The sequence below is a fragment of the Prunus mume genome, linkage group LG2 (genome assembly GCF_029339155.1).
Source record: "Prunus mume cultivar Tortuosa linkage group LG2, ASM2933915v1, whole genome shotgun sequence".
In the NCBI taxonomy this organism is placed as follows: Eukaryota; Viridiplantae; Streptophyta; class Magnoliopsida; order Rosales; family Rosaceae; genus Prunus; species Prunus mume.
Genome location: NC_142699.1, coordinates 14,331,895 through 14,390,403, shown reverse-complemented (window position 1 = coordinate 14,390,403; position 58,509 = coordinate 14,331,895). Strand labels below are relative to the sequence as shown.

Here is a 58,509-nt window from a genome sequence, read left to right as displayed (position 1 = left end):
CCGGTTGAACAATCAACTTCAACTAATAGCTGCTTGAGTACATTCAGGCATGGATCTGTCCCGAAGATGCTATTTGATACAGTAACTAAGCAACTCTCACGGCCGATACAATTCTGCTAAACACGTAAAGGGATATTAAAAAATCTGTATTTATCAAAAGTGAAGAAACAGAGTTTTCCTTATATTTCAAAGTTGATATTACAATCCATTTATACATGAGGAATATGAACATAAAACCTATCAGTTACTTCATAACGGAAATGCATGTACAACCTAATAATAACATAACAGCTGCAAACAATTATATGCTGGCATTCAATGGTTTTAAACCACCCGTTACTGGTCATAATGAGGATAGCTGCCTAACATTCCCCCGCAAGTCGTACACCGGAGAGGTGATGAGTTTGGAAACAAGATGTGCAAAACAATCAGCAGGTAACCCCTTTTGTGAAGACATCCGTAAGCTGAAGGTGAGAAGGAACGAACTGAATTTTGTGACTGCCAGAGGCGACCCGTTCACGGACAAAGTGGTAATCAATAGCAATGTGTTTGGTACGAGCATGAAAGACAGGATTAGCGGCTAAGTATGTGGCAGACAGGTTGTCACAATGAAGTAAAACCGGACGGGTAAGCGGACAACGAAGTTCAGTTAAGAGACCTTGAATCCATAGAGTATCTGCACATGCATAGGCAAGAGCTCGATATTCAGCCTCAGCACTGGAATGGGAAACAGAGGCGCTTCTTGGCACTCCAAGAAATAAGGTTAGGTCCCAAGAATACACAATACCCGGTTGTGGACTGCGAGTGTCAGGACATCCAGCCCAATCGGTATCGGAATAGGCGACTAAGAAGGAAAGTCAGAGACCGGCGAACAGGAAGGCCAACTCCAAGGGTGCCTTTGAGATAACGTAATATCCGTTTGACAGCTTCAAAATGAACATCACGGGGTGATCCCATGAATTGAGAGACATGTTGAACAGCATAGGAGATATCTGGACGAGTCATGGTGAGGTACTGTAAGGCTCTAACCATCTGCTGATAAGGTGTAGGATCCCCAAGGAGAGTACCATGGGTTCGAAAAAGGGAACCTTTGGAAGTCATGGGTGTAGAAATAGGTTTGCAGTCCAAGAGATTGCTGCGTTTGAGAAGATCAACTGTGTACTTGTTTTGAGTAAGATGGATGGAAGAAGGGTGATAATGGACCTCTACACTAAGGAAATAATGCAAACGCCCCAAATCTTTTATGTCAAACTCAGTGCCCAATATGCGGAGAAAAACAAGGAGATGAGAAGAATCACTGCCAGTGAGAATGATGTCATCTACATAGAGCAACAAGATCATAACAGAAAATTGATCATGATAAACAAACATAGAGTTGTCAGCCTGACTTTGAGTAAAACCAACACAGAGGAGGAAAGAACTAAAATGCTGAAACCATGCCCGGAGAGCCTGCTTAAGGCCGTAAATGGCCTTATAAAGTTTACACACATGATTGGGCCGGTGAGGATCAGCAAAGCTAGGTGGTTGCCGCATATAGACATCTTCGGATAGAGAGCCATGCAAAAATGCGTTTTTGACATCGAGTTGCCGAAGAGGCCATCCAAAAGAAATAACCAAACAGAGAACAGTGCGTACGGTTGTGGGCTTAACCACAGGACTGAATGTATCAAAATAATCGATACCAGATTGTTGATGGAAGCCTTTGGCAACAAGGCGTGCCTTATATCGTTCAATTGTGCCATCGGAGCGCCGCTTGATTCTGAAGACCTATTTGCAACCAACCGTATTAAGCGAAGGAGATGGTGGGACCAAGGTCCAAGTGCCCTGCTGAAGAAGGGCATGATATTCATCGAGCATGGCCTGTTTCCATTTGGGATGATGACATGCTTGCATGTAACATGTGGGTTCAATTTCTATAGTGACCAAGGCAGAGAAAGCATGAGGAACGGGATACCGAGTAGAAAAATTAGCATGATATTTGGGATTGGGCTTGACAATTCCAGATTTGGATCGAGTGTGAACAAGACTGAGAAGGGCTTGTGATGGTGGAGGAGCGACGACAGGTACAGTAAGAGAAGACGACAAACAAGGTGGTGGAGAAGAGACGGATACAGATGGTGGGAAAGAATATGAAGGCCTGGTTGTGGTGGAGAAGGTGGGTTGGAGAAGGGGAAGAGACGGAACGGCAGTGGGGTAAAGAAGGGAACGCAGTGGTGGGGTTGAAGAGCCAGGGATGATGATGGGGGCGATATGGGTGATTGTAGAGAAAAGACGGGAGCTGGTGGTGGAGAGCTAGGTTCGACGGGAAAAGACGGAGAGGAAGTGGACCCAGAGGTGGGTTAGGCTGATTCTTGGTTATTGATAGCAATAACGGGCTGAGTTGGTGGACTAGGAAGAAAGTTCACGGGGACTACAGCAAGATCAGAGAGCTGAACAGGCTTAGAAACAACAGCATAATAGAGTTGGTCTTCATGAAACATGACATGGTGGGAAACGTAGAGCCGACCTGTAGGAGGATGAAGGCAGCGGTAACCATGATGGCGATCACTGTAGCCAACAAAAACACATTGAAGAGAACGAGGTTGTAATTTGTTAGTTACATAATCTCCAAGGTAAGGGTAACAAATACAGCCAAAAACACGAAGGAACGCGTAATCCGGGGAAATGCCAAATAATAACTTCTAGGAAGAATTCCCTTTAAGGATAGGGGTTAGAAGGCGATTAATCAAAGCAACTGCCGTATAGAAGGCTTCGACCCATAGGTTGTGAGGCATGTGAGCAATGTGTAAGAGAGTGCAACCCATGTCAGCAATATGACGATGTTTGCGCTCTGCTAACCCATTCTGCTGGGGTGTATGAGGACAAGAAAAACAATGCACAATGCCATTAGTAGCACAAAACTGTTTAAATTGCAGGTATTCCTTCCCCCTATCACTTTGAAATTGTTTGATAGACAGAGAGAATTGAGTTTTAACATACATAGCAAAAGTAGAAAAATGGCCAAAAACCTCAGATTTAAGACGCATAAGAAAAATCCAGGAATAACGAGTGTAAGCATCCGTAAACAAGACATAATATCGATATCCAGAAACAGAAACAACAGGAGACATCCACACATCTGAATGGATTAAAGCAAATGGTTCAGTAGAACAATGGTCATAAGATGAAAATGAGAGTTTTATTGATTTAGCTAACGCACAATGACTACAAGGTGAATTTGATAAATGAGAAAGATAACCTAATAAAGAACAAGAAACAAGTGAGCGTAGAACTTTATTGGAGGGATGACCAAGACAACGATGCCACAAGGAGGACGACGTGACAATATAAGAAAAAGCGTGCTTGGAACCAGACAATAGCGTTGGAAAAATAGGATAAAGACCATCTTTACATAGGTCCTGAAAGAGAACATCACCACACCGTAAGTCACGAATTTGGTATCCCCAAGGAAAGAAAGTAATACTAACATTAAAATCACGAGTAAATTGAGCAACAGAGAAAAGATTTTTACGAAGGGAAAGAACACGGAGAACATTAGAGAGATGAAAAACAAAGGTACCAGAAGAAAAAGAAATGTTACCAAAATGAGTGATGGGGAGGTGTCACCGTTACCAACAACAACTTGATCTGAAGAGGCATATAGAGTGCGAGAGTGTAATTGCTGTTCATCATGCGTCATGTGATTGGTGGCACCGGGGTCCAAATACCAGTTCGGGTTTGAAGATGATGCAACGTGCATGCCTGCGAAGGGACGAGGAGAGGGGCACTTGGCTTGAACATGGCTAAATTGATTGCAATTCCAACATTGAATGGACTGGCGAGAGGGAGGAGGACCCAAAAGACCGGGAGAGAATGAGGAAGGATGGGAAGCATGATGGGAAGGCTGGCCCGGGCCAGAGAAATGACGGACAAGAGACGGACAACCAAAGGAACGAGGGGTTGGTCACGAGGGCGCAAGTGGCGGGGGCAATGGTGGGCGCGAGCAGCAACAAAAGCGGCGGGAAGCCACATGAGCTGAGCTGCTAAGGCCTATTGCCCTTCAAAGCAAGAAGGCGAGTTCGAGGTCCGAGAAGGATGGAAGAGGGGAAGTTCAAAACGCCATCACGATCATTTGGTAGTCAAGACCCAAACCACGAAGCACATAAGTAACCAGGTCGGAGTTGGAGACAAGTTCCTGGATCGCAGAGAGTTCATCAGCCAAACTCTTGGCCTGAGCAAGGTATTCAGAGATGGATTTGGAACCTTTGGTAATAAAGAAGAGGCGAAATTTGAGCTGGGCAGAATTGGCAAGGGATTGCTGCGAGAAATTTTGTTGAAGACAATCCCAAATTTCTTTCGAGGTAGAGAACCCAATAACTTGGGAAAGAACACTCTCAGACAACGTAGCACGAAGAATACTAATAAGACTTTGGTCAGTTTGAAACCAAGAGACATAGTCAGGAATGGCCAACGGCAGAGCCGAGGATTCAGACTTATTAGAAGGAGGAAGCGTAAGGGAAGGGCAAGGATGAGAGCCATCAACAAAGCGCCAAAGATTCTGGCCTAATAAGAAGGTTTGACCTGGCTGTGCCAGACAAGATAGTTGGTATCAGATAGTTTGACAGAGACAAGGTGAGAGATATTGGGAATGGAGATAGCGGGAACGTTGCTAGAAGCCATCGAAAAGAGAAGGAAAAAAAAAAGTTAGGCTCTAGATACCATGAAGAAACAGAGTTTTCCTTGTATTTCAAAACTGATATTACAATCCATTTATACATGAGGAATATGAACATAAAACCTATCAGTTACTTCATAACGGAAACGCATATACAACCTAATAATAACATAACAGCTGCAAACAATTATATGCTGGCATTTAATGGTTTTAAACCACTCGTTACTGGTTATAATGAGGATAGCTTCCTAACAAAAAGAATATGCATATGCGAGTTCATTATACAAGTACGAGAGGTGAAAAGATTGTAGTTCACTCCACAATGGCATGAGAGCTGGTTACATGACACGTTCCTTGCTGGAAACTCCCACAAGTTGCAGTAGGTAGGAGTTCCAATACTTGCAAACTTAATGCTTGAGATAGACTGCCCTGGCAAACGAGTGCAAATGAACTGGGCTTGGTGAAGCGCTCGATTCTTCATGGCTGTGTCGATATCAAAAATTTCAGCGTTTGGGTGGTGTACTTGTAAATCAGCACAAACCCACATCGATCTCTTTACAGGGTTATCTTTGATGAATCCCTACTGAGTTCCTCAACCACTACCACCAGATTTTGTGTTGGCTTTAACCAGGATCCAGGAACATGGTACCTTGAAATCCTTACCTTATACCATTTCAACGTCTGTTTGGTTCGGGTAGCTAGTGAGCCTCGGATCCAATCAACTGATGACCCTCCATTTGGAGAGACCAAATCCAATGCTTCTCCTTGAAGGCCAGCCTGTTTGGAAGATTTTCCTATGAGATTAAAACCACAGAAAAAAGGAAGAAGAAAAAAAGAGATGGAGATAATTGTGAGTGACCAAAATGGATTTGAACTTAAAGGTTTTACCATATTCATCAATGGAGAGCATCATAGTCAGGGCCGGTCTTGAGATTTTGAAGGCCTTGTGCGAACCTTAAATTGAGGCCTCACATAAGCTAACACAAACTTATACCATTACGTAATGTCATACAATGAATGTTTTTTTTTTCTTAAAGTGACCAAAGTACCCCTATTCCCAAGGACAAAATTGAAATTTCACAAAAGAATTAAATTGGATTAAATCGATTAAATTGGGTCAGAGATGTTACACCTTTTGAATAATCACCATGATTGTGACGATGAGTCTTTGTCATCATAGATCATATTCAGATATTAAATATTTTTTAACACCTAATTTATTTTGTATCAATATTCCAGGACCATCATTAATTTGATGCAATTATTTTGGTTGACTTAGTTGGATGCATTATTTTTGCGAAAATGAATATATGAGCATAATTACTGACTAATTCCTTGTGATAAGAATTTTTATTATTTTCAGTTTGTGGTTGTGAAAGTAGATGAGATATTGAATGTTGGTGTTGACATCGAACAAGCCTTTAACACAAGAAAGTTTTGAAGTCAAGCCGTGAATAGAAGTTGAATATCTGAGCATAATTACTAACTAATTCCTTGTGATCGGGTATTTATTATTTCAGTTTGTGGTTGTGAAAGTAAATGGAATATTGAATGTTGGTGTTGACATCGGACAAGCCTTTAACACAAGCAAGTTTTGAAGTCAAGCCCTGAATAGAAGTTGAGGCCCCACAAACCAAGACAACTAGAAACGTCTTTATGTCAACAATTTGCTTACTCTGTATATATATAACATTTGTTATACATATGGAGTGCTGCTATTTCCACCCACATGTTCTATTTTCTCATCCACTATGTCAATTTGAAAAAATAAAATCCTACTTTTCCATCCACCATTATTCTTAAAATACCCTTTAATTATTAATTCAACCAAACACCATCAACTCCAAGTTAAAAACATAAAAATTTTAACCCCAAAAAAAAAAAAAATTCTTCATCTTCTTCATGTGTTTTCAACATCACGACCTTACCCTACCATATTAATGTTCTCATCAACCCCTTAGCAGTACTGGTGGCTTCACGACCGCGACACCACCACCACAACAACACACGACCAACAAGACTAAAATGGATTTTAATTGAAGTGATGTTATATGGAATAAGGACCCGCATGTGGGTTAATCAGACTAAAAAATCTTTAAAATAGAATAAAATTAAAGGACAATTTGGCCTCTATTATCAACACCCACCAATCCAGCCACAATATTAAAGGTGGAGTTGAGAATTTGATTTGATTTTTTTTTAAAACTTTTCAAAGGATTGGGATGGGTAGATCAGTGCTTGCTGAATTTGTTGAGGTCAGGAAGATGGAAAGAATATGGAGAGTTAAAAGAAAAAATTTATTTTATTTTTAAAATTTATTTTTAAGGTTTTAGAAGTCGTTTTACAAAGGGATAGCAGCACTCTACATATATTATACACCTAAAAAAAAATTGGGGCTCCTAAAAAATCAGGGGCCCGATGCGGTGGCACCACTTGCACACCCTCAGGGCCACCCTTGATCATAGTCATAACTGTGGTTGTAAACTTGTAATGAATGGGCCTCCAGCATTTCGTCCAAAGTTGGCTCCTCCATGACATTGATACTGCCATAAACCATAAACACTGAAACTCAAAATTATGTCTCAGTGCCATAATTGGAGCTCACACAGCAAAAATTAAATAACAAGCTTTTGTCGTACAATTTCTATTTCTCCTGAGTGTCCTTTTCTTAGTATGAAATTCCAGTTTAGCAATTTCTGTATTAGTTTTAGGCTTTTTTGTACTACGTCGTTTTGTACATATGTAAGCCGTCCACTTATAATGACAACCTGGCCGTCAACTTTTTGAACAATGCCCTCCCTTACTTTAACGTGGCGAGATATTACTGGCTGGATCTTAGCATGATAGAGCAAAACCACTGCAGCGAATCAATCCTTCCCTCTATCCGTTGCAATTTGGGTTCCACTCTCCATGGACACAACCGTGCAATCTTCAATCTTTGCTTCACCTCACCCTCCAGGCCAGGCCATGAACTGAAAAGAGCACCCCATTAAAAAAAAAAACAGAAAATCTCTTAGAAGTTTCAACTTTCAACAATGGAGAATTTCACAATCCCATGCAAATCAAGCCCTCCCACACCTGTTCTACCCTCCAAACTTGGCAACCCATCTGAATTCTCACTAAGACACGCCAAACCCATAATCTCTTTCTCCAGGAAAACTCTCCCAAAATTCACAGACACTCGTTTAAACTATCTCTGCAAGAATGGCCAGTTCAGCGAGGCCATCACGGTTCTTGACTCTATTGCCCAAAAAGGGTCTAAGGTACCACCCACTACTTATATGGATTTACTTCAATCTTGTATTGACACCAATTCCATTCAGCTGGGTCGGAAGCTCCATGAGCATATTGATTTAGTTGAGGAAATAAACCCATTTGTTGAGACTAAGTTGGTGAGCATGTATGCCAAATGTGGGTTTTTGGATGATGCTCGTAAGGTGTTTCACGCAATGCGTGAGAGAAATTTGTACACTTGGTCAGCCATGATTGGTGCGTGTCTTAGAGACCAAAGGTGGAAATAGGTTGTGGAGCTTTTTTTCTCGATGATGAAAGATGGAGTTTTGCCGGATTACTTTTTGTTCCTAAGATATTGCAGGCTTGTGGGAATTGTTCCAATATCGAGGCCACGAAATTGATACATTCCATTGCGGTTCGGTGTAATTTGACTAGTTGTATTCATGTGAACAATTCAATATCAGCCGTGTACGCAAAGTGTGGAAATTTGGAGTGGGCAAGGAGGTTTTTTTGACAACATGGATGAGAGGGATGGGGTGAGTTGGAATGCAATTATATCTGGTTATTGCCAAAAGGGTGAGCGTGAAGAAGCTCGTAGACTGTTTGATGCGATGAGCAAAGAAGGGATTGAACCGGGTTTGGTAACGTGGAATACGTTAATTGCTAGTCATAACCAGTTACGGCATTGCGATGTTGCGATGGAACTGATGAGGAGGATGGAGAGCTGTGGGATAACTCCTGATGTATATACTTGGACTTCTATGATTTCTGGGTTTGCTCAAAACAACAGGAAAACACCAGTCACTGGATTTTTTTAAGAAGATGCTTTTGGCAGGGGTACAACCAAACGGGATTACAATTACTAGTGCAATCTCAGCATGCACATCTTTAAAATCACTGAACCAAGGGTTGGAAATCTATTCTCTTGCTATAAAGATGGGTTTCATTGATGACGTACTGGTTGGAAATTCACTCATTGATATGTTTTCAAAGTGTGGGGAAGTGGAAGCTGCTCGGAAGGTCTTCAGTATGATCCCAGAGAAAGATGTCTACAATTGGAACTCAATGATAGGAGGATATTGCCAAGCCAAGTATTGTGGTAAGGCGTATGAACTGTTCACGAAGATGCAGGAATCAGATGTACATCCCAATGCCGTGACCTGGAATGTGATGATCACAGGATACATGCAGAATGGAGATGCTGATCAAGCAATGGACCTCTTCCAAAGGATGGAAAAAGATGGGAAAATTAAACGAAATATGGCATCATGGAACTCTCTTGTCTCTGGCTACCTGCAACTTGGGGAAAAAAACAAGGCATTTGGTGTGTTCAAGCAGATGCAGGCCTACTGTGTTAATCCCAATTTAGTTACTATATTGAGTGTCCTACCTTCTTGTGCGAATTTAGTTGCCATGAAAAAGGTGAAAGAGATTCATGGTAGTGTATTGCGTAAAAATTTGGAGTCTGAAATCCCTGTTGCAAATTCCCTGATCGACACTTATGCCTAATCAGGAAACATAGCATATTCAAGAATCATATTTGATACAATGTCGTCCAAAGATAACATCACCTGGAACTCAGCAATTTCTGGTTATGTCTTACATGGTCGTTCAGATGTTGCACTCGATCTTTTTGATCAGATGAAGAAGTCGGGGTTTAAACCAAATAGAGGTACCTTTGTTCTGGAGTCCTCAAATCCCACTTTTCATCGCTACTCTTGTTATTATTATTATTATTATTTCACCTTTCTTTTTCTTTTAAGGTGATTTTAAAATATGGGCCTGTGTTTTTTTTTTTGGTCAAACATGGTCCTGTGTTTACGACAGTTGAAGAATATGAAACAGAGAATTGGGCTTCAGTTCCTTTTTTATGTTGGGCCCGAATCGGAATGGCCTTTCTCTTAAATTCTAAAAGGCCCAATTCAAGATTCCTTTCTGTTTACAAATTCTGAACAAATTCCTTTTAAAAAAACCTATGACGAATGAACAATGATGGGAAATGTAACACTACGGATGTCGAACTGATCATGATTTATGCCATGCAGAAAGATATATATTCGAAAAGAGTAATGCTATTTAGACACACACATTGACCACCTTAATGACCATTATGTAGCGGTGATGTGTCGCTATGTCAATTAATGAATGTTGTCATGAGGCCACTCACTAGGAATGCTAGGGTTTTTTAATTGACATGGCGACATTCATTAATTAACATGACATAACACATCAGTTGCCACATAAGGTGGTCAGTTAAGGTTGTCAATGTTGTGTGTCTAAATAGCATTACTCATTCGAAAATTCCGAATAAAGGAGTTACTGCGTAATCTTCTGTCTCCCAATTTGAATATGATGGAGAAAGGGACCTCATTTTGGGCTGAGAGGCATGGTGGAAATGGAGGCTGGAAAACAGATACGGTTACTTCATTACCAAGTTACCATTACTTTATTAATCCCATAGAGTACATGACATGATTAATTAAAGCTAGCTAATCACATAATCTTTAGCAAATTTTTTGTCTACCTCTTACTACTGCAGGTGAAGCTTGCTTATCCGGAAGAATTTTTAACTTCAATTGAGGGACATTATGGTAAGATTAGTGAAAGGGGACCGGTCTCAATTCGATCACTTAAATTCAAGAGCAACAAAAAAACTTATGGACCATTGGGTATTGAACAAGGAACCTATTTTTCGCTCCCAGCGGCAAGAGCTGGGAGTAGTAAGATTGTTGGGTTCTTTGGCAAGTCTGGTTGGTTTCTTGATAATAGGAGCTTACCTAAAGCCTATTCAGAATTATCAAAACCAACCCTCAAAAACTACGCCTCAAACACAGTCTTATATGATTGGTGGTACTGATCAGAACCTTGCCGGCTACTCAGTCCTCCAAAACTGTGATGTGGTTTTTGCTATAAGACCCAAGGATGACTACACTGCTAACCCAGCTGCAGTACCAGTGCCCAACAACAAGCTCTCATATCATACGCAATTCCCTTCTTTTTTTTTTCTTTTTCTTTTTTTGTTGTTGTTGTTGTTGTGTGGAAATATGCAATTCCAATAGTTTTTGATAAATGATTTTTCATTATCTCAACATTTAGAAATAAAATCCAGTTCTGCTTTTGATTTTATTTTTCAGGTATAAGGAATATACTTTCATTTCTTAGGAGGTAGATATATTATGATTTATGAGAGACCACCACCACCAATTGGCTAAGGCGATGTCCTTTCTCTTTCAAGCTAACCCAGCACATTGTTGACGAGTCCTTACTTAATTAGAATTTTAGTTACTTACTTATTTATTTAGTCCTGTTTTATCTTTTTCTTCCACTAAACAAGCCCACATGAACTAGGACACATGCATTAATTTCCCTACTTGGTAGTGTGAACAGTTAGACCTGGTATATTATACAAAGGATTTTTATCACAAAGTCTTGTGTTTTTACTTTAATTTATTTTTATATTACTCCATTTACTTCAGTTTACAATGTAAATAAGGAAGTACTCCCAATTTGGATTCAATTAAAAATACTAGAAAATCAAATTCCCAACAAATCAAATATGAAAATCCAGTTTTAGTATAAGATACAATTTATAACAATATTGATACCTCAATAAGTCAATGTATACTTTATACTTAAATCTCATAAGTCAAGCCATTCTCTCTAATCAGATTTAGGGCAAGTTTGGCATTGTTGTGTTGTAAAAATAATCACTGTCAGATTTGCTGTGAGATAAATCAGTTGTGAAAGAAAGCAGTTTGGAGTTTGGTAAACTTTTTATTAGAAGTGCGGTTGGTAAAAAATAAAAAAGACAGGATTATTTTTGGAATTTTGAAAGTTTCATTAAACCCAGCGCATTTTCAGAACTGATTCTCGCATAATCAAAAAATGAAAGCATCTCATAACCTAATTTCCCTAATTGCTTTCTCTCACAACAATTATTCAAAATAAGTGACTTTATTATCTTTTACCAAACATGTTGAGCTTTCAAAAATTTCAAAAAAATCACTTATAGCCCCAAATAAGTAAATAATAATTGTCTCAACAATAGTTGGCACTCCTTAATAATCAACAATAATTACCAACTCCAAAGAGTTCAACTCAATCCTGCAACTTCCCTTTCTTTTCAGGGCTCGACAAAGAATCATCTCCCATTTCCACAAAATCTAGTTTTTTTTTGTTTGTTAATAAGTGAAACTTGATTGAAAGACAAAGATAAAACAATCACCAACAAGAACAAACGCATCAAGCAAACCACAAGACGTCTCTATGTAAACACCACCTCTCAATCAGAGTCTCTTTTCATTCGTCTCTATGTAAACACCACCTCTCACTATCAGAGTCTCTTTTCATTCGTCTCTATGTAAACACCCCCTCTCACTGTCAAAGTCTCTTTTCATTCATTATCATAACCAGAGGGAATCGTCTCTATGAAAAATCCAATATTCAATGTTACAACTACTTGGAATTAGTTTTATATATATAATCGAAGGAGTAGAATAAGTTATTGGGTAGAAAGAAGATATTGAAAAGCAAAAAATGTGTTGACGCTAAAAAATGGTTCGTTACTTTTGAGGCCAACTTAGTGATGAGGTATGATGGATGATAGGTGAATGTGAGGACCTTCACTAAGTGTGTGAGGATTTGAGCAAGCAATAAACATACAAAAGACAAGATATACGCGGTTCACCCTTAATGAATAGCTACGTCCACTTATAAGTATATTATCATTATTGTAATATTGTGTATTTACATTCGTACATGGAGTTGGACCCAAATTTAAATGTAAGAAAAGGGAAGATCATGACTAAAGATCAAGCCCAGCCCAAGGATCATTTTCTAAGGGATGAGTAGTCTCCTTTTATAAGGGAGGGGGAGCCTTCACTTCTTGTAATATTCCAATGTGGGACTCTTTGCTTTACCTAAAGTTGCTTCTAGTTGCTTGGTCAAATATGATATAAACAAAATGAAAAGAAAAAAATAGGAATAAAAAAACAGAAGAGAGGCTGCAGAAGATTGGACAAAATCAATTCACGTTCCACCGATATGTGGGCATGCGTCACGTTACATAATTGAATGCCTTGGCCACCTGGCAATGGCATTTCCGCAATCAACATTAAAAACCTGACCTCTTGGTTAAGGTCGACTGTGGGCCGTATGTATATGCTGCGGCTGAGCCTATTACATTCGTCGCCAAAAAAACAAAAACAAAAAACAACAACAACAAAAACAACTTGTAATAACCTAGCTTGCTTGAGAATATCACAATCCTTTGAGAGAGAGAAAGCAAAGAAAAGATGGCTGAAGAAAATCAAGTCATCAACCGCCACACTATTGAGGCATGGGAAGAGCAGCTCCATAAGGGAAACGAGAACAATAAACTGATATTTCAATTTTCAAATCTCCAATCACACTTTTATATCTTTTTGCACTCTTTTTTCTTCGCTTACACAACATTTAATTTTAGTCTCTATAAGTTTAAGTGCATTTTCATCAATTCACTATAACTAAAAATAATGATATATATATATATAGGGAAAAAAAAGAAAGAAAGTTAACCTTACTCTAGTGTCTTGCCCATCAAGAAACACTTCAGCAAATAGGATTGCATTAGGATAGGTTATTTTAATTCATATAGGACTACGAACCCTCAAAGCTCTAGTAGTCTAATCAAATTGCACTTAGACTACAGCTGCAGATATGTTTGAGCAGTACTTCTTGATCAATACAAACTCTCTGACTCCTCATATGATTAGAAGACCTCATTTCGTAGCTAAGACAAGATTGTCTTACAATATGCCCTTTGTATTTTGTGATTAGCTTCAATGGAGAATTTTTTATTTTCTTGTTCACCGTATTGAAATTGTTTGTGCCTAGAAATTTAGGGGGGGTGTATTTAATTGAGATTTTAATGGATTGTTTTGAAGTTAAAAAATCTAGTGGTATCCAATTAGGATTTTTAAGTCATCAATAAAAATCTGGTGGTATTCAATTAAGATTTTTAAATAATCTATTCAAGTCTTGTGGTATTCAATTAGAACTTTTAAAAAATAAGAAAAAGTACAGTGGTATTAAAAAACTTACTGATTTTGAGGTATTTTGTTAAATGGTGTATTGTATGAGACTTTTGAATGAGTGATATAAATATCAAACCTCATAAAAAATCCCACCCTCCTATGCTTGATTCTCACGTTTTTTGTTTTTGGGGAAGATGAACAAATGAAGATAAACAAGGTACTCATGTCTTTACAAGGGCTTGGTTTAACCAGACTCGATCCTTCTGTATTAGTGGATAGACTTAGATAGCTATCTTTGTTTTCTTTGATTTTTCTAGTCTATCTTGTTTTCTTTTTCTCCTAGCTGTTTGGTTGCAGGAGGTGTTTCCCACCTTTCTTTTGGCTTCATGTCTATACTGTTTGTTTGCTTTCATCTTATGGATAATCTCTTTGCCCAATAAAAAAATAGACTCATATGGCTTACGATATCTAAACAATAATTTCATATATGTTGCTTTCAATAGTTGTTCTTATGTAATATGCTTGCATATTTCTCAATAGATTTTCAGCTCGTTTATTTCCTTTGATTTATTTGTCTTTCTTTAGTCAATTTGTGGAATCAATTTGAGTGACAAGTGTTCTGTACTAGTATCATGTCATAGCTAGACCATTTTGAGTTGTTTTCAGTTGTCCAGTTTCTTTCAATTACCTTGTTTGTTGAAATATTTATAAATTCAATTAATTCAGGATTTTTCCTTGTTGTAGCTTGTTCCTATGTCAATTCTCTGCTCTAGACCAAGTTCTCTATCCAAAACTTAATAGCTTTATGGTTTTAGTTTAACGACAATTATGTTTGAATTTTGGGACCACTATGGTTTTAGCTCTAGAACAGGATGATTTGAAGAAAGCCATACATGATAGATAATAATGATAACTTGAGCTAAGATTGGTGTTACTTCAACTTTCTGCTTCTTTAAAGGCTTGGCATCCTTTAACTAATGGATGAAAGATGGCTAACCCAAATCCAATCCACACTTCGTTGAAATCTACTTTGGAGAATACAAGAAAGTCCTACATATGAATTAAAATCATAAGTAAAATATTGTAATTACAAATCATGCTGAAATATATTACATTAAAATCATGTAATTACAATATATTAAAATCTCAATTGAATACACCCATGTTAGTTCCAAAGTTTGAAATCAAGAGCAAGAAGTGGGTGTATTCCAGCGCTTACATTTCAAATAGAATTAATTTTGTCTGACTCTAGATAGGGGTTTTGTAATTTGCAAATGGCTTAAAAACCTAGGTGTACGGTTGTGTCCTCCATCTCTTTAATATTTTGGTTGTGGAATTGGTTTTATACTTTGATTAACTAATGCATTAATTTGATGTCTTTAATTTAATAGCTGGTGGTGGTGGATTTCACGGCTTGGTCTTATAGACCCTGCCAGTTGATCGCCCCATTCTTGGCGGAGTTGGCTAAGAAAAACCCAAAAGTAACGTTCCTAAAGGTGGACGTGGATGAACTGAAGACTGTTTCTGAAAAGTGGGGCGTGGATGCAGTGCCTACCTTCCTCTTCCTCAAGGAAGGCAAGGTAGTGGACAAGGTTGTGGGTGCCAAGAAAGACGAGTTACGGACCAAAGTAGAGAAGCATGCGGCTGCTGCCTCCCGCATTGATGATACCAGCAGCACCGGTGCTACTGCTATTGCTACTGCTACTGCTACTGCTACTAGTACTGCTACTCCTACTGCTACTCCAACTGATACTCCTACTGCTACTGCCTAACTTCTATCATTCTCTGTGGAGGAGACTATGAAACTCCTTTCTGTTTCACTAGTTTTTTATAACTTTTATGGGTTTCTTTTAAGACATCTGAATGCTTTATGTATATGGCGACTAGTTCCCATATGATGCCTCATGCCAATTATCTATGAATGTTTTTTTATTTATTACAATGCCATATTTATTTGGGATGGAAAGTTCAAGAGCCAATTGGAACAATAAGATGAGTCTTCGCTCCTTGCCAACCAATTTCCTTAAATGCCTCCTACCCGTTCTTTGTAAATCGGGATCGATTATCCTGCTAATGAAACTACATGGGTATTGATGAAAGGAACACAACCTCTTTTCCTGGAGGCCAATGGCTATGGCTTTTGATATAAAGTGAATTCTGCTTGTACCTTTCTAGCTTCAAGGTTACCAATATGGTTTTGAGAACGGTGGTGATCAACTATCTCAAGTCAAGAGATTGTAAATTGGGCAAATATTAAACCAATTAATCTTGGGTCTTCGATTAAATTCCAATTTGTCAAAATTACTTTGGGTAATTGGTTTATTTTTACCCCACCTGCTTTGAACTGTGTTTTCAAAGGCATGCGTAGGCGCGCATCGAAGCGCATGTTGGAGCGCACGTCGGAGTGAGGCGATAGCAAATCACCTCAGGGTTCCCTTGTTTATTTATTTGCACACTTAGCGTGCGCGTCAACGGTGAGGCATACACAGGCTCTATAAAGCGACGCTTTAAGGCTCATCGAGGCACATATGCGATGTCGTCGTTTCATAGAGTCCTATTATTTTTTAACGCCTGTTTTGATATTATCTATGCTCTAGCTTTTAACGCAGCCCCTGCCCGTCTTTAAAAAGAAACGATGTGTTTAATTAGCAGCTTTATTTGCTCCATAAAAAATAAATTAACCTTATTATTTTAAATATATTTAGCATGATGTCCTAGGTCCTAACTTAGCCCTAATGTATTTTTTCTTCTTGTAACTCTTAGCACTCAATTGAATTTTTCGTACCTTTGTTGGAGGTCTAGTTGGGCTTTTATAGCGCTTCGAGTCCTTGGGTTTAGCCCCACTTCCCTAGCTTTGCGCATCTCATCCTCCATTTCGTGGTCATGGGGTTTAGATGACCGGGTTGTGTCTCCCTCGCTCCGCACTTCTCTAGTGGGAGGGAAGTTCGATCACCCCACGTCTTTTAATCATAGCATATGGGTTAAGCCATGACACGTGAGATTTGGTCCCCACAGACTCTAATTCTGATAGATAGAGATTAGCCAATTCAATGTAGAATCTTCATCTGTAAGTATGCATTCTTCGAATTCATCTTAATTATTTGCTTCATATAGCTCTACATGTTGTGCCTCCTTTTACAACGTCTTCATCTTGTCAGATTGGGTTGATTGGTTGTCAAGGTCAGTCATGAGATTTTTAGAGCCCTGTGCGAAACTTAAACTGGAGCCCTCAATCTAATATGGAAATATTTATAAAATAATTTGCCATAAAATAATTTTTTTATTAATAACTAAAATTCGTCATCTATTAGCATGCAATAGCAATCATAAATAACATTCATAAAAGTTTTAATGTTTCAATTTGAGAAAATGGAAGAGGAAGAAGACATGAATTTTTTTGTTTCGTTTCGAGCAAGTGAAAACATACACTCCAATTTTTTTGTTTGATTGGAGAAAGTTTGAATATATTACTTTGAATACAACTATTGAAATGTAAAAAAATGAGTAGAAATGTAAAAATACAACTATTGAATGACCCAATTTGGACTCGAATCCAACTTGCCTACTAAAATCAAGGGAATGAATTCCAACTCAACCAAATACACACTTGTGTTACATTCATGCACGCTCAGGTATATATATATATATATATATAATACCTATAATATTAATATACGTAATATACACGTAAAAAAATTTCGAGACCTTGTGCAGTGGCACCACTTGCACACTTTCGGAGCCGCCCCTGCTGTAATTCGGGTTGAACAAACAGCTTCAACTGATAGCCGCTTGAGTACATTCGGGCATGGATATGTCCCGAGATGCTATTCGATACAATAACTAAGCAACTCTCACGGCCAATACAATTCTGCTAAACACGTAAAGGGATATTAATAAATCAGTATTTATCAAAAGAATATGCATCTGCGAGTTCACTATACAAGTACGAGAGGTGAAAAGATTGTAGTTCACTCCACAATGGCATGAGAGTTGGTTGCATGACACGTTTCTTGCTGGGAACTCCCACAAGTTGCAGTAGGTAGGAGTTCCAATACTTGCAAACTTAATGCTTGAGATAGACTGCCCTGGCAAACACTGCAGATGAACCTGGGCCTGATGAAGCGTTTTCGATTCTTCATGGCTGTGTCGATATCAAAATTTTCAGCGTTTGGGTGGTGTACTTGTAAATCAGCACAAACCCCTGTCACTGATCTCTTCACCAGGGTTATCTTTGATGGATCCCCACCGAGTTCCTCAACCACTATCACCAGATTTTGTGTTGGCTTTAACCAGGACCCAGGAGCATGGTACCTTGAAATCCTTACCTTATGCCATTTCAACGTCTGTTTGGTTCGAGTAGCTAGTGAGCCTCGGAACCAATCAACTGATGACCCTCCTTTTGGAGAGACCAAATCCATTGCTTCTCCTTTAAGGCCAACCTGTTTGGAAGATTTTCCTATGAGATTAAAACCACAGAAAAAAGGAAGAAGAAAAAAAGAGATGGAGATAATTGTGAGTGGCCAAAATGGATTTGAACTTAAAGGTTTTACCATATTCATCAATGGGAGCATCATAGTCATAACTGTGGTTGTAAACTTGTAATGAATGGGCCTCCAGCATTTCGTCCAAAGTTGGTTCATGATACTGCCATAAACCATAAACACTGAAACTCAAAATTATGTCTCAGTGCCATCATTGGAGCTCACACAGCAAAAATTAAATAACAAGCTTTTGTCGTAGAATTTCTATTTCTCCTGAGTGTCCTTTTCTTAGTACGAAATTCCAGTTTAGCAATTTCTGTATTAGTTTTAGGCTTTTTTGTACTACGTCGTTTTGTACATATGTAAGCCGTCCACTTGTAATGACAACCTGGCCGTCAACTTTTTGACCAATGCCCTCCCTTGCTTCAACGTGGCGAGATATTACTGGCTGGATCTTGGCATGATAGAGCAAAACCAGTGCAGCGAATCAATCCTTCCGTCTATCCGTTGCAATTTGGGTTCCACTCTCCATGGACACAACCGTGCAATCTTCAATCTTTGCTTCACCTCACTCTCCAGGCCAGGCCACGAACTGAGAAGAGCACCCCAACAAGTCAAAATATGAAAATTCAGTTTTAATCTAAGATACAATCTATACCAATATTGATACCTCAATAAGTCAATGTATACTTTATACTAAAATCTCATAAGTTAAGCCATTCTCTCTTCTCAAATTATGAGTTCTTAGAAGTCTCCTTATTTTATGAGCTAGATAAGGAGCATGATTGGATGTGTGGTTACAGTGCCTAAGAGTATCTATAATAGGCTCCATAAACCATTTCCTTAGACAAATTTTAGGGAGGATTTGAAAAAATACAACTCCAACTATACTCCTTATCCACCTTAAAAAATATGGAGATCTCTAGGAGCTCCTAAATCTGAAGAGAGAGAAAGAACTCTTAGTAGCACTTTATAATTTAATGATGCTTTATTTTATGAGTATTTTAAACTTTTAATTAAGGCTAACTATTTTTTTTAAAATATTTTTTTTATAGAGACGGACCAATTAAAAAATAGTTATATCATTGATGAATCCTTAAACTAGATTGTATATGATTGGAGTTAAAATTTTATAAAGAGCTTCTTAAAATAGGTTTTGTATATTTGTAATTAAATTTTAACTAAAAAATAGAGAGCATAATTATAGATGCTCTAAATAATGTCCTCCACTTGAATTGAGATAGCAACACGAAAGTCTTGTCCAAGGAGAAGGACCAATACCAACCAACTTAATTGTAATAGTAACAATTTAATGCCGACACTCATCAGCTCAACATCCAATTTGTACTGTATACGTAGACCTATAGATCAACATGGTATGATATGCACGTGTCGGATACAGATAGTAGGACCCCCTTTATTAATTCATAATTAATGAGTTCATATCATACGCAATTTCAAAATTTTTTTTTTGGGTCGAAATATGCAATTCCAATATTCTTTGATCAATTATTTTTCATTATCTCAACATTTAGAAATAAAATCCAGTTCTGCTTTTGATTTTATTTTTCAGGTATAAGGAACATACTTTCATTTCTTAGGATGTAGAAAATTTCTTATGATTTAATGTAATTTTTTTTCATAAACCAACAACTTCATCCAGATTACTAGCTAGTGGTTTGGGGTATAGTAGTGTGGATTATCAAGCAAGCGCGTGTACTTTTTTTATTATAATTTTTTTCCCCTTTGTCTTCTTTGGGCATATTTGCAATTTTCTATCAAAGCACAACTATCATGACCAATTAACATCTACGTGAAAAACGTCCTTTAGTGACGGCTAAAAAGTGTTTAGAAACATAATATTTGACGACTAAAAAACCGTCAAGAGTACCATTGTCAGGAAGGGATATCTGATTTATTGAACTTTTTTTAACCGTCAAGTAATCTTTCTGCTTGATGCCTTTTAACCATCAAGTAACACTTCATTGATAGCTCTAAGTGTCAATATTGTATTTATTTGACATATAATGAATGTCAATTAAAAATTACATAACTTGTAAGAACCGTCACATGGAAGATTACATGACGGCTAAAATGCATCTTGTAATTTGTTGTTCTTTCACATATCCAGGAAATTCACTACTAGGACATGAATCAAAATTATGACCAAAACCATTATAATTTGAACAAACCTCAACCCGTTTGGGAGTGACGTTCTTGGACATCATAGGATCCATCTTCTTGTTGAGGGCGGCAATTTTCCTTGCCATGTCATCATTATGGCTCAATTTCATAGACGTCTCTCACCTTGCTCCTAATATCTCTCTGCTGCGAATTTAATCTCAACCCTAATTCTAGTGACCAAAAATGTAATTACTGCTAAAAAATTGCCCCACTCTCTCTTTCTCTACCTCTCTGCCTCTCTCTCTCCGGCGTTTTCCCTCATCTTAACCACATATCTCATCCCCGGTGCCCCCAAATCTGCCTCCACCCCATATCCATCTTCATTTATAATAATATGTTGAATGTTTGAAAGTTGACATATTTAAATTTTATCTAAAGACGTGAAAGATGACACATCACATTGAAAATAAATAAATTATCTCAACAATAGTTGACACTCCTTAATAATCAACAATAATTACCAACTCCGAAGAGTTCAACTCAATCCTGCAACTTCCCTTTCTTTTCAGGGCTCCACAAAGAATCATATTCCATTTCCACAAAATCTAGTTTTGTTTGTTTGCTAGTAAGTGAAACTTGATTGAAAGACAAAGATAAAACAATCACCAACAAGAACTAACGCATCAAGCAAACCACAAGACCGGGTAAGAATAACCAGAGGGAATCAACCAAGTCTCTCGGTAAAAAGAGGAAGAAAAATCCAATCTCACAACCAGAGGGAATCGTCTCTATGTAAACACCACCTCTCACTGTCAGTCTCTTTTCATTCATTATCATAACCAGAGGGAATCGTCTCTATGAAAAATCCAATATTCAATGTTACAACTACTTGGAATTAGTTTAATATAAGGGCAACTCCATCCATTTGCCCTTTATCATGGCAATGGAGTGCTAGGACAGCCACTATTCACGTAAATAGTGGTTGCCCTTGCAAAAAGTCATTTCGTTTCCATCCGTTGCCATGGCAAAGGACAATTACTATTCTTTTTTTTTTTTTTTCACAAATTTTTTTACTTCAATAATTAATTTGGATAATATTTTCGGGTTCCTATGTGTCAAGACTATTCATAATCGGATTAAAATTTCCGTATAAGATTTTCCCTGCTTCAAATTTCGGATGAATTTTAAATTCAAATTTCAGATAAATTTTTGGGTTCAAATTTCGGATGAATTTCAAATTTTAGATAAGATTTTCATCCTATCAAATCAAGCCACGTAACATCTCTATCTGACCAAAATTTTCTATAAAACCAGAGGTTCAACTCATACCTCTCACACCACATCTTTCTATATTTTCATTTCTCAGAGTTTAAAATTCATACTCCATTCTCAATGGAAGATATAAGAAGATGGGTAGAGAAGCAAGAACGAGAAGCAAATGAGAAAAGCAGTAGACGAGCTGAAAGACAAATTTCAATATTTTGGTTGTGCTTTGGTTGTGGTTTTATTTTATTTTTTATTATATTTTTGTTGTGGTTTTTTCTTTTTTTGTTGTTGTTTTGGAAAAATGAAGGTCCAGACATCTGTCGAATCATCTGCCGTAATGCTACTGTCACTGCTACTCCTGCATGTCTGAATCTTCTGTAATAATGCTACGGCCACTGCTTCTCCTGCTTCCAGACATCTGTCGAATCATCTGTCATAATGCTACTGCACTGCCACTCCTGCTGCTACTGCTACTGCTACTGCATAACTTCTATCATTCTCTGTGGAGGAGACTACGAAACTCCTTTCTGTTTCACTAGTTGTTTATAACTTTTATGGTTTTCTTTTAAGACATCTGAATGCTATATGTATATAGCTACTAGTTCCCATATGATGCCTCATGCCAATTATCTATGAATGTTTTATATATATATATATATATATATAATTACAATGCCATATTTATTTGGGATGGAAAGTTCAAGAGCCAATTGGAACAATAAGATGAGTCTTTGCTCCTTGCCAACCAATTTCACTAAATGCCTCCTGCCCGTTCTTTGTAAATCGGGATCGATTATCCTGCTAATGAAACTACATGGGTATTGATGAAAGGAACACAACCTGTTTTCCTGGAGGCCAATGGCTATGGCTTTTGATATAAAGTGAATTCTGCTTTTACCTTTCTAGCTTCAAGGTTACCAATATGGTTTTGAGAACGGTGGTGATCAACTATCTCAAGTCAAGAGATTGTAAATTGGGCAAATATTAAACCAATTAATCTTGGGTCTTCGATTAAATTCCAATTTGTCAAAATTACTTTGGGTAATTGGTTTATTTTTACCCCACCTGCTTTGAACTGTGTTTTCAAAGGCATGCGTAGGCGCGCATCGAAGCGCATGTTGGAGCGCACGTCGGAGCGAGGCAATAGCAAATCACCTCAGGGTTCCCTTGTTTATTTATTTGCACACTTAGCGTGCGCGTTGACGGTGAGGCATAAGAAGGCTCTATAAAGCGATGCTTTAAGGCTCAGCGAGGCACATCTGCTCGAGGAAGAAGAAGACGACATGAGGAAAGAGGCGATATGCGATGTCGTCGTTTCATAGAGTCCTATTATTTTTTAACGCTTGTTTTGATATTATCTATACTTTAGCTTTTAACACAGCCCCTGCCCGTCTTTAAAAAGAAACGATGCGTTTAATTAGCAGTTTTATTTGCTCCATAAAAAATAAATTAACCTTATTATTTTAAATATATATAGCATGATGTCCTAAATCCTAACTTAGCACTAATGTATTTTTTCTTCTTGTAACTCTTAGTGCTTAGTTGAATTTGTTGTACCTTTGTTGGAGGTCTAGTTGGGCTTTTATAGTGCTTTGAGTCCTTGGGTTTAGCCCCACTTTCCTAGTTTTGCGCATCCCATCCTCTACTTCATGGTCATGAGGTTCAAATGACCGGGTTGTGTCTCCCTCGCTTCGCACTTTCTAGTGCCATCGGGAGAGAAGTTTGATCACCCAACGTCTTTTAATCATAGTATATGGGTTAAGCTATGACACTTGAGATTTGGTCCCCACAGACTCTAATTCTGATAGATAGAGATTAGCCAATTCAATGTAGAATCTTCATCTATAAGTATGCCTTCTTTGAATTCATCTTGAGTACATTCGGGCATGGATCTGTCCCGAAGATGCTATTCGATACAGTAACTAAGCAACTCTCACGGCCAATACAATTCTGCTAAACACGTAAAGGGATATTAATAAATCTATATATATCAAAAGAATATGCATCTGCGAGTTCACTATACAAGTACGAGAGGTGAAAAGATTGTAGTTCACTCCACAATGGCATGAGGGCTGGTCGAATGACATGTTCCTTGCTGGAAACTCCCACAAGTTGCAGTAGGTAGGATTTCCAATACTTGCAAACTTAATGCTTGAGGTAGACTGCCCTGGCAAACACTGCAGATGAACCTGGGCTTGGTGAAGCGTTTTCGATTCTTCATGGATGTGTCGATATCAAAATTTTCAGCGTTTGGGTGGTGTACTTGTAAATCAGCACAAACCCGTCACTGATCTCTTCACCAGGGTTATCTTTGATGGATCCCCACCGAGTTCCTCAACCACTACCACCAGATTTTGTGTTGGCTTTAACCAGGATCCAGAAACATGGTACCTTGAAATCCTTAGCTTATACCATTTCAACGTCTGTTTGGTTCGGGTAGCTAGTGAGCCTCGGATCCAATCAACTGATGACCCTCCTTTTGGAGAGACCAAATCCATTGCTTCTCCTTTAAGACCAACCTGTTTGGAAGATTTTCCTATGAGATTAAAACCACAGAAAAAAGGAAGAAGAAAATAAGAGATGGAGGTAATTGTCAGTGGCCAAAATGGATTTGAACTTAAAGGTTTTACCATATTCATCAATGGGAGCATCATAGTCATAACTGTGGTTGTAAACTTGTAATGAATGGGCCTCCAGCATTTCGTCCAAAGTTGGCTCCTCCATGACATTGATACTGCCATAAACCATAAACACTGAAACTCAAAATTAGAGCTGGCACAATTAGGCGATATATACATTGCCATAATTGGAGCTCACATATGAAATTCCAGTTTAGCAATTTCCGTATTAGTTTTAGGCTTTTTTGTACACTACTACGTCGCTTTATACATATGTAAGCCGTCCACTTGTAATGACAACCTGGCCGTCAACTTTTTGACCAATGCCCTCCCATGCTTCAACGTGACGAGATATTACTGGCTGGATCTTAGCATGATAGAGCAAACCACTGCGGCTAATCAGTCCTTCCCTCTATCCGTTGCAATTTGGGTTCCACTCTCTATGGACGCAACCGTGCAATCTTCAATCTTTGCTTCACCTCACCCTCCAGGCCAGGCCATGAACTGAAAAGAGCACCCCATTAAAAAAAGAAAAACAGAAAATCTCTTAAAAGTTTCAACTTTCAACAATGGAGAATTTCACAATCCCATGCAAATCAAGCCCTCTCACACCTATTCTACCCTCCAAACTTGGCAACCCATCTGAATTCTCACTAAGAGCATCTCCACCCACAAGGGCTAAGTCTAAGGCAAGGGAAAGCAAGGGCTGCCACTATTCACGTGAATAGTGTCAGCCTTTGCATTTGTGGTTTCACCAATGAGGGCAAAGTCTAGGGCAAGTCTAAGGCAATTACTATTCATTGTACTTTATTTCCTATTTTTTTATACTTTAAACCATTAATTTTGATAATCTTTTGTAATTAAATTTTCGAATAAGATTTTCACCTTATAAAATTGTGCCAAGTGTCCCATGTCAGATACGATTTTCACATATTAAAAAAAAAATTATAATCTCAGATTTCAGATAAAATTTTCACCCTCTAAAATTGTGCAACGTGTCCAATGTTAGATAAGATTTTCAGATATTTTTAAAAAATTATAATATCATATTTCAGATAAGATTTTCACCCTTTAAAATTGTGTCACGTGTCCCATGTCAGATAAGATTTTCAGATATTTTTAAAAATTTATAATCTCAGATTTCAGATAAGATTTTCATCCTCTAAAATTGTGCCACATGCCATCTCTATCTTCTAAATCCTTCTATAAAACTACACCATCAACTCATACCTCTCACACCATCTCTTATCTATTCCTTCATTTCTCAGATTTTACAAAACACATTCTACTCTTAATGTCAAACTTGTCGAGGGTGTTGGAGAAGCAACAGAAACAAAGGGAAGAAATCCGGCGTAGACATTGATGCAGGAGCATCCCAAGCCAAACTAGGGAAGCCCAAGAGATCAGTTAAACCTCCTAATTACCTTAAAGATTATATCCCAAAATAAATTAAGAGACCTTTCCTACTGTTGATTGACTTCCTTTTATGTTTTCCTTCTGTTTTGGGTTTCCTTATTGTACTAGAATTATAATTCCTTATATTCCTAGGATTTAGTTGTTATTTAAACCTTTCTCTTGTAGACCATTTGGTCAGATTGGATTAGTGAATTTATTCAGAAAACGCAGCTAAGTTTAGCCGCAAATTGTAGTGCTCGTTCTATATTTCTAGTGTTGGTGTAGTTTCGTTGGAGGTTCGTGTTTGAGATACCATCTCCCCATCAATTTGGTATCAACGCTTTGGTTCTTGTAGGTGGAGAGAAGCCTTCATGGCTCATCATAGGCGTGGTCGGGGTGGTGTCCGAATGGAGGGTCGTAACTCTACAGACGACATGGATGAAATTAAAAGAATGATTCAACAACTCCTCGCATCGAGACTCAAAGCCATGGTGGTGAGAGTTCCGACGGGGAGGGAGACGAAAATCCCTTTTACAACAACATGCCGATGGAAGGTGTGCAAAGGGGACGGGATCATTATGGTCGAAATTTCGACATGAAAGTAGACTTACCTGAGTTCGAGGGAAAGATGCAACCTGATGACTTTGTTGATTGGCTCAATACTGTTGAGCGTATATTTGACTACAAAGAGGTGCCGGACGAGAAGAAAGTTAAGATCGTAACCATTAAATTGAAGAGGAATGCCTCTGCATGGTGGGAGCAGCTAAAGACTCGGCGTGATCGTACCGGAAAATCCAAAATTAAAAGTCTGGGAGAAAATGAAGAAAAAGCTAAGGAGAAAATTTTTGCCGAAAACTACCTTCAAGCAAACTTCCTGAAACTTCATAATGTGCGACAGGGAAATCAGACTATTGAGGAATATACTGAAGAATTCGATCTCTTAACCATGAGGTGTGGACTCGTCGAAGAAGAAGAACACACAGTTGCACGTTATCTTGGAGGGATGCGTAGAGAACTTCATGATGTGGTGGTCTTACAGCAATACTGGAGTTATGATGATGTCTTCAAGTTACCCAACAGATGAAGACACGGTCACGGCGTGTTGGAATAGAGGGTTCTGAGCACAAAAATTCTTGGATGACTAAAGGCTCATCAAATTCTGAGCCAGGGAAGCATGAAGCACCTAAGACCAATGCACCAGAGAAGTTTACTGCCAGCAAACCAAAAGGGATCAAGTGTTTCAAATGTTCTGGCATAGGACATATTGCTTCTGAATGTCCTAACCGAAAAATTGTAAGTTTGGTTGAGGAATTGGGCGAATCTAGCGGTTTTTCAAAAGAGATGCTGCCTATATTTGATAATTATGGGGACAATGAAGAAGAAGGGATCACATGGAGTGACCATGGAGAGTCCTTGGTGATTCGAAGGATAATGAATGTTGCCAAGGTGGAGGAGACCTCAGATTGGCTTCGGAATAATATATTCCATACCAAGTGTACCTCTCATGGAAAGGTATGTAGTGTTATTATTGATAGTGGTAGTTGTGAAAACATTGTTTCACAGAAGATGGTTGATAAATTGAATTTGAAGACTGAAAAGAAGCCACCTCGTACAAGCTGTCTTGGGTCTAAAAAGGGAATGAAGTCTTGGTGAATCAACGCTGCCTAGTGACATTCTCCATTGGGCAAAAGTATCAGGATTCTCAATGGTGTGATGTAATTCCAATGGATGCGTGCCACATACTATTGGGGAGACCTTGGTAATTTGATCGCCAGGCTACACATGACGGATACAAAAATACATATACCTTCATCAAAGATGGTACGAAGGTTATTTTAGGCCCCTCCCAATCCGAATTTAATGTCAAATCCACGAAAATTGGTGCTGGAAGCTTTCTAACCAAAGGAGAATTCCTAAAAGAAGCGGAGGAGAGTGGCGATATGTACATGTTGATGGTGAAAGAGTCAAATCCAGATGTTCTTAATTTTCCTAAAGAATTAACACCTCTCTTGCAGGAATTCAATGATGTTATTCCTGAAGAATTACCCGCGGGGCTACCTCCTATGCGAGATATCCAGCATTGCATAGATTTGATTCCAGGTTCAACTCTCCCAAATAAAGCTCATTATCGGATGAGCCCATTAGAGTATAAGGAGCTAAATAGGCAAGTGACATAATTGTTGAAGAAATGGGTTATCCGAGAGAGCATGAGCCCGTGTGCAGTACCTGCATTGCTTGCACCCAAAAAAGATGGGACTTGGCGTATGTACGTCGACATCGGGCAATAAATAAGATCACCGTGAAGTACAGATTTCCAATTCCTCGTCTCGATGATATGTTGGATCACTTGTCGGGAGCAAAAATATTTTCGAAAATAGACTTAAGGAGTGGATACCACCAAATACGAATGAGGCCCGGTGACGAATGGAAGACATCCTTTAAAACTCGGGATGGCTTATTTGAATGGTTGGTGATGCCATTCGGATTGACAAATGCTCCCAGCACATTTATGAGACTCATGAACTAGGTATTTCGTCCTTTTATTGGAAAGTTTGTAGTTGTTTACTTTGACGATATTCTGGTTTATAGTCATAATGTTGTTCAACACATGGAGCACTTGAGACAAATCTTTGAAGTTTTACCGGAGCAGCAACTCTTTGCCAATTTGAAGAAGTGTGAATTTTTGATAGATAGCTTAATTTTTCTCGGGTATGTGATATCATCAGAAGGTATTACAATGGATACAAAAAAAATTGAAGCAATACAAGAGTGGCCTATACCACAATCTGTCCATGAGGTGCGAAGTTTCCATGGCCTAGCTTCATTCTACCGAAGATTTATCAGAAATTTCAACTTCATTATGGCGCCCTTGACTGATTGTATGAAGCATAATATTTTCAAATGGACTGAAACTGCAGAGAAGAGCTTTCAAGCCATAAAGAAAGCTATGACTGAAGCACCATTATTAATTCTACCAGATTACCAAAAGGTTTTTGAGGTAGATTGTGATGCATCCAAAGTTGGGATTGGAGCTGTTCTTAGCCAGGAGGGGAGACCAGTTGCCTTCTTTAGTGAAAAACTCAATGACACTAGACAACGCTACTCTACTTATGATATTGAGTTTTATGCCATTATGCAATCTCTTAGACAATGGAGGCAATATCTGATTTACAAGGAATTTATCCTTTACTCTGATCATGAAGCATTGAGATTTATCAATGGGCAACACAAACTGAATCGGAGACATGCCAGATGGGTGGAAGAATTGCAGGAGTATAATTTTGTGATTAAACACAAGGCTGGAATCCACAATAAAGTAGCAGATGCTTTAAGTCGCAAGGTGGCCTTATTATCTGTCATGCAAATTAGAGTGGAGGGCTTTGAGCAATTGCAGGAGTTATATAAAGGAGACAAAGAATTTGGTGAAATCTGGTCCAAATGTGTGCAAAATAATTCAGTACAAGATTACCATATTCAATATGGATATTTATTCAAGGGGAGCAAATTATGCATTCCTGATTGTTCTTTACGGTTATGGATAATTGAGGAGCAACATGGGGGAGGCCTTGGAGGACACTTTGGGCGAGACAAAACAATTGATCTTGTTGAGAACAAATTTCATTGGCCCAAGTTGCGAAGAGATGTGGAGAGATACGTACAAAGATGTAGGACTTGCCACGTGGCCAAGAGTCGTAGTCAGAACACGGGGCTTTATACTCCTTTGCCAGAGCCACGGGCACCATGGGAAGACATTAGCATGGATTTCGTTGTTGGCCTTCCGAAGACAAAACAAGGATTTGATTCAGTCATGGTAGTTGTTGATCGCTTTTCGAAGATGGCCCATTTCGTTCCTTGTAAAACAACCATGGATGCTAGCAATATTGCCCATATTTATTTTCAGGAGATTGTCAAATTGCATGGGATTCCCACTACAATTACATCAGATAGAGACACCAAGTTTGTGGGACATTTTTGGAGGACTTTGTGGTGTAAGATGGGGACCCGGCTCCAATTTAGCAGTGCACATTATCCCCAAACGGATGGTCAGACAGAGGTTGTCAATAGGACCCTTGGTAACTTATTGAGGTCTTTGGTTAGTAGCAATAAAATGGGCTGGAGTGATGTTCTACCGCAGGCAGAATTTGCATATAACCAGTCAAAAAATAGAACCATTGGAATGAGCCCATTTGAAGCTGTCTATGGTCGCAACCCTTCTAGTCCAATTGACTTAATTCCTTTGCCAGTAGAGAATCGTTTTAGTGGGGATGCCAATGACATGGTTGATCATGTCAAGAAGGTCCATGAACGTGTTAGCCTTCGACTTAAAGAGAGCAACACCAAGTATAAAGAAAGTGCTGATAAACATAGGCGTTACAAGGAGTTCCAAGAAGGGGATTTAGTGTGGATCAACTTAAGAAAGGAGAGATTCCCTCGTGGAAAATATGGTAAATTGCATGATAGAGGTAGTGGACCATACAAAATATTGAAAAGGGCTGGTCAAAATGCTTATGTGCTTGAGTTGCCGAATGACATTGGTGTCTCGCCTGCATTCAACGTCGCTGACTTACAAGCTTACTATGGTGAGAATGAAACTCCAGATTTTGACTCGAGGTCGAGTCCTTTCCAACCCGAGGAGTCTGATGCAGGAGCATCCCAAGCCAAACTAGGGAAGCCCAAGAGATCAGTTAAACCTCCTAATTACCTTAAAGATTATATCCCAAAATAAATTAAGAGACCTTTCCTACTGCTGATTAACTTCCTTTTATGTTTTCCTTCTGTTTTGGGTTTCCTTATTGTACTAGAATTATAATTCCTTATATTCCTAGGATTTAGTTGTTATTTAAACCTTTCTCTTGTAGACCATTTGGTCAGATTGGATTAGTGAATTTATTCAGAAAACGCAGCTAAGTTTAGCCGCAAATTGTGAGTGCTCGTTCTATATTTCTAGTGTTGGTGTAGTTTCGTTGGAGGTTCGTGTTTGAGATACCATCTCCCCATCAGACGTGCTCAAGAAGATCGGGACGCCGATGAAGAAGAGGAACAAATGCTTGCAGCAGCGGTGTGTATGATGGATCAATCAAGGCAACACCGTCGTCGTCGTGCCCCGAATGTGGACAGACGTAGAGAGTCTCGGGGTAAGAATCTTATGGAGGATTATTTTATCCCAAATTCGTTATATCCTGCTTCTAAGTTTCGAGAGAGATATAGAATGCAGCCACATTTGTTCCAAAAAATTATGCATGATATTTGTAATTACGACACATACTTCATTCAAAAGTATGATGTTGTTGGAGCTTTGGGTCTTATCCCAGAGCAAAACTTACACCGCTTTGCGGATGCTTGCTTATGGGGCATCTGCAGAGCAGGTGGATGAGATTGTAAGGATGGGAAAATCTACTATCCTAGAGTGCTTGGTGAGATTCTGTGATGCAGTGGAAAATTTGTACACGATGGAGTACCTTCGCAAACCCACGCCAAGGGACCTGCAATGGCTTATACAAAAAGGTGAGGCTCGAGGTTTCCCAGGAATGATTGGAAGCATCGATTGCATGCACTAACAGTGGAAGAATTATCCTACTGCTTGGCAAGGAGAGTACGGGAATCGGAAGGGCCAAAAAAGTATAATTTTGGAGGCCGTAGCTTCATTCAACTGTTGGGTTTGGCATGCCTTCTTCGGGGTTGCCGGATCTCAAAATGACCTCAATGTCCTTGGTCAATCCCCGGTGTTCGATGAGGTATTGCGAGGTCATTCCCCCTGTGTCACGTACCAAATCAACAATTCTGTTTACTTTGGTGCGTTCTACCTTGCCGACGGAATTTATCCTAGGTGGACGACATTCGTGAAAACAATTCCGAATCCCCAATCCGAGAAGGAAAGAAGCTTTGCTTCCTTTCAAGAAGGTTACAGGAAAGACGTGGAGAGGTGTTTCGGTATCTTGCAAGCTCGTTGGGCAATTATTAGGGTGCTGCTCGGATAATAGATGAGGAGGTGTGCTGAGTATTATGATGACTTGCATCATCCTCCACAACATGATTGTGGAGGATGAGTATGACTATGATGCTTTAGAGGTGTTTGAACCCGATCCAAGGAACACAGCGTTGACAAGAATATATGAAAGGCCGATTGGACCAAATGGACTACCAATGGAGCCCGAACCGTTACTTCGGGATGGTCAATTCAACAACCCCATGATTGATCGGTATCAAAAATGCAATCTTCATATGTTCACGAGTTACGTCAAGGTGACTTGGTCGAGCACTTGTGGAAGATGAAAGGCAATCGCAATGGATGAAGTAAAGATTAGTGCTTTGTTTGGAATTATGCTTTGTTTTTAATTATGCTTTATTTTGTGTCTGGTGTTTTTTGGAATGATGCTTTTTATTATTATTATGCTTTTATGTATGGTTTGTTTTGTGTGTTGTTTGCAATAAATTAAGGTTTGTTTTTAATTAATATTTGTTTTGATGCTCAAATGTTTTTAATAAATAGTCATTTTATTTATGTTTTTTTTTATTGAATAAAAAGGAAACAATACAACAAATTAAAGGATAATACAACAATACAACATATGGCAAAGGTGTTTCAATACAACCTAATGGTTTTCATCATTTAACCAATCTGTATTGCTAGGTCCGTCGTCATGGAAAAGTTTTCTTCTCATCACATCCCTTCGTCTTAGCTTCCAATAGGCCTTTGTTTCGGGAGACATATGACTCGTATCCATGGCCATTATTTTCATCTCTCTATCATCCATGTCATTTTCTTGTGCCTTTTGTTGTTGAATAACAAATGCTTCCTCTCGTGCCACGTCCATTTCATCTCTTTTCAAGTCTCTCTCCATCCTTAGTAAGGTGTTCTTAGCTATTTGCTCCAATAATTGTACATATTCAGTGGTCGAAGTGCCCCTACTCTTGGCCCTTGCCGCCTTTCTCCCAATAGGTCTCGGGGGACGTGGCACAAATGATGACTTCGTTTCCATTGGGGAGTCCAATGGCGAATTGGTTGATAGCGAATCATGGAGCGGCGTCTCATTCATCACAACCAGCGGACCGGTGAGAATAATTCTGAATCTCGAACAATCCTTCACAACTTCCCAATATTGAAAATGCACGAAATTTTTTTTGCCTTGCCCCGTGGCACCGAACCACATTTGTGCTTGTATGATCTATTAAAAATAAATAATTGGAAGTGCAAGAAAAAAAAATATTATGCAAGAAAATATAAACTATTTTGAAATGCAAGAATAAAATTGATTATGCAAGAAAATATAGACAAATTGGAAATGCAAAAAAAAAAAAAAGATTATGCAAGAAAAAGAAATAGAATATGCAATTAAAAAAAAGTTACATTAAATTGATTAAAATGGCAATTATAAATAATTTACCTCATCGGATAGATTTTGACCGCTTCGAATGTTATCCCTTGCTTTTGTCAAAGCATTTCTCCATTTCCCTAACTCCTTATTCAGAAGTTTCCATCTACTAGATAAGGCCATTTCGGTCCGAATGAAACCTGATCTTTGACAAAATTCTCCATGAATTTTGCTCCACATATAATGGAACTTCATCTCATTGCCCGTGATAGGGTCATTACTAACGTTCACCCAAGATTAACACAATACAACATCTTCATGAGTTGACCACGAGCCTCCAACTTCGACAGAAGATGCCATTTGTTTTTTTTATACAAATGGAAAGTAGTAGAAAAATGTGAATGGAGAGTAAACAATATTGGAAGGAGAAGAGTTTGTATGGAGAATTGGTGTGGAAAGTGAAAAATGTGAGTGGAGAGTAAAAAATATTGAAAGGAGAAGAGTTTGTATTGAGAATTGGTGTGGAAAGTGAATAATGTGAGTGGAGAGTAAAAAATATTGGATTGGAGAAGAAATTGTATGAAGATTTGGTGTGTGAAGTAAATAAAATGGTTAGGTATTTATAGGGAAAAAATACAGAATTTTTTGGTATTTTAAAAAAAATTCAGAATTTTTCAAGAATGTTTTTGAATTTTTTTGCAATTTTTTAAGCCAAAAATGCGGACCGTCGGATTTCTGGAAAAATAACGATCGGAGAGTCCCTGTCGCGCCACGTGGCAAATGCTCGTTGGATTCTGTCAGTGTGATGTCATCGCGACGACGTGGAAGTCAAATTTTTACCGCGCGTGTAATTCACGTGCCAACGGTAACAAAAATTTGACTTACCTTGCGCCGACGCCGCGTGACGCCAGAGTGAAGTCACAAAACTCGTTTTGAACCTTGGGCTGAAGTTGCCCTTGGGCCTACCCGGGCTGGTAGGACCCAGCCCTTGCCCGGCCGCTTCTCTGCGCCAAACGCCCTTCGGGCTGCGTGGGGGGGCCTTTTGCCCGGTCTTGTGCAGCGGTGGAGCTGCTCTAAGACACGCCAAACCCATAATCTCTTTCTCTAGGAAAACTCTCCCAAAATTCACAGACACTCGTTTAAACTATCTCTACAAGAATGTCCAGTTCAGCAAGGCCATCACGGTTCTTGACTCTATTGCCCAAAAAGGGTCTAAGGTACCACCCACTACTTGTATGAATTTACTTCAATCTTGTATTGACACCAATTCCATTCAGCTGGGTCGGAAGCTCCATGAGCATATTGATTTAGTTGAGGAAATAAACCCATTTGTTGAGACTAAGTTGGTGAGCATGTATGCCATGTTGACGTGAGTCTCCTAATTAATCAAGGAAATTTACTTTCCTATTTTTTATATAAGTGATAAATCATTGTACAATTAGGAGATATTTTCATAATTCTTTACTATATCTAATTCCTTGTAAAACCCTCATATATAAACTCCTATATATACCTCCTTATTGAGAAGAATAAAGAAAAACCTAATACATTCAAACCATATTCATATTTTAGCATGGTATCAGAGCCAGGTTCTCTTGTGACTTGTGCTTGAGCTCTTCTTGGAATTTAAGTGCTCTCCTCCCCTCCTATTCAAGGGGGGGAGGAGGAGTGAAAATGATATGTTTCTCTTTCTCAAGAAGATGTCGCTTATGTTTCTCTTTCTCAAGAAGATGTCGCTTATGTTTCTCTTTCTCAAGAAGATGTCGCTTATTTCTTTACTCTAACGACCCCTTCTCTTTAAGGGGAGAAGGGGAGTGAAGAGAAGTTGTTTTGTCTCTAAATCCTTATCTTAAATCTAAAGTCCTTAAATCCTCTTATCCAAAACCCTAAATCAAATTCCTCATTTTTTTTTTTTTGTCTCTAAACCCTTATCTCAAATCTAAAGTCCTCATATCCTCTTATCCAAAACCTTAAATCAAATTCCTCATTTTTTTTCCCCAAATCCAAATCCCTCAAATCTAAAGTCCTTAAATCCTCAAATCCAAATCCCTAAACACATACCATCAAATATTATACACATACCTCTTAAATCCAATTCATACATCAAATTTCTCACATCACCTTCCTCACCTTCTCATATCACATCTTACTTCCACTGCGATGTCAAGAACCCATACGATTCTCCATCTTGTTGCAGATTCACAAAGCATGCAGTCAATCCTGCTGACCTAGCTACCCAGACTCCTTCTTCTATCACCACCAACAAAGGTTCTACTCTTCATACGTCCTCCAAGATCAGATATTGCATTTGCTGTGAGTGTGGAAGAGTATTTCATGACTCACTTACCAAGTTGGGCATTCGTGACATATATGCACCAACTTGAGGAAGAGTGTTAACGTGAGTCTCCTAATTAATCAAGCAGATTTACTTCCTTGATTAATTAAGGGATTTACTTTCCTATTTTTTATATAAGTGAGAAATCATTGTACAATTAGGAGATACTTTCATAATTCTTTACTATATCTAATTCCTTGTAAAACCCTCATATGTAAACTCCTATAAATACCTCTTTATGGAGAAGAATAAAGAAAAACCTAATACATTCAAACCATATTCATATTTTAGCATGCCAAATGTGGGTTTTTGGATGATGCTCGTAAGGTGTTTCACGCAATGCGTGAGAGAAATTTGTACACTTGGTCAGCCATGATTGGTGCGCGTCTTAGAGACCAAAGGTGGAAAGAGGTAGCTTTTTTTCTCGATGATGAAAGATGGAGTTTTGCCGGATTACTTTTTGTTCCCTAAGATATTGCAGGCCTGTGAGAATTGTTCCAATATCAAGGCCACGAAATTGATACATTCCATTGCCGTTCGGTGTAATTTGACTAGTTGTATTCATGTGAACAATTCAATATTAGCCGTGTACGCAAAGTGTGGAAATTTGGAGTGGGCAAGGAGGTTTTTTTGACAACATGGATGATAGGGATGGGGTGAGTTGGAATGCAATTATATCTGGTTATTGCCACAAGGGTGAGAGTGAAGAAGCACGTAGACTGTTTGATGCGATGAGCAAAGAAGGGATTGAACCGGGTTTGGTAACGTGGAATATGTTAATTGCTAGTCATAACCAGTTACGGCTATGTTGCGATGGAACTGATGAGGAGGATGGAGAGCTGTGGGATAACTCCTGATGTGTATACTTCGACTTCTATGATTTTGCAATTTTCTATCAAAGCACAACTATTATGACCAATTAACATCTACGAGAAAAACACCCTTTAGTGATGGCTAAAAAGTGTCTGGAAACATAATACTTGATGGCTAAGAAATCGTCAAGAGTACCATTGTCAAGAACGTTCACTTGCGATTTTTTCATTTGATTTGAATGCGCATCAACGTTCACTTGCAATGTTTTGTTTTACACTAGATATGTGCAGATAGTTTTTTATTTTCCGAACGAAATCTTGACGAACATAACAGGAACATTTGGGGCTGCCATGATGATGGGGCCTAATGTGATTAAGTCCCTCACTTTCCACATGACGAAGAAGAAGCACGGGCCATATGGAGAAGAACAAGGAACCCCTTTCACCACCAAGCTTAAGGAAGGCAAGATTGTTGGAATTCACGGGAGGAATGGTCTCTTCTTAGATGCTCTTGGGGTGCATGCCACAGAAGGGAAGGTCAATGTCGAGACTGAGACACAGACACCACCTGTCACAAATACTCCTAATAATTGCACTGCAATCATCCCAAAGGAGCCTGCAGGGGCCATCACAGAGGTAGACAATCCTCACTGGTCTAACACGCTGCTAATGACAAACAGAGGAAAAGCTGAAGAGGTAATTAAGTTTAATCTAATTCCATGCATATATATATTAGTAGATAATACAAAGATTATACATATGCTAATTGGATAGGTAATTCTGTGTTGGTGGCCAGGTTGCTTGTGGGGTTCTGGGATTAGGCAGATTCATTTGACAAGAGCAGCAGAGGGCATTTGCTCAGTGCAGATTGAGTATGATCGAAACGGTCAATTCATTTGGTCCTTTAAGCATGGAGGCAATGGAGGAACTGGCCCACATCGAGTACAAATTAAATGCTTTAATTAACATCTTGATCAAGCGAATTTAATCTCAATTTGTATGTGTCCATCTAACAAATTATTACTTGTTCAATTTGTTTTGCAGATTAAATTGGAGTATCCTCATGAAGTGCTGACTTGTATATCTGGGTATTATGGTTGCATTAGTAAAAACGAGCGACCTCAAATTAGAAAGTCTTTGACATTTTATACCAGCAGTGGCAAGTATGGTCCATTTGGGGAAGAAGTTGGGACATTTTTCACTTCAACTACCACAGAGGGCAAGGTGGTGGGCTTGCATGGCAGGAGCAGCTTGTATTTGGATCCATTGGAGTTCATATGCAACATTGGCTGGGAAGTGGCCAGAAAACCTCCAAGATCTCTCTCTTCAAGAAATTCTGATCAATATGTCTCAGTCTCAGTGCTATAATTGGAGCTCACACAGCAATAAATAAATAACAAGCTTTTGTCGTACAATTTCTATTCCTCCTGAGTGTCCTTTTCCTAATATGAAATTCCAGGATTAGCAATTTCTGTATCTGTATCTGTATCTGTACTAGTTTTATTTTTCATTTTTGTACGCTACAACTTCGTTTTATACATATGTAAGCAGTCCACTTGTAATGACAACCTGGCCGTCAACTTTTTGACCATGCCCTCGATTCACAGAGTGTTTGTGTATAGTAGTTTGTTAAGTAGAGGTAAGTGCTTTTGCCTCAAGGAGGCTTTTAGAAGTATTGTTAAGTAAAGGCAAGTGCTTTTGCCTCGAGGTTTGATTGGATTGGCTCCGGTTTTGACTGTCATTCCAAAATATATTTCAATGCATAATCTTATTGTTCCAATTGGCTCTTGAACGTTCCATCCCAAATAAATATGGCATTGTAATTATTTAAAAAAAAAACATTCATAGATAATTGGCATGAGGCATCATATTCATATGGGAACTAGTAGCCATATACATAAAGCATTCAGATGTCTTAAAAGAAACGCATAAAAGTTATAAACAACTAGTGAAACAGAAAGGAGGTTCATGGTCTCCTCCACAGAGAATGACAGAAGTTAGGCAGTATCTGTAGAAGTAGCAGTAGAAGTAGCAGTAGCAGTACAAGTAGCAGTAGCACTCTCAGAAGAAGTAGCAGTAGCAATAGCAGTAGCACCGCTGGGGCAGGTATCACTGGTGCGGCAGGAATCATCAGTGGGGGAGGCAACAGCGGCATGCTTCCCTACTTTGGTCCGTAACTCGTCTTTCTTGGCACCCACAATCTTGTCCACCACCTTGCCTTCCTTAAGGAAGAGGAAGGTAGGCACTGCATCCACACCCCACTTTTCAGAAACAGTATTCAGTTCATCCACGTACACCTTTAGGAACGTTACTTCTGGGTTCTTCTTAGCCAACTCCGCCAAGATTGGGGCGATCAACTCGCAAGGTCCATAAGACCAAGCCGTGAAATCCACCACCAGCTATTAAATTAAAGACATCAAATTAATGTATTAGTTAATCAAAGTATAAAACCAATTCCACAACCAAAATGTTAAAGGGATGGAGGACACAACCGTACACCTAGGTTTTTAAGCCATTTGCAAATTACAAACCCCTATCTAGAGTCGGACAAAATTATTTCTATTTTGAAATGTAAGCGCTGGAATGCACCCAATTCTTGCTCTTGATTTCAAAATTTGGAACTAAATTTCTAGACACAAACAATTTCAATACGGTGAACAAGAAAATAAAAAATTCCCCATTGAAGCAGATCACAGAATACAAAGGGAATATTGTAAGACAATATCTTGTCTTAGCCACGAAATGAGGTCTTCTAATCACATGAGGAGTCGAGGAGTTTGTATTGATCAAGAAGTACTGCTCAAACATATCTACATCTATTGTCTAAGTGCAATTTGATCAGAATACCATAGCTTTGAGGGTTCGTAGTCTCATATGGATTAAAACAACGTATCCTAATGCAATTCGGTTTGCTTAAGTGTTTCTTGATGGGCAAGACACTTGAGTGAGGTTAACTTTCTTTTTTTTTTTTTTTTTTAAATCATTATTTTTAGTTAGGATTTTTCGCAGCTATGGTCCTCAACTATATCCGTAATTGCATTTGGGTCACTGAACTCAATTATTAGTTGCAGAGGTCACTCAACTATGTGCTTCGTTGCACCAGCAGTCCTTCCCTCAAGTCCGTTAGTTTTTTCCGTTTAAAATGATGACGTGGCAAGATCTATCCAATTATTGATGGGCAAATGTGACTTTTCAGTTTGGATTATTTGTAGCAATGATCCCTCAACTACACTCAGAGTTACATTTTGATCATTTAACTCCAAAAAATAGTTATAGAGGTCACTCAATTAGGTGTTGTGTTGCACCATTAGTCCCTTCCGTTAGAGAGACTTGACAGTAGGGACTAACGGTGCAACAAAACACATAGTTGAGTGACCTCTGCAACTAATAATTGAGTTCAGTGACCCAAATGCAATTACGGGTATAGTTGAGGGACCATAGCTGCGAAAAACCCTTTTAGTTATAGTGAATTGATGGAAATGCCCTTAAACTTACGGAGACTAAAATTGAATTTTTTGTAAGCGAAGAAAAAAGAGTGCAAAAAGATATAGAAGTGTGATTGGAGATTTGAAAATTGAAATACCAGTTTCTTGTTCTCGTTTCCCTTATGGAGCTGCTCTTCCCACGCCTCAGTAGTGTTGCAGTGGATGACTTGATTTTCTTCAGCCATTTTTTCTTTGCTCTCTCTCTCTCTCTCTCTCTCTCTCTCTCTCTCTCTCTCTCAGGATTGTGATATTCTCAAGCAAGCTAGGTTATTACAAGTTGTTTTTGTTTTTGTTTTTGTTTTTGTTTTTGCGACGAATGTAATAAGGCTCAGCCGTGGCTTATATATACAGCCCACAGTCGACCTTAACCAAGAGGTCAGATGTTTAATGTTTATTGCAGAAATGCCATTGCCATTAGGTGGCTGAGGCATTCATATTATGTGACATGACGCATGCCCATATGTTGATGGAACGTTAGATTTTGTCGTTTATTGAGAAAAGTCGAAATGAGCCGAACAAAGGCTCAAAGAGAACATATTTTCCAAATACATAAAAGGATATGATTTCCCCACTCCCTTTTTCTCCACTTACACTTCTTTTTACTTTTTAATACTTTTTAATCAATTTTGTTCCTTCTCTTTCCTATTCTACCCTCACCCTACATTAATTTCTTTTTACTTCACTTTTATATTAGACCTTTTTCTTTATACTTAATTTTTCAACTTGCACTCCATTTTCAGTATAAAAAAAATTCTTAATCGAGTAAGAAATTAAGTTTTTTTTCCCTTTAATACTGAAAATGGAGTGTAAGTTAGAAAATTAATTATAAAGAAAAAGAAACAATTTAAAAGTGAAGTAAAAAAGAAATTAATGTGGGGTAAGGATAGAATAGGAAAGAGAAAGAACAAAATTTATTAAAAAGTATTAAAAAGCAAAATGGAGTGTAAGTGGAGAAAATGAGAGTGGGGAAATCAACTCCCTAGATTAAAGCCCAAAAGAGTATAATAAAATAGAACTTGGTCAAATGTTACGTATCTTCCTTTTGTACAATAAAGGCAATTAAAATTAAAATTTGATCCCTTACTTCTAAAAAAGAAAATTCTCTTTAGTCTTTCACTTTGAATTAAAATTTGATCCCATACATTATTATGCAAATGCAATGGCGAGGATGGGGATTTGTGGGAGACCACCACCCACCAATTGGCTAAGGCGATGTCCTTTCTCTCTCAAGCTAACTAGCACATTATTTGCGAGTCCTTATTTAGTTAGGATTTTGGTTAGTTACTCATTCATCTAGTCCTACTATATTTTTTTCTTCCACTAAACAAGCACACATGAACTAGGGACACATGCATTAATTTCCCTACTTGGTAATGTGAACAGTTAGACCTAGTATATTATACAAAGGCTTTTTTATCACAAATATCTTGTCTTTTTACTTTAAATTAGTTTTATATTACTACATTTACTTAAGTTTACAATGTAAATAAGGAAGTACCCCCCATTTGGATTCAATTGAAAATACTAGAAAATCAAATTCCCAACAAATCAAAATATGAAAATCCAATTTTAGTATATGATACTATTTATACCAATATTGATACCTCAATAAGTCAATGTATACTTTATTCTAAAATCTCATAAGTTAAGTCATTCTCTCTCTTCAGATTTAGGAGCTCCTAAAGGTCTCCCTATTTTAGGAGCTATATAGGGAGCATAGTTGAAGATGTTGTTACAATGCCTAATAAGAGCATCTATAATGGGCTCTCTAAACCACATCCTTAGACAAATTTTAGGGAGAATTTGAAAAAATACTACTTCAACTATGCTCATTATCCACCTCCTAAAATAGAAAGATCTCTAGGAGCTTATAAATATGATGAGAGAGAAAGGACTCCTAATGGTTTCTTATAATTTAATGTTGCTTTATTTTATGAGTATTTTAAACTTTTAATTAAGGCTAACTATTTTTTATATTTTTTTTATAGAGATGGACCAATTAGAAAATAGTTATAGCATTTATGAGTCTTTAAACTAGAGAGTATATTATTGAATTTAAAATTTTATAGAGAGCTCCTAAAATAGATTATATATATTTTTAACTAAATTTTAACTAAAAAATAAAGAGCATAATTGTAAATGCTCTAATGTCCTTCACTTGGGAATTGGGATTGTAACACAAAAGTCTTGTCCAAGGAGAAGGACCAATACCAACCAACTTCATTGAACTAGTAGTAATTCATGATTAATGAGTTAATGAGTTCATATCATACGCAATTCCTTTTTCTTTCTTTTTTTGGGTCGAAATATGCAATTCCAGTAGTCTTTGATCAATGATTTTTCATTATCTCAAAATTTAGAAACAAAATCCGGTTCTGCTTTTGATTTTATTTTTCAGGTATAAGGAATATACTTTCATTCCTTAGGAGGAAGATATATTATGATTTGTGGGAGACCACCACCACCAATTGGCTAAGGCGAAGTCCTTTCTCTCTCAAGCTAACTCAGCACATTATTAACGAGTCCTTACTTAGTTAGGATTTTGGTTACTTACTTATTCATCTAGTCCTATTATATCTTTTTCTTCCACCAAACAAGCCCACGTGAACTGGGGACACATGCATTAATTTCCCTACTTGGTAGTGTAAACAGTTAGACCAGGTACATTATACAAAGGCTTTTAATCACAAATGTCTTGTGTTTTTACTTTACATGGGTGTATTCAATTGAGATTTTAATATATTGTAATTACATGATTTTAATGTAATAGATTTCAGCATGATTTGTAATTACAATATTTTACTTATGATTTTAATTCATATGTAGGACTTTCTTGTATTCTCCAAAGTAGATTTCAACGAAGTGTGGATTGGATTTGGGTTAGCCATCTTTCATCCATTAGTTAAAGGATGCCAAGCCTTTAAAGAAGCAGAAAGTTGAAGTAACACCATTCTTAGCTCAAGTTATCATTATTATCTGTCATGTATGGCTTTCTTCAAATCATCCTGTTCTAGAGCTAAAACCATAGTGGTCCCAAAATTCAAACATAATTGTCGTTAAACTAAAACCATAAAGCTATTAAGTTTTGGATAGAGAACTTGGTCTAGAGCAGAGAATTGACATAGGAACAAGCTACAACAAGGAAAAATCCTGAATTAATTGAATTTATAAATATTTCAACAAACAAGGTAATTGAAAGAAACTGGACAACTGAAAACAACTCAAAATGGTCTAGCTATGACATGATACTAGTACAGAACACTTGTCACTCAAATTGATTCCACAAATTGACTAAAGAAAGACAAATAAATCAAAGGAAATAAACGAGCTGAAAATCTATTGAGAAATATGCAAGCATATTACATAAGAACAACTATTGAAAGCAACATATATGAAATTATTGTTTAGATATCGTAAGCCATATGAGTCTATTTTTTTATTGGGCAAAGAGATTATCCATAAGATGAAAGCAAACAAACAGTATAGACATGAAGCCAAAAGAAAGGTGGGAAACACCTCCTGCAACCAAACAGCTAGGAGAAAAAGAAAACAAGATAGACTAGAAAAATCAAAGAAAACAAAGATAGCTATCTAAGTCTATCCACTAATACAGAAGGATCGAGTCTGGTTAAACCAAGCCCTTGTAAAGACATGAGTACCTTGTTTATCTTCATTTGTTCATCTTCCCCAAAAACAAAAAATGTGAGAATCAAGCATAGGAGAGTGGGATTTTTTATGAGGTTTGATATTTATATCACTCATTCAAAAGTCTCATACAATACACTATTTAACGAAATACCTCAAAATCAGTAAGTTTTTTAATACCACTGTACTTTTTCTTATTTTTTAAAAGTCCTAATTGAATACCACAAGACTTGAATAGATTATTTAAAAATCTTAATTGAATACCACCAGATTTTTATTGATGACTTAAAAATCCTAATTGGATACCACTAGATTTTTTAACTTCAAAACAATCCATTAAAATCTCAATTGAATACACCCCCCTTAATTTATTTTTATATTACTCCATTTACTTACATGGGTGTATTCAATTGAGATTTTAATAGATTTTAATTACATGATTTTAATGTAATAGATTTCACCATGATTTGTAATTACATGATTTTTCTTATGATTTTAATAGATTGTAATTACAATATTTTACTTATGATTTTAATTCATATGTTGGACTTTCTTGTATTCTCCAAAGTAGATTTCACCGAAGTGTGGATTGGATTTGGGTTAGCCATCTTTCATCCATTAGTTAAAGGATGCCAAGCCTTTAAAGAAGCAGAAAGTTGAAGTTATACTGATCTTAGCTCAAGTTATCATTATTATCTATCATGTATGCTTTCTTCAAATCATCCTGTTCTAGAGCTAAAACCATAGTGGTCCCAAAATTCAAACATAACTGTCACTAAACTAAAACCATACAACTATTAAGTTTTGGATAGAGAACTTGGTCTGGAACTGAGAATTGACATAGGAACAAGCTACAATAAGGAAAAATCTTGAATTTATAAATATTACAACAAACAAGGTAATTGAATCAATTCAAATAAGAAACTGGACGGACTGAAAACAACTCAAAATGATCCAGCTATGACATGATACTAGTACAAAACACTTGTCACTCAAATTGATTCCACAAATTGACTAAAGAAAGACAAATAAATCAAAGGAAATAAATGAGCTGAAAATCTATTGAGAAAATTGCACGCATATTGCATAATATGAACAACTATTGAAAGCAACGTATCTGAAATTATTGTTTAGATATCGTAAGCCATATGAGTCTCTTTTTTTTTAATTGGGCAAAGAGATTATCCATAAGATGAAATCAAACAAACAGTGTAGACATGAAGCCAAAAGAAAGGTGGGAAACACCTCCTACAACCAAATAGCCAGGAGAAAAAGAAAACAATATAGACTAGAGAAAGCAAAGAAAACAAAGATAGATATCTGAGTCTATCCACTAATATAGAAGGATCGAGTCTGGTTAGACCAAGCCCTTGTAAAGACATGAGTACCTTGTTCATCTTTATTTGTTCATCTTCCCGAAAACAAAAAAACGTGAGAATCAGGCATAGGAGGGTGGGATTTTTTATGGAGTTTGGTATTTATATCACACATTCAAAAGTCTCATACAATACACCATTTAACGAAATACCTCAAAATCAGTAAGTTTTTTAATACCACCGTACTTTTTCTTATCTTTTAAAAGTCCTAATTGAATACCACAAGACTTGGATAGATTATTTAAAAATCTTAATTGAATACCACCAGATTTTTATTGATTACTTAAAAATCCTAATTGGATACCACTGGACTTTTAACTTCAAAATAATCTATTAAAATCTCAATTGAATACACCCCCTTAAGTTTACAATGTAAATAAGAAAGTACTCCCAATTTGGATTCAATTAAAAATACTAGAAAATCAAATTCCCAACAAATCAAAATATAAAATTTCAGTTTTAGTATAAGATACAATTTATACCAATATTGATACCTCAATAAGTCAATGTATACTTTATACTAAAATTTCATAAGTCAAGCCATTCTCTCTCCTCAGATTTAGGGCCAGTTTGGCATTGTTGTGTTGTAAAAATAATCACTATCAGATTTGCTGTGAGATAAATCAGCTGTAAAAGAAAGCATTTTAGAGTTTGGTAAACTTTTTATTAGAAGTGCGGTTGGTAAAAAAATAAAAAAGACAGGATTATTTTTGGAATTTTGAAAGTTTCATTAAACCCAGCGCATCTTCAGAACTGATTATAGCATAATCAAAAAATGAAAACATCTCATCACCTAATTTCCCTAATTGCTTTCTCTCGCAACAATTATTCAAAATAAGTGATTTTATTATCTTTTACCAAACAGGTTGAGCTTTCAAAAATTTCAAAATAATCACTTATAGCCCCAAATAAGTAAATAATAATTGTCTCAGCAATAGTTGACACTCCTTAATAATCAACAATAATTTCCAACTCCAAAGAGTTCAACTCAATCCTGCAACTTCCCTTTCTTTTCAGGGCTCGACAAAGAATCATTTCCCATTTCCACAAAATCTAGTTTTTTTTGTTTGTTAATAAGTGAAAATTGATTGAAAGACAAAGATAAAAGAATCACCAACAAGAATAAACGCATCAAGCAAACCACAAGACAGGGTAAGAATAACCAGAGGGAATCAACCAAGTCTCTCAGTAAAAAGAGGAAGAAAAATCCAATCTTATAATCAGAGGGAATCGTCTCTATGTAACACCACCTCTCACTGTCAGAGTCTCTTTTCATTCATTATCATAATCAATTCATTACCATAACCAAAGGGAATCGTCTCTATGTAAACACCACCCCTCACTGTCAGAGTCTCTTTTCATTTATTATCATAATCAGAGGGAATCGTCTCTATGAAAAATCCAATATTCAATTACAAGTACTTGGAATTAGTTTAATATATAAATATATATATATATATTCGAAGGGGTAGAATAACTCCCAATAAGTTATTGGGCAGAAAGGAGTTATTGAAAAGCTAAAAAAGAAAAGAAAAAAATATGAAGAAGAAAACAGAAGAGAGGCTGCAGAAGATTGGACAAAATCAATTCATGTTCCACGGATATATGGCATGCGTCACATAATATGAATGCCTCGGCCACCTAATGGCAATTGCATTTCCGCAATAAACATTAAAAATCTGACCTCTTGGTTAAGGTCGACTGTGGGCTATATATATACTGCGGCTGAGCCCATTACTTTCGTCGCAAAAAAAAAAACAAAACAAAAAACAAAACAAAACAAAAACAAAAACAACTTGTAATAACCTAGCTTGCTTGAGAATATCACAATCCTTTGAGAGAGAGAAAGCAAAGAAAAAATGGCTGAAGAAAATCAAGTCATCGACTGCCACACTACTGAGGCATGGGAAGAGCAGCTCCATAAGGGAAACGAAAACAAGAAACTGGTATTTCAATTTTCAAATCTCCAATCACACTTCTATATCTTTTTGCACTCTGTTTTCTTCACTTACAAAACATTTAATTTTAGTCTCTATAAGTTTAAGGGCATTTCCATCAATTTACTATAACTAAAAATAATGATTTAAAAAAAAAAAAGAGGGAAAAAAAGAAAGAAAGTTAACCTTACTCAAGTGTCTTGCCCATCAAGAAACACTTAAGCAAATCGGATTGCATTAGGAGGTTATTTTAATCCATATAGGACTATGAACCCTCAAAGCTCTAGTATTCTAATCAAATTGCACTTAGACTAGAGCTGCAGATATGTTTGAGCAGTACTTCTTGATCAATACAAACTCTCCGACTCCTCATATGATTAGAAGACCTAATTTCGTGGCTAAGACAAGATTGTCTTACAATATTCCCTTTATATTTTGTGATTAGCTTCAATGGGAATTTTCTTTATTTTCTTGTTCACCGTATTGAAATTGTTTGTGCTTAGAAATTAGTTCCAAATTTTGAAATCAAGAGCAAGAATTGGGTGTATTCCAGCGCTTACATTTCAAATAGAATTAATTTTGTTTGACTCTACATAGGGGTTTTGTAATTTGCAAATGGCTAAAAAACCTAGGTATACGGTTGTGTCCTCCATCCTTTAATATTTTGGTTGTGGAATTGGTTTTATACTTTGATTAACTAATGCATTAATTTGATGTCTTTAATTTAATAGCTGGTGGTGGATTTCACGGCTTGGTTTTATGGACCCTGCCAGTTGATCGCCCCAATCTTGGTGGAGTTGGCTAAGAAGAACCCAAAAGTAACGTTCCTGAAGGTGGACGTGGATGAACTGAAGACTATTTCTGAAAAGTGGGGTGTGGATGCAGTGCCTACCTTCCTCTTCCTCAAGGAAGGCAAGGTAGTGGACAAGGTTGTGGGTGCCAAGAAAGACAAGTTACGGACCAAAGTAGAGAAGCATGCCGCTGCTGCCTCCCGCATTGATGATACCAGCAGCACCGGTGCTACTGCTATTGCTACTGCTACTGCTTCTGATAGTGCTACTGCTACTGCTACTGCTACTGCTACTAGTACTGCTACTCCTACTGCTACTGCTACTGCCTAACTTCTATCGTTCTCTGTGGAGGAGGCTATGAAACTCCTTTCTGTTTCACTAGTTGTTTATAACTTCTATGAGTTTCTTTTAAGACATCTGAATGCTTTATGTATATGGCTACTAGTTCCCATATGATGCCTCATGCCAATTATCTATGAATGTTTTTTTTATTTATTACAAAGCCATATTTATTTGGGATGGAAAGTTCAAGAGCCAATTGGAACAATAAATCAGTCTTGGCTCTTTGCCAACCAATTTCCCTAAATGCCTCCTGCCCGTTCTTTGTAAATCGGGATCAATTATCCTGCTAATGAAACTACATGGGTATTGATGAAAGGAACACAACCTGTTTTCCTGGAGGCCAATGTGATGCAGGGCAGCGGCTAAAGGCAGCTGTCCAGCGATCCAAACGTACCCAAAATACAGAGAATAGAAGGATAAAGCTGTAGAATTGAAGCTGGAACGAAGATAATTGAGTTCTAGGGCTAAATTCCCAAGAAAACTCTTTAGACTAAAGTCTGAAATTATATTGATTAAAAACTGAATACAAAAGTCTCTTAACAGCCTATTTATACTAGAATACACCAGCCTAGAATTCCTATTCCTAGTTTACTAAGGAAACCTAATTGATAAAGGAATTTAGAAACAAAACAAGAAACTTAAACCAAATCCTAATGAAGAGGGGAAAACAATTAATTTAATAAAGTAAAATATCTAAAACTTAGCCCTTTTTGACTAGGATTGATGCTCCTGCATCAACTCCACCGGGTTGGAAAGAACTCGACTCTGGTGAGAAAGCTTTAACAACTTCAGCATATATTTCTGGATCAATCCTCTTTAATTCTTCTTCAGGAACCCACGTGCTCTCAGTAGCGTTCTTACCCAACCATTTCACTAAGAACCGCCTATACTGGTTACCTCTCCTTGACTTTACCTCTTTGATATCCAACACATCTTCAACAATTTCAGGGTGAGCCTTTGGAAGTTGTTGGATTTGTGCCTCTGTTGAAACTGGTTCCTCATCAAATCCTTCAAATAAATACAAGTCAGACACATTGAAAATTGGGCTAATCTGGAGATCAGGGGGCAGCTCTAACATGTAGGCGTTTGAACTAATTTTCTTCAACACCTTGCATGGCCCAAACTTTTTAGACTTCAATTTATGGTATGTGCCTTTCGGGAATCTGTCTCGTCTTAAATGCACCAAAACCATATCACCTTCTTCAAAATCTTTGAGTCTCCGATGTTGATTTGCAGCGGCTGCATATGACTCATTACTAGCCTTTATAGCTGTCTTTACTTCCTCATGCACTCTTTTCACGTGATCTGCAAAACCCTCTCCTTCATCACTCACCCTCATCTCTTGTGGAAGTGGAACTAGGTCAATAACATGTTGAGGTTTAAGTCCATAAGCAGCTTCAAATGGTGTCTTCTTTGTTGATCGATTCACAGAATTGTTGTATGCAAATTCAGCTTGTGGAATGATCAAATCCCATGTCTTGACATTGCTTCCAACAAGGCACCTTAGCATATTACCCAGACTTCTATTTACTACTTCAGTTTGACCATCCGTCTGCGGATGACAAGTGCTAGAATACTTTAGATCAGTTCCAAACTTCCTCCAAAGAGTCCTCCAAAAATGCCCAGTAAACTTAACATCCCTATCTGAAACGATAGATGTTGGCACACCATGTAGTCTCACCACTTCTTTAAAGAATAAATCAGCTATATGTGTAGCATCTGCTGTTCTAGCACATGGAATGAAATGTGCCATCTTGGAAAAGCGATCTACCACGACAAAAAGACTATCATGTCCTCTGGCTGTTTTCGGAAGTCCTAACACAAAGTCCATACTAATATGAACCCAAGGGGCTTCTGCAACTGGTAAGGGCGTGTATAAACCCGTATTTTGTGAACTTCCTTTGCCAAACTGACAGATTTGACACTTACGGACAAGTCTATCAACGTCCTTGTACATCCCAGGCCAATAGTAACGATCAGTCACCATAGCCAATGTTTTATCCCTTCCAAAATGTCCTCCTAATCCATTGCCATGAAGCTCCCTAATGATTTGTTCACGTAATGATCCCTCGGGAATACACAACAAATTTCTTTTGAATAAATACCCATCATGCATTCGAAATGGTAACATCTTCCAACCTGTTGGACCTTGGAGTTCAGATACTATAGAGCTGAAATATGAATCCGTAGCATATTGTTCTTTTAACTCCTCAAAGCCAATAACTTGGGTACTCATCGTTGTTAATAATAGATTCCTTCGGCTCAAGGCATCCGCAACTTTGTTAGATTCACCCGTCTTGTAGTTGAGAGAAAAATTGAATTCTTGAAGATATGAACTCCATTTGACATGTCGAGCATTCAACTTCTTTTGAGAGTTCAAGTACCTTAAAGCTTGATGATCAGAATAAACCACGAATTCTTTATAAGCGAGGTAGTGCTCCCAATGTTGAATTGCCCGAACCAAAGCGTAAAATTCTAAGTCATAGGTAGAATAGCGACATTTAGCACCAGACAACTTCTCACTAAAGAACTCCACGGGTCTGCCTTCTTGACTCAAAACAGCCCCAATTCCAACATGGGATGCATCGCATTCAATAGTGAATAACTTCTCAAAATCTGGTAAAGTAAGTACTGGAGCTTCTGTCATCAATACCTTTATTTGTTCAAAAGCTCTTTGTGCTGACTTTGACCATTCAAAGCTGTTTTGTTTCAAGCATTCAGTGATCGGATTCATAATAGAGCTGAAACCACGGATGAACCTCCTATAAAACGAGACCAATCCATGAAAACTCCGAACATCACCCACAGATTGTGGCACTGGCCACTCCATAATAGCTCTTATCTTCTCAGGATCTGCTTGCAAGCCATTAGTTGAAACAACAAAGCCTAGGAATACAACTTTGTCGCTCAAGAAGGAACACTTTTTAAGATTTATATAAAGTTGTTCCTTCCGAAGGGCCTCCAGAACTTGCCGCAAATGGATTAAGTGCTCTTCAGAAGTTTGACTATATATTAATATGTCATCAAAATAAACCACCACAAATAAACCTAAGAAAGGTTTTAATACCTCAGTCATGACTCGCATAAATGTGCTTGGAGCATTGGAGAGTCCAAATGGCATCACTAACCACTCGTAAAGGCCATTAGGAGTTTTGAAAGCTGTTTTCCATTCGTCACCGCTCCTCATGCGAATTTGATGGTACCCACTTCTCAAATCAATTTTGGAGAACACCTTAGATCCTGCCAGCATGTCAAGCATATCTTCTAATCGAGGGATAGGGAACCGGTATTTCACTGTAATCTTGTTAATGGCACGACTGTCCACACACATCCTCCATGTTTGATCTTTCTTTGGTGTTAACAATGCTGGAACTGCGCATGGACTTTTGCTTTCACGCACTAACCCTTTAGCAATTAGATCTTCTACTTGCCTCTGAATTTCAGCTCGTTGGGTGGGTGGCATCCGATATGCAGGAAGGTTAGGTAATGCTGCTCCAGGCACCAAATCAATAGCATGTTGAATACTCCTCATTGGTGGTAAACCTTGTGGTAATTCATCACCAACTAGCTCTTGGAATTCCATTAATATGTGCTGAATTTCTTTCGGAAACTCATTAAATTTCAGCAGTTGATCAGCTCCTATCTCTTTAGCAACAAGCGCATACATAATTCCCATTTCTTTGCTCTCTTGTTCAAAATTATGGCCTGTTAAAAACCCACTGACTTTGGTTACCTTAGGATTGTTGTTCACTTCTTTGAGTGGTTGCAAGCTCAATTTCTTCCCATCTTGATGGAATACATAGGTGTTGGCTTTAGTGTAGTGAATCATGTCTTTGTCAAACAACCAAGGTCTTCCTAATAAGATATGACATGCATCCATGGGAACGACGTCGCACCACACTTCATCATCAATAGTATTACCAATAGTGAATTTAACCAAACACTTTGAAGTAACTGGTACTTCGTTCCCCTTTCGAAACCATGCAACCTTGTAGGGATTAGGATGCTTCTCAATCGGTAACTTAAGTTTTTCCACTGCCTCCTTTGAGATGATGTTCTCACTACTTCCTCCATCAAGGATCACGTTACACACCTTTCCCCCACATTGGACTCGTGTTCGGAATATATTATGACGCCGCCAATCTTCTTCCTCAACTTTGGGAGTTGTCATCACTCGTCTGACCACCAAAGATTCTCCTTCAACTGGTAATAGATCAATAACTTCCTCTTCATTACCAAAATTGTCATAGGTTGGTTCAGGAAAATCAGTTATCTCATCTTCATACTCTGCCAAATTCACCCTTTTTTGTGGACAACCGTAAGACGTGTGCCCCTTCTCACCACATGTGTAACAACGCACTTGTGATGTACTGTCACCCCTAGGATTGCGTGGAACAGCAGTGTTTTGAGACCCAAATTTTGCAACTTCCTTCCCTTTTTCACTCCTATCAACGCCCATCATGTTCCTACCACCAGTTCGGCCTTCTTGTTCGCTTCGAACCCCACGAACAGCTGTTGTATTTCTCTGCCAATAATTATCTATGCGTCCAGAAACAACTCTCATTCCTCCACGTCGCACTTGTCGACGTTCGGCCATTAAGGCATATTGTCGAGCATCTTCAAGGTTGAACAAGCGAACCACCCCCAGCTCATCTCTAATGGTTTGATTCAAACCAGAAAGGTAACGAAGTCATCTGTTCATTAGTCTCATTCAAACCAACGCGAAGCGAAAGATTATCAAACTCAGACGTATATTCTTCAACAGACATGTCGCGTTGTTTTAGGTTATGAAACCGTTCATATAATTCCATAGTGTAATCATGGTAGAAACTGCTTGCGTAACTTGGCTTTCATATGATCCCATGTGTTGATCTTCTGCTTTCCTTGTCAAACACGCTGCTCTTCAACTCTCTTCCACCATTGAAGCGCGATGCTCTTCAATTTAAGCTTTACAAACAACACTTTACGATCATCTGTCATAGGCTTCCATTCAAAATAATTCTCTAGGCTTGCTTCCCAATCCAAATAATCTTCGGCATGCATCTTTCCATAGAAATCAGCAACTTCAATTTTAATTCCTCCACCATTCAAATCCAACGCACGAACCAACCGCTCTTCCAATCCACCTCTATCACCATCACCATGGTTTCTAGCGTTATGAAAAGGGTTGTCGACGTCCGTCTCGTCTTCATATTCATCCTCATCACCACCTTCCGGTATGTGTAAGGGTCCGCGGTTGCGTTCCGGAATCTCCATATAGGCATCCGCGCGTTCCTGCGTTGGAGGGCTTGCACCGCTCTTGACAAGTCTTCCATCATACGCCGCATCTCAGCCATCTCTGTGTGTTGGGCTTGGTTCCCTCGTCCACGACCTCTAGCACGTCCAACCATGGTGTGGAGCAAGGATTAACCAGGCTCGATACCAATTTGATGCAGGGCAGCGGCTAAAGGCAGCTGTCCGATCCAAAGCGTACCCAAAATACAGAGAATAGAAGGATAAAGCTGTAGAATTGAAGTCTGGAACGAAGATAATTGAGTTCTAGGCTAAATTCCCAAGAAAACTCTTTAGACTAAAGTCTGAAATTATATTGATTAAAAACTGAATACAAAAGTCTCTTAACAGCCTATTTATACTAGAATACACCAGCCTAGAATTCCTATTCCTAGTTTACTAAGGAAACCTAATTGATAAAGGAATTTAGAAACAAAACAAGAAACTTAAACCAAATCCTAATGAAGAGGGGAAAACAATTAATTTAATAAAGTAAAATATCTAAAACTTAGCCCTTTTTGACTAGGATTGATGCTCCTGCATCACAATGGCTATGGCTTTTGATATAAAATGAATTCTGCTTTTACCTTTCTAGCTTCAAGGTTACCAATTTGGTTTTGAGAACAGTGGTGATCAACTATCTCAAGTCAAGAGATTGTAAATTGGGCAAATATTAAACCAATAAATCTTGGGTCTTCGATTAAATTACCATTGTGATAATTAAATTCTAATTTGTCAAAATTACTTTGGGTAATTGGTTTATTTTTACCTCACCTGCTTTGAACTGTGTTTTCAAAGGCATGTGTAGGCACGCATCAAAGCGCACGTCGGAGTGAGGCAATAGCAAATTGCCTCAGGCATTCCCTTGTTTAGTTGTTTGCACACCTAGCGTGCGCGTCGACGGCGAGGACGGAGGCTCTGTAAAGCCATGCTTTAAGGCTCAGCGAGGTGCATATGCTCGAGGAAGAAGAAGACGATGTGAGAAAAGAGGCGCATCTGCGACGTCATTGTTTCATAGAGTCCTATTAATTTTTAACGCTTGTTTTGATATTATCTATGCTTTAGCTTTTAACACAACCCTTGCCTTCTTAAAAAAGAAGCGATCGTTTAATTAGCAGTTTTATTCGCTCCATAAAAAATAAATTAACCTTATTATTTTAAATACATTTAGCATGATGTCCTAAGTCCTAACTTAGCCCTAATGTTTTTTTTCTTCTTGTAACTCTTAGCACTCAATTGAATTTCTTGTACCTTTGTTGGAGGTCTAGTTGGGCTTTTATAGCGCTTTGAGTCCTTGGGTTTAGCCCCACTTCTCTAGCTTTGCGCATCTCATCGTCCACTTCATGGTCATGGAGTTCAAATGACCGGGTTGTGTCTCCCTCGCTCCGCACTTCTCTAATAGGAGGGAAGTTCAATCACCCCACGTCTTTTAATTATAGCATATGGGTTAAGCCATGACATGTGAGATTTGGTCCCAACATAATTCTAATAGATAGAGATTAGCCAATTCAATGTAGAATCTTCATCCTAAGTATGCATTCTTCGAATTCGTCTTAATTCTTTGCTTCATATAGCTATGCATGTTGTGCCTCATTTTACAACATCTTCATCTTGTCGGATCAGGTTGATTGGTTTTCAAGGCCGGTTCTGAGATTTTTAGGGCTCTATACGAAACTTAAACTGGAGCCCTCAATCTAATATGGAAATATTTATAAAAAATTTTGCCATAAAATAATTTTTTTAATAACTAAAATTCATAATCTATTAGCATGCAATAGCAATCATAAATAACACTGGCAGACCCAATATATGCCTACTGTGGGCAGCTGCCCACACTTAGGTGGTTTCTTCGCCCATCTAGCCAAACATTTTGTCAATAAAAATTAGACACTAGGCTAATATTTTGCATGCAAAATCCCCACTTAGCACCCTAAATAAGTAAAGTCTTCAAGGTTTTAGCCCAAAACCTCTTCTATATTGAAAATATCAAGACCCAAGACTTAATAAACATATGGTTCAATATATAAAGCCTTAGATTTTGGCCCAAAATCATATATTAAAAATTTATTGAAATAGATTATGTGTTATAATATATATCGTATTGCTATGAAAACCTAGACTTTGTATGAGTCAGCTATGAAATTATTTTTTATGCCCCCAGATGAAAAAAAAGTCTAGGTCCACCACTAATAAATAACATTCATAAAATTTTTAATGTTTCAATTTGAGAAAATGGAAGAGGGAGAAGACATTAACTTTTTTTTGTTTCATTTTGAGCGGGTGAAAACATACACTCCAATTTTTCTTGTTTGATTGGAGAAAGTTTGAATATATTACTTTGAATACAACTATTGAAATGTTAAAAAGGAGTAGAAATGTAAAAATACAACTATTGAATGACACAATATGGACTTGAATCCAACTTACCTACTAAAATCAAGGGAATGAATTCCAACTCAACTAATTACACACTTGTGTTATGTTCCTGCATGCTCAAGTATATATATAATACCTATAATATTAATATACATAATATACACGTAAAAAAATTCTTGCACACCTTCAGGGCTGCCCCTGTTGGTTGTAATTCAAGTTGAACAAACAGCTTCAACTGATAGCCGTTTGAGTAGATTCGGGCATGGATCCGTCCTGAAGATGCTATTCGATAAAGTAACTAAGCAACTCTCACGGCCGATACAATTCTACTAAACACGTAAAGGGATATAAATAAATCTGTATTTATCAAAAGAATATGCATCTGCGAGTTCACTATACAAGTACGAGAGGTGAAAAGATTGTAGTTCACTCCACAATGGCATGAGAGTTGGTTGCATGACACGTTTCTTGCTGGGAACTCCCACAAGTTGCAGTGAGGTAGGAGTTCCAATACTTGCAAACTTAATGCTTGAGATAGACTGCCTGGCAAACACTGCAGATGAACTGGGCCTGATGAAGCGTTTTCGATTCTTCATGGCTGTGTCGATATCAAAATTTTCAGCGTTTGGGTGGTGTACTTGTAAATCAGCACAAACCCCTGTCACTGATCTCTTCACCAGGGTTATCTTTGATGGATCCCCACCGAGTTCCTCAACCACTATCACCAGATTTTGTGTTGGCTTTAACCAGGACCAGGAGCATGGTACCTTGAAATCCTTACCTTATGCCATTTCAATGTCTGTTTGGTTCGAGTAGCTAGTGAGCCTCGGAACCAATCAACTGATGACCCTCCTTTTGGAGAGACCAAATCCATTGCTTCTCCTTTAAGGCCAACCTGTTTGGAAGATTTTCCTATGAGATTAAAACCACAGAAAAAAGGAAGAAGAAAAAAAGAGATAGAGATAATTGTGAGTGGCCAAAATGGATTTGAACTTAAAGGTTTTACCATATTCATCAATGGGAGCATCATAGTCATAACTGTGGTTGTAAACTTGTAATGAATGGGCTGTTAATTCCTTAAAGCCATAACATGTTTAACACTAACCTGAGTCTGACATGGTGCTGGCGCAAGGACTGGATGATCTTTGGACAGTTAGTGCAAGGAATAGAAGTTCTTCTCCTGAGAATCCGATCCTTATAGCTATAACTCTGATGGGTGAATTTCTGTTTAGCTGTGTTGTGTTATTCGGATCTAGGAGGGAGCCTTCTATTTATATGCATCTCTCTAAGTGTCTTGCCCATCAAGAAACACTTAGAGATATCCTTCATGCTATAGGATTAATCCATTCCAATCCTTGTAGAACTAGGAACCCTTAAGCCTTCATTATCCTTATTGAACACTGTTTGAGGCTTGCCTAATCGAGATAGGTTTTGAGTTCCTAATAAACAATAAGTCTTTGTAATCCTAATTTGATTAGAAGATCACTTTAGTAGGTTTAATGTAATAAACCTTCTTACATGGGCCTCCAGCATTTCGTCCAAAGTTGGTTCATGATACTGCCATAAACCATAAACACTGAAACTCAAAATTAGAGCTGGCAAAATTATGTCTCAGCGCCATAATTGGAGCTCACACAGCAAAAATTAAATGACAACCTTTTGTCGTACAATTTCTATTTCTCCCGAGTGTTCTTTTCTTACTATGAAATTCCAGTTTAGCAATTTCTGTATTAGTTTTAGGCTTTTTTGTACACTACTACGTCGTTTAATACATATGTAAGCCGTCCACTTGTAATGACAACCTGGCCGTCAACTTTTTGACTAATGCCCTCCCTTGCTTTAACGTGGCGAGATATTACTGGCCGGAGCGAATCAATCCTTCCCTCTATCCGTTGCAATTTGGGTTCCACTCTCCATGGACACAACCGTGCAATCTTCAATCTTTGCTTTATCTCGCCCTCCAGGCCAGGACATGAACTGAAAAGAGCACCCCATTATAAAAAATATAAAAAAACAGAAAATCTCTTAAAAGTTTCAACTTTCAACAATGGAGAATTTCACAATCCCATGCAAATCAAGCCCTCCCACCCCTATTCTACCCTCCAAACTTGGCAACCCATCTGAATTCTCACTAAGACACGCCAAACCCATAATCTCTTTCTCCAGGAAAACTCTCCCAAAATTCACAGACACTCATTTAAACTATCTCTGCAAGAATGGCCAGTTCAGCGAGGCCATCACGGTTCTTGACTCTATTGCCCAAAAAGGGTCCAAGGTACCACCCACTACTTATATGAATTTACTTCAAGCTTGTATTGACACCAATTCCATTCAGCTGGGTCGGAAGCTCCATGAGCATATTGATTTAGTTGAGGAAATAAACCCATTTGTTGAGACTAAGTTGGTGAGCATGTATGCCAAATGTGGGTTTTTGGATGATGCTCGTAAGGTGTTTCACGCAATGCGTGAACGAAATTTGTACACTTGGTCAGCCATGATTGGTGCCTGTCTTAGAGACCAAAGGTGGAAAGAGGTTGTGGAGCATTTTTTCTCGATGATGAAAGATGGAGTTTTGCCGGATTACTTTTTGTTCCCTAAGATATTGCAGGCTTGTGGGAATTGTTCCAATGTCGAGGCCGCGAAATTGATACATTCCATTGCGGTTCGGTGTAATTTGACTAGTTGTATTCATGTGAACAATTCAATATTAGCCGTGTACGCAAAGTGTGGAAATTTGGAGTGGGCAAGGAGGTTTTTTGACAACATGGATGAGAGGGATGGGGTGAGTTGGAATGCAATTATATCTGGTTATTGCCACAAAGGTGAGAGTGAAGAAGCTCGTAGACTGTTTGATGCGATGAGCAAAGAAGGGATTGAACCGGGTTTGGTAACGTGGAATACGTTAATTGCTAGTCATAACCAGTTACGGCATTGCAATGTTGCGATGGAACTGATGAGGAGGATGGAGAGCTGTGGGATAACTCCTGATGTATATACTTGGACTTCTATGATTTCAGGGTTTGCTCAAAACAACAGGAAA

At 38.0% G+C, this 58,509-nt stretch overlaps 5 protein-coding genes and 3 pseudogenes across 6 annotated transcripts in view; 6 read left to right on the top strand and 2 right to left on the bottom strand.

The window, feature by feature from the left end:
• Window positions 1-807: 807 nt before the first annotated feature.
• Window positions 808-4,659, bottom strand: LOC148919698 (uncharacterized; annotated as a pseudogene).
• Window positions 4,660-7,222: 2,563 nt separating this feature from the next.
• On the top strand, window positions 7,223-9,747 carry LOC148919697 (pentatricopeptide repeat-containing protein At1g19720-like; annotated as a pseudogene).
• A 4,303-nt stretch (window positions 9,748-14,050) lies between these two features.
• On the top strand, window positions 14,051-15,930 carry LOC103321399 (thioredoxin H-type-like). The gene is made up of 2 exons (XM_089046536.1): window positions 14,051-14,119; window positions 15,294-15,930. Exons 1-2 carry the CDS (start codon window positions 14,105-14,107, stop codon window positions 15,672-15,674), a joined length of 396 nt encoding a protein of 131 aa, XP_088902662.1. The 5' UTR covers window positions 14,051-14,104; the 3' UTR covers window positions 15,675-15,930.
• An 11,287-nt stretch (window positions 15,931-27,217) lies between these two features.
• LOC148919696 (uncharacterized) lies at window positions 27,218-27,963 on the top strand (annotated as a pseudogene).
• Window positions 27,964-36,437: 8,474 nt separating this feature from the next.
• LOC148919695 (jacalin-related lectin 3-like) lies at window positions 36,438-37,430 on the top strand. The gene is made up of 3 exons (XM_089046537.1): window positions 36,438-36,942; window positions 37,043-37,188; window positions 37,291-37,430. The coding sequence occupies exons 1-2, from the start codon at window positions 36,598-36,600 to the stop codon at window positions 37,079-37,081; spliced, it is 384 nt and encodes a 127-aa protein (XP_088902663.1). The 5' UTR covers window positions 36,438-36,597; the 3' UTR covers window positions 37,082-37,188; window positions 37,291-37,430.
• A 661-nt stretch (window positions 37,431-38,091) lies between these two features.
• Window positions 38,092-40,033, bottom strand: LOC103321398 (thioredoxin H-type-like). The gene is made up of 2 exons (XM_089046535.1): window positions 39,830-40,033; window positions 38,092-38,645 (listed from the first exon to the last, which is right to left on the bottom strand). Exons 1-2 carry the CDS (start codon window positions 39,914-39,916, stop codon window positions 38,244-38,246), a joined length of 489 nt encoding a protein of 162 aa, XP_088902661.1. The 5' UTR covers window positions 39,917-40,033; the 3' UTR covers window positions 38,092-38,243.
• Window positions 40,034-46,490: 6,457 nt separating this feature from the next.
• Window positions 46,491-47,975, top strand: LOC148919694 (thioredoxin H-type-like). Its single transcript, XM_089046182.1, has 2 exons — window positions 46,491-46,698; window positions 47,421-47,975. The coding sequence occupies exons 1-2, from the start codon at window positions 46,612-46,614 to the stop codon at window positions 47,808-47,810; spliced, it is 477 nt and encodes a 158-aa protein (XP_088902308.1). The 5' UTR covers window positions 46,491-46,611; the 3' UTR covers window positions 47,811-47,975.
• A 9,382-nt stretch (window positions 47,976-57,357) lies between these two features.
• Window positions 57,358-58,509, top strand: part of LOC103321321 (Pentatricopeptide repeat (PPR-like) superfamily protein) — a 3,519-nt gene continuing 2,367 nt past the window's right edge. Inside the window, exon 1 of one of the 2 annotated variants that reach the window (XM_089047199.1) lies at window positions 57,358-58,509. This exon is cut by the window's right edge and continues 1,057 nt beyond it. In XM_089047199.1, coding sequence (XP_088903325.1) covers window positions 57,517-58,509 — 993 coding nt within the window. In that variant the 5' untranslated portion in view covers window positions 57,358-57,516. The other variant, XM_008223120.3, reaches the window with a different exon arrangement.

Excerpts from the sequence above, each read along its gene's own strand:
- LOC148919695 (XM_089046537.1), top strand. The coding sequence starts at position 36,598 with ATGATGATGGGGCCTAATGTGATTAAGTCCCTCACTTTCCACATGACG. Across the intron at positions 36,943-37,042 it reads ACAGAGGAAAAGCTGAAGAG|GTTGCTTGTGGGGTTCTGGG; the intron begins GTAATTAAGTTT and ends GTTGGTGGCCAG.
- LOC103321398 (XM_089046535.1), bottom strand. The coding sequence starts at position 39,916 with ATGGCTGAAGAAAATCAAGTCATCCACTGCAACACTACTGAGGCGTGG. Across the intron at positions 38,646-39,829 it reads GAAACGAGAACAAGAAACTG|CTGGTGGTGGATTTCACGGC; the intron begins GTATTTCAATTT and ends TTAATTTAATAG.
- LOC148919694 (XM_089046182.1), top strand. The coding sequence starts at position 46,612 with ATGGCTGAAGAAAATCAAGTCATCGACTGCCACACTACTGAGGCATGG. Across the intron at positions 46,699-47,420 it reads GAAACGAAAACAAGAAACTG|CTGGTGGTGGATTTCACGGC; the intron begins GTATTTCAATTT and ends TTAATTTAATAG.